The sequence below is a fragment of the Cornus florida genome, unplaced genomic scaffold (genome assembly GCF_030987335.1).
Source record: "Cornus florida cultivar Cherokee Brave unplaced genomic scaffold, ASM3098733v1 CherokeeBrave_3.0.0_Hap2_Chr03, whole genome shotgun sequence".
NCBI lineage: Eukaryota > Viridiplantae > Streptophyta > Magnoliopsida > Cornales > Cornaceae > Cornus > Cornus florida.
This window is the reverse complement of record NW_026775573.1, coordinates 74,092,857-74,153,804: the sequence shown is the minus strand read 5'-3', so window position 1 is coordinate 74,153,804 and position 60,948 is coordinate 74,092,857. Positions and strand designations below refer to the sequence as shown.

At 37.8% G+C, this 60,948-nt stretch overlaps 2 protein-coding genes and 1 long non-coding RNA gene across 3 annotated transcripts; 1 reads left to right on the top strand and 2 right to left on the bottom strand.

The window, feature by feature from the left end:
- The first annotated feature begins 1,905 nt into the window (after positions 1-1,905).
- On the top strand, positions 1,906-5,356 carry LOC132300783 (uncharacterized). The gene is made up of 2 exons (XR_009480564.1): positions 1,906-2,539; positions 5,098-5,356. It is a non-coding gene; the product is annotated as an uncharacterized LOC132300783 (long non-coding RNA).
- A 39,732-nt stretch (positions 5,357-45,088) lies between these two features.
- LOC132301742 (uncharacterized) lies at positions 45,089-49,507 on the bottom strand. The gene has a single exon (XM_059798972.1). It carries the CDS (start codon positions 49,505-49,507, stop codon positions 45,089-45,091), a length of 4,419 nt encoding a protein of 1,472 aa, XP_059654955.1.
- A 5,036-nt stretch (positions 49,508-54,543) lies between these two features.
- Positions 54,544-59,290, bottom strand: LOC132300782 (endo-1,4-beta-xylanase 5-like). The gene is made up of 9 exons (XM_059798018.1): positions 59,018-59,290; positions 58,822-58,910; positions 58,671-58,705; positions 58,229-58,385; positions 57,010-57,182; positions 56,748-56,849; positions 56,301-56,447; positions 55,417-56,055; positions 54,544-55,261 (listed from the first exon to the last, which is right to left on the bottom strand). The coding sequence occupies exons 2-9, from the start codon at positions 58,889-58,891 to the stop codon at positions 54,926-54,928; spliced, it is 1,659 nt and encodes a 552-aa protein (XP_059654001.1). The 5' UTR covers positions 58,892-58,910; positions 59,018-59,290; the 3' UTR covers positions 54,544-54,925.
- Between the last annotated feature and the right edge of the window lie 1,658 nt (positions 59,291-60,948).

Genomic DNA, 60,948 nt, shown 5'->3' with positions numbered 1-60,948 from the left:
CAAGTAGTATATTTCTCTAATCATGTGATATGCTTGGATTGTGAGCTTAAAGGAAGGATTAATGGCCTAGTTTGATATATTGTGCTATTCATTGCGTTGTTTAGATAATATATACTTAATTGGTCATCCATGCTTGTTGAAACAATCACACACACTCACTATTGTTGCAACATATGTTTTTCCGCACATTAATTATGAATTGAGTGTATAGAAATGTGATGCTAAGTGGTAACCTCTAAGTCAGACCTCTTTCTCTTATTTTCTCTATCCTTTAATTACTTGTTTTATATTGAGCTTGTTTAGTTTTAATTGTAGTTTAATCAACCAAACCAACCACATTTTGATCACTCGACCTACTAACCCTAATCTTGTTTCCATAGTGACACAACCCACCAATCCCTTGGGACGATCCCTACTCACCCTAGCTATATTTTTAGTTAGAAGTAGTAGTGACTTTTATAAATTTAAAACTTGGCCACATTACACACTCACACTCTTAGTTCATCTCTTTGCAAACTTTTGGTGCAACGCGACAACCACCACCAGTATCAAAGCTGTACTTAGCCGGAAGTGTGAGTGTAGTGATGATATAGACTGGTGTAAGTGGGCGAGTGTGTAGTACTGGTTAGCTACCACTCGTAACCAGGTGTGTGTGGGCGGATGGCTTCACTGGCAGCTACTGGGAATGGTTATTTAGTGTGATTGGGCAGGTAGCCCTGGTTTGTTAATTTTTTTTTTTTTTTGGTGGACGGGTGACGCATCAACTAGCTACCACAACGGTTACGGAGTGTATGGGCGAGTGACTAGCACTGGCAGCTACCACAACGTCCTACATATCATGGTATCTCACATCGCCTGGGGTAAGGATTTATGGATTTTTTTTTATGGTTATTGTTGTTTTCGGGTATACGAAAACTGTTGGATTTGAATTTCAAGGATGAAATTCTTTTTAAGTGGTGGAGATTGTGACAACCTGATGTTTTAAGATTTTAATTTATATTTATTTTATGATTCATATTTGACAAAGATTGATATTTAGAGATATTGGGTCTGTTTCATGGGATTTGTAAATTTTGAGACTGAAGGTGGATTGATTTTGTTTTTATGTCACATGATATATATATATATGATGAAGGAAGTGGGCAGCAGCGAAGTGAAAGAGATATAAGGAATGGTGTTTTTTTTTTTTTTTTTTTTTTCGTGGGGTCCCCTAAAGAGATATTAATGGGTTGGTTTTTTATTTGATTACTTATTAAATATATATATATATATATATATATATATATATATATTTATATATAGATGGGTTATGGTGATAAGAGGGAGTAGCCGAAGTGGGAAGAGAAAGAGATTGTGTGATGTGTACTAGCGGGACCCACAATGATATTACTTGGGCAAAACTCTTTTGGGCTTTGGCTATGCATGGTTTATATTTGTTGCTTGTGAGAGTAAAGAAAGTGATCTGATGGAAGAAAAGATTGTGATGATGAAGATAGCAGGGCCCAATAGACTTTTTGGGCCAAAATTTTGCTTTATGCACGTGGGTTTGTTGGCTGATTGTGTTGGGTGTTGGTGGAATTGGCTATTTAAATTAGTGTTGTGTGCACTAAATAAGTAGGAATACAGAGAGCGTTTGCAGATAGAGAGAGTTAAGAGTTTGAGGAGGAGGGACAGTGAGAGGTCCGAGAGTTGTAGTGGAGGCCGGAGGTTTGAGGACTTGGTGATCCAGTGAGGAAAACTGCAAAATTTCTTTTTTTACCATTTTTCAATTTCTGGAATTGTCCGTTTCGTAAAGGTATTTTCGTCTTTTCTCGTTTTACATGCTGGACACATTGGAGTGTGCCGAGTGTGTCCGAGAGTTGATTGGGGCATTTCATTGAGTTTAAGACTCTTTAAAATGTAAGGGTTGTCATTTCGGCATTTTTCAGTTTTTCGGACCGGAAGGTCTTGTGTGGGACCCGCTACCGAAATTATTGTGTACGGGAGTTTTGTTTGGATCCAGTTGCACCTCATTTTATTTTATTTTATTTTATGTGTTGTATGTGGTTATAATATAGTGTGTGCATTTATAAAATTAGTGGTGGAAATAAAATAAAAAACAAAATATTTTAATTTTGGTGGGACCCGCTTTGTTTTTAACAAAAGGGCCAAGAGGCCAATATTGGCGGGAAAAAATCGTCTCTAGACACCCTCTCACTGGAGGGTGTCCATTGCTGATGTGGCATGGGTGACATGGTAGGTATGTGCATAAAGTATTTACCTAGTATGTATCTAATAGTCTCCTCATACATATCTCTTATTGCCTTCTCTCTTGCCGTCACCTCCACTCTATCTACCTCTGGCCTCTCTCTAAGCCGCCTTCTTCCTCCTCCTCCTCCTCTTCATCCTCCGCCTCCTCGTCGTCGGCGTGGCCGTGTCTACCTCCTCCTCCACGTCCAGCGCCTCCTCGTCGTCGGCGTGGCCATGTCTACCTCCTCCGCCGTGTCCGATGGTTCCAACGAAGCCCGCCACTGCCAAAACTCGCTGGGGAAAGGATGAGGTTCATCTTTTGCTGTCTCTGCTCTCGATTCGTTACTACAACAAAACGAAGCAAATAACTTGAATTAAGCTTGAATTTGTCTAGATTCTGCTTTTAATTTTGGTTTTTCGTTTAATTCGTTTCATTATATGTATTTGTATGATTAGATCTGTATCCTAACTATGTACTACTTTCTTGATTTCTGAGATCCTTTGTAAATTTAGATATGATTGATCTATTGTGTTATACCTTTTCGATTACTTCTTTTCTTATTTTCTGACAATTCTTTAGATTCGAAGATGCTCAAAATTTCTTTCTTTATATGTGTGTACATATATATATATATATATATATATATATATATGTATAATTACTCAAACCAAGCTTCATTAATGGCGGATTTGAGCTTTTTCTTAGCTATTTTTCAAATTCAAAGATGCTCAAAACCTCTCTCTCTCTTTCTATAAAAAAATCATATGTGTCTATATATATATATATATATGAGTATATATTTATATGTATAATTTCTCAAATTAAGCTTTGTTAATGGCGGATTTGAGCTTATGCTTTTTCTCTGTTTCTATCTATAAACACATATTACTAAATTTATCTTTTGAGTTTGTTAGTGGCCACGCTTCTGGCAATTTGCGCACAAAGATTTTGGAGGCTAGATGGGTGAGGGTTTGGTATGGATCTAGAGATGGAGATGGGTTTGTGTGGAAATGGGAGAGAGGGATGGTAATGGTGGAGGACATTGATGAAGAGAGGCGAGAGAGTAGAGAGAGAAAGTAGAGGAAAGAAGAAGGGGAATCTCCTATCTACCATTCTCAATCTCTTTCTAAACTCTTTCGTCTCTCTAAAGATTGTTCCAATTTCTTGAAATGAAAATGGCGGCGATGATGAGCAAATAGGTCTTTTTGGCACTTATCGTCTCTGTTGTCTTCTCTTTGAGAAACCCCAAAGCTGAATCAGAAGGTGTCAATCCTTCACTAACACCTTCTTCAATTGATGCGAGAGAAGGCAATAAGAGAACTTTTTGAAAGAGAGAAGAAAAAAAAAAAAGGGAAAAATAGAAAGAACACTTTCTTTCTGAAAGAGAAATTGATCTTGAAGCTAAAACAAACCTGAACAATGGTGTTGCCCGCAGTTGCGGTGGTGCGGAGGATGAACGGTGGTGAGGATGGTTTTGGTATTATATTCGTATATGGTAAGTACGTATATTGTCTGTAGTATTCGTATATGGTAAAAAAAGCAAGGTTTAAAAATTACTGCTGATTTGGCACTTCGTCATCGCTAACAAGGCAATGACATGGCAAAATAGGCTGAACTGGCTTCATCCTAGCCATTGGATCTGCCATAGACACCCTCCAGTGAGAGGTGCCATGGAGACGATTCGACCCCAATATTGGCTCACTTTTCTCATCTCACTTTCTCTCTCCCGCAAGTCTCTCTCTCTCCTTCTCCTTCTCCTTCTCTTTCCTATAATTGTCTTTTTCTTTTGGTTTCAAATTTTCAATGTTTGATTCCTCCTTCATCTTTTGGAGTTTTTGGGTGCCATTTGCGGCAAATTAAAGAGCCCGTCGAGATCTTTGATTTGATCAAAGCAAAGGAGGTTTTGGTACACCGTGGAATTTTGAATTTAGGGCTAGGAATTAGGCAATTTTTGGGGCTTTTCTCTCATTTGAGGTAGGGATGTCCAAATCCACAAAGACTGTTTGATTTTTTGCGAATTTTCTCTATAATTGAGGGTATAGCATACTTAATTGTGATTAACTCTTAAAAAAATTATTATATTGTTGTCAATGATTTGTATATCTATGTGAAATTCTATGTGTAGATGATATATGTGTAAGTGGGTTGTGGATTTGTTGCGAGAAGCATGTTTATGTGGATTTGTCTTCATATATTTTGTACTTAACATGCTAGATTTTTATTTATTTGGAAGCATGATATGTTATTTGTGTTATTGTAAAGCATGTTAGGTGATTAAGCTTAAATTAAAAGCATGATAATGAATATTGACATGGCATGATACATTCATGTATAAGTATTGGGAAGAAATGGGGATAATGATTTGAAAAGGGAAGAAAATGATTTTGGGAAAAAGCTTTTAATGAAAGGTTTGCGAAAACCGGCTGCCTAGGAGCTGCCTAGGGACCGTGGGGTTAGTGTGGCTTAGAGGGGACTAGGGAAATTGCCTTAGCATGGTTGAGTTAATTGGGCCCCAAATGACGCCCTGGAGTTGCCTTGTGGTTAGGGACAGTTAGCCAATTTTCCTTTCGTGTCGCCATGGAGTTGCCATGGGACGGGTTGCACTAACGGTTTGGAAATGATGACAGAAATGGTTTTTTGCGAAATGGGGAGTGACATGCATGACATTGCATCCCATTGCACGGCATGGCTCGTTATGACTTGGATGGTTTTTTGTTGATATTATAGTTATATTTCTCCCCTGAGTTGTATGATCTCGCTCTCTTTTGCTCTATTCATTGTTTAGATTCATAGGGTCATAAGAGATGTGTCTTAGGCACATCCTATTGAGCTTTATGCTCACCTCTTTATTATTAACATTTTTTCAGGGCATGGCAAAGTAGTGGCGGACAATAATCTACCACCGGTGTAGGCGGGTTGACGGACTTGGACTTTTTAGTGCTTAATGTTTATTTCACCCCTTTTTGTTGTAAATAGTATTAGGGTCATTTTATATATATCACATGGTTGGAAATGATTTTGAGACCATTCATTTGTATTTTGTAGTCTCATCATGATTTCAATACCCATGTAAGGCCTTAAGGCCATATTTTTTTTATTTATGACGGGTTTTGTGACACCCCCAAACATTTTCCACGCATAAGTTGATCAGGCTTATACACGAAAAACAAGGGATATCAAAAACAATTGGCAATATACAAGCATGGAATACAAAATGATGATAATAAAAGAATTTAGACAGAAAAGGAACACTAAATAATACAACATCCATCCATCCTTTATTTAAATACAGTACTCCATTACAACTTGGAAATCCTATATCAAGGATCCCTAAATATAAACCTAAGAGTTCAACGTCAAAAGTAAATAAAAACTGAAACTGAAGTAATACATAAAACTTCTACCCTGAACTGGATTGTAAGAGTAGATGAGTTCGGATGGTGGTCCCACACTGCTAACCTCAACCTTGGAACGGGTACTGACCGTATCCTGAAATAACAATAATGGTGGGTCAACCCCACGAGCAAGTCCTCTCTACTATGACCCAAATCAGAGAATCAAATAAATTAATCATTATGAATCGGATGAGTACTATATCTGTATACGCCCTAAGGGAACTATCCAATGTATAACATGACCTCAACCAGAATAGACGGTGATCACTTAGACTCACACTAGGTGGTTAAGTGTCGCCTTTCCCTACCCGGGAAATCAGCTATTATACATGGTGCATGGTACTGACAACGCAGACTATAACGAACTACACAATGATAACACCTCTCAAAGTACTAATGAATATACTGAGCATATAAATTAGGCAACACATGCCAATAATATTACTAAACATACTGAGCATGTCAATTAGCCAACACATGCCAATAATATTAAACCACATACCCCGACAGCCACACATCTGTCTATAGCAACGAATGCATAAGGTATAAATGAGTCTAAACTTATTAGCCAGCTCACATGGTTCTATATGGCAATACATCCATATAATATAAATGCGACATAATTTAAACAGTCCATTTATTTTCCGGAAATGCACACAGCATAATAATAATGATTTGTATATCATTAACAACATAAATAATCCTGCAATGTATAACGGACAATTTATTTGAATTAAAACCATGTAATCATTTAATTTTAACATTAATAATTTAATACTGTTTAATAAAATAATAACACAATTAATGATTAACAATGTTATTAAATTAACTACATCCGTTTAATGGTGATCTGTATTGAAAACGATACAATTAATATTTAAAAATATTAATCGGACATAATAATAACTAACGGTTAATAAAATAATAATTTAATGTCCCGTTAAACCCGTAAGTACCAACCATAGGCCCAAAAGTGCAAGTTTAAGGTTCTGGAAATTACAAAACAGTCCCTAGGGGTATTCTGGACTTTTCCAGTAGCTGTAGGGGTCCCTCACGCGCCCCCACGCGCCTCCCAGAGCTTCCCACACGCGCCTCCACTATTCCCACACGCGCACGCGTTTGCACGCGCCCCCACGCGCGTCTGGAATCAGTCACGCGCGCGCACGCGCTGCCACGCGCGCATTAATGGTTCCTGCTGACGTGGCGTGTGCTGGTTGGTCGGTTGTACCGTTTCTATGTGGGCGCGCTACACTGGATTGATCTCAATGATCATCCTTTAATCCAATGGTCCTTGAATTGCGCGTATCCTATTTATTGTATACTATGCTACATAGAATCAATCTAGTGGTCAAAAGCAAATCCAACGGCTGCTGATGTAAGTGCATGGGAACCCTTGTGCGCTGCCTCACACCGGATTACTCCGGTTGTCTTCCCCACTGCCGGTGACCGGAATCTCGCCGGAAAATTCGCCGGAAATTACAGAAAAATCCCGAAAAATTCCAGAAAATTCTAGAAAATTTCCCAAATCCTTAAATAATTATTTTTAGCTATATTTTAATTACATAGGCTAATACATAAATATCTAACACCTTTAATAATTAAAATTTCATTTCTTTAATAAACTAAAAATTTATTTATTTAAAATTCCTAGTATGCTTCTAACCTCTACAATAGCCGAATAAATTAATTGAATAATTTATGGATTCAAAGGGAAAAAATAGATAATAACTTGCCTTTTTGGATTTAAAATAAATCCGCCGATTGCGCGTAGTCGGGTAAATTTTTTCAACACCGGTCCAAGCTCCTTTCTTTCTCTCTCTTCCTTTCCACACTTTTATAATGGCTCACTAAAATTTATAATTTGTTTCTAACTCCCTTTCCTTCCTTCTAAGGTAGGCTAGCTAATTTATATACAATTTATATAATATAAATAATACAAAAATCTATTTTTGCATTTAATTAACCACATTCCCAACCATATGGCTTTAAGGCAAGCAAGCCAAGTCAAGCAAGATGTCCTAAGGTTCAACTATGGGAATGAAATCCTATCCTAAGATTTAATTTCTTCATCATTACATTGATTTAATACTATTATTATTTATTATAAATATTATTATTATTATAATTATAAATAAACTATTATAATTAATATTATTATATTATTATTATTATTAATAAACTATTATAATTATTATTATTATTATTACATAAGAATACATTATATCATCATAATACTTTATAACATAAATATAATACTTTAATTAACTAATATTGCTTAATTAAACATAATCAACAAATAAAATTAATTATAATAATACATGCACAATTAAATGAATAAATTTACTATTTTAACATACACAATTAATTTACATGCACCATTAAATGAACTTAATATAACAATGTAGCATGCACAATAATAGGTAAAGGAATCCACACATAATTGAATTTAAATAAACTAAACTCTTTAATAAAATACGGGGTATTACATTCTCCCCCCATAATAACAGAATTTCGTCCCCGAAATTCACTACATACCTGTATTAAAGAGCTCTGGATACTTGGCACGGATAATATCTTCCCGTTCCCAAGTAGACACTGTAGCACTATGATGACTCCACTGTACACGTACTAATGGAATAGTCTTCGTGCGCAGTATCTGATTCCTACGATCGAGAATACAGTAAGGTTGTTCCAAATAGGTTGCATCGGGTTGCAACTCAGTCTCACCCACATCAATGTGTTGATATCGATCTTCTTCCCGTAGAAATTTCCGCAGCATGGATACATGAAAAACATTATGTACCCTATGAAGATTATCTGGTAGAGCCAGACGATAAGCTACTGCCCCAATCCGATCTGTAATCATAAAAGGACCCACAAACCGAGGCGATAACTTACCCTTTGACCCAAACCGTATTACTCCCTTCATAGGAGAAACCTTAAGCAAAACCTGATCACCAACCTTAAACTCCAAAGCACGAGTTCGACGGTCAGCATAACTTTTCTGTCTGCTTTGAGCTGTACGCATCCGATCCCTAATGATAGCGATCTTTTCTGACGTGTCCTTAATAAATTCAGGACCCAAAAAGCTGTTCTCACCAACTCCAAGCCAACAGACAGGAGACCTACACGGTCTACCGTATAAAGCCTCAAATGGTGCCATACCAATAGTTTTCTGATAACTATTGTTATAAGCAAACTCTGACAGCGGTAAATATTCCTCCCAATTGCCCTTAAAATCAAGAACACATGCCCGCAACATGTCTTCTAAAATCTGATTAACTCGCTCAGTCTGTCCATCTGTTTGAGGATGATAAGCAGTGCTAAGATAAAGTTCCGTACCCAAAGCCTGCTGAAAGCTCCTCCAAAATCCTGATACAAACTTCGGATCTCTATCTGATACGATGGACAATGGTACGCCATGAAGTTTCACCATTTCTGCAATATAAAGCTTAGCATACCGTTCTGACGTAAAGTTTGAACGAACAGGCAGAAAATGAGCGGACTTGGTCAATCTATCAACAATGACCCAAATAGAGTTATGATTATGATGCGAAGTAGGTAATCCCTCTATAAAGTCCATCGAAATACTCTCCCATTTCCACTCTGGTATAGGAAGTGGCTGTAACGATCCTGGCGGTCTTTGATGATCAATCTTAATCATCTGACAGGTGCTACATTTAGAGACAAAGATAGCTATGTCTCTCTTCATGCCGGCCCACCAAAACTGGCGTTTCATGTCCTGATACATCTTGTCTCCCCCTGGATGTACAGAGAACTGAGAAGTGTGTGTCTCTCTCATCACAACATTTCTCAAATTGTCAGCTGAAGGCACAATTAAACGTCCCTTGTACCTCAATCCTCCATCAGTCCCTATAGAATAAAAAGGAACATCTCCGGAGGCTAACTCCGAAACCCGATCAATACACTGTTGATCTGAGAGTTGCGCTTGAATGACCTGATGAATGATAGAAGGAGTTACTACCACACATGCCATAAAAGCGTCTGCTAACTCATCAACAGTCTTCAAAGCATCCCACTCTGTTGCAAACAAAGCCGAAAGGCTGACATAGGGTCGGCGGCTGAGTGCGTCTGCTACAACATTTGCTTTCCCTGGATGATACTGTATAGAGAAATGATAGTCTTTCACAAACTTCAACCATCTGCTCTGTCTCATATTCAGTTCCCTCTGTGTGAACAAATACTGTAGACTCTTATGATCGCTAAACAATCGAAAAGTCTCCCCCAAAAGATAATGCCTCCAAATACGCAAGGCAAAAACCACTACGGCGAGCTCTAGATCATGAGTCGGGTAATTAAGCTCATGAGGCTTAAGCTTCCTAGACCCATAAGAAACTGGTCGCTCTTCTTGCATCAACACACAACCCAAACCCTTCAGAGAAGCGTCGGTAAATACTAAATACTCGATTCCACTCTGAGGTGTGGCTAAGACAGGTGCAGAAGTTAACTTACTCTTCAATTTAGCAAAAGCAGTCTGACAAGAATCATCCCATACAAATGGTACATTCTTCTTAGTCAGATGAGTAAGTGGACCCGCAATTTTGGAAAATCCCTGGATGAACCTGCGATAATACCCCGCCAATCCCAGAAAACTGCGAATCTCTGTCGGTGAGGTAGGCTGTCCCCACTCCATAACAGCCGCAACCTTGGCTGGATCTACTGCTAACCCTTCTTCTGACACTACATGACCCAGAAATTTGACCTCTTTCTGCCAAAATTCACACTTCTCAAACTTCGCAAACAACTGATGTTCTCGAAGTGTCTGCAACACTGTGCGTAAATGTCTGGCATGGTCCTTCTCCGACTTAGAGTAAACCAAAATATCATCAATGAAAATAATGACAAACTGATCTAAGTACTCTCTGAATACTCTATTCATCAAGTCCATAAAGACAGTTGGAGCGTTCGTTAAACCGAAAGGCATAACACGAAACTCATAAGATCCGTACCTTGTGAGAAATGCTGTCTTTGGAACATCTTATTCTCTGACTCGTAGCTGATGATAACCAGACCTCAAATCGATCTTTGAGAAGTAAGTAGCTCCCTTCAACTGATCAAACAGGTCATCAATTCTGGGTAACGGGTACTTGTTGCGAATAGTGACCTTGTTCAGTTCTCTGTAATCAATACAAAGACGAAGAGATCCATCCTTCTTCTTTACAAACAGTACTGGTGCTCCCCATGGTGAAGTACTCCTGCGAATAAATCCCTGGCTGAGCAACTGCTGAATTTGATCTTTCAACTCTCGCATCTCCACTGGTGCCATTCTGTATGGCGCCTTAGCAATAGGCGTAGTGCCTGGAGCTAAATCAATGACGAAGTCTATCTCTCGACTCGGTGGCAAGCCTGGAATCTCCTGGAAGACATCCTGGAATTCCTGTACTACCGGAATACTGTCAAGAGATACCGCAGTCGCTTCCTGTGAGTCCTCCTCAAGAACGAATTAATAAGTGCTAGGCCCTCTATCAGGTTGTGGTACAACAAGAAGATACATCTCCTGTCCTGGTATAGCAAATACAATAGACTTTTTGTAACAGTTAACTTGAGCATGGTACTGAGATAACCAGTCCATCCCAAGTATAACATCATACGAATGCATATCTAACACTAACAAATTTGCAAGAAATCGAAGCCGGCCCATATCTATAAGGATATCACCGCTACACTCTCGTAAAGTTGTGCCAACTCCTAATGGTGTATAAATATTGAGAGGTTGGTCACATAACTGAGTCGTTATACCAGATAAGATAACAAAAGATCTAGACACAAAAGAATGTGATGCACCAGTGTCAAACAGTATACGAGCAGTTCTACCATGTATAGAAAACATACCCTCAATAGCCTGAGGAGCCTGCGCATTATGTGGCATGAAGTTATAAACTCTGCCATGATGCAACTACTGTGGAGGTTGTCTCGGAGGAAATGGTGGTGCTGGAAGTGCCGAAAAATTCTGAACTTGCCCACGTGGCATCGGTGGGGCCGGTAGAGGTAATGGCTGATTAGGTCTCGGCTGCCCATACTGTCCCTGCTTAGCTTTGGGACACATTTTGGCCGGATGCCCAATCTCTCTACAGTGATAACAACGTCCCGTAAAAAGACCTGCCTGCCTTCTCTGTTGATTTCCCGACCACTGTTCCTGTCCGGTCTGAGGTACCCCACCTTGTCTACCCTGATTAGGGACTCCATCCCTCTGCACATCTGGGTTTCCTTTGTTTTTCTTCCAAGGTTGATGTCCTTGAAATCTGCCCCGATCATTGGACTTAGTACCACTGCGACTTCCTTTCTCCACTGTCTGGTAGTCTCGGTTAGCCCGCTTATCTCCCTTGAACTTCCGGTAATCACTCCTCATCTGGCAGTGCTGTAAAGCGGCATTAACCACCTGGATATAAGTAGTATATGTTGGACTACCTATGATCACCACTTTAATCGGCCATATCAACCCCTTCACAAAGCGGTCTCGCTTCTTTTCTTCTGTATTGACCTCCTCTGGTGCAAATAATGACAAATTAATGAACTTCTGTTCATACTCAGCCACAGTCATATCCTCCTGTTGCAGATCCAGAAATTCAGTCTTCATCGCTGATCTTACTGACATAGGAAAATACTTGTCATCAAAGCGAGTCTGAAATTAAGCATAAGTCAATCTGGTCCTCTCTTCGATAGTAGTAATAGACTCCCACCACTGCAATGCATTGCCTATCAGCATAAACGTAGCTAGCATCTGTTTTTGCACTTCGGTACAGATTACCATCCGAAGATGACGCTCGCTCTCCTGTTTCCACTGATATGCTAACAGGACATCTGTGGACCCTGCAAATGTTGGTGGATTTCCCCGGATGAACGAGTGACGAACTTTGTCCCATGACATTGGCTGTGCCACTGGTTCAAGAACAGGTACTATCGGAGGAGGTTGCTGGTTTCGTAGAGCAGATGCTACTCCTGCTGCTACAGCTCGTGCAATGATATCAGCAACTTGAGGGGAAAATTCCTGATTCTCATTTTGAGTTGGGGAAATACTGCGATGACGGTTCGCATTCCTTGTCCCACGCCGAGACATCCTTCTTTTGAATTCAGAAAAATCTAACGTCAGTACATTATAATGGACCGACTAAAAGAATACAAAGAACCCTAATACTTAGGCTCTAATTATCAGAATACACAACGCGGAAGTATAGTAATCACAGATCCCTAAGACATTCAAACCTGGAATGCTCTGATACCAACTGTGACACCCCCAAACATTTTCCACGCATAAGTTGATCAGGCTTATACACGAAAAATGAGGGATATCAAAAACAATTGGCAATATACAAGCATGGAATACAAAATGATGATAATAAAAGAATTTAGACAGGAAAGGAACACTAAATAATACAACATCCATCCATCCTTTATTTAAATACAGTACTCCATTACAACTTGGAAATCCTATATCAAGGATCCCTAAATATAAACCTAAGAGTTCAACGTCAAAAGTAAATAAAAACTGAAACTGAAGTAATACATAAAACTTCTACCCTGAACTGGATCGTAAGAGTAGATGAGTTCGGATGGTGGTCCCACACTGCTAACCTCAACCTTGGAATGGGTACTGACCGTATCCTGAAATAACAACAATGGTGGGTCAACCCCACGAGCAAGTCCTCTCTACTATGACCCAAATCAGAGAATCAAATAAATTAATCATTATGAATCGGATGAGTACTATATCTGTATACGTCCTAAGGGAACTATCCAATGTATAACATGACCTCAACCAGAATAGACGGTGATCACTTAGACTCACACTAGGTGGTTAAATGTCGCCTTTCCCTACCCGGGAAATCAGCTATTATACATGGTGCACGGTACTGACAACGCAGACTATAACGAACTACACAATGATAACACCTCTCAAAGTACTGATGAATATACTGAGCATATAAATTAGGCAACACATGCCAATAATATTACTAAACATACTGAGCATCTCAATTAGGCAACACATGCCAATAATATTAAACCACATACCCCGACAGCCACACATCTGTCTATAGCAACGAATACATAAGGTATAAATGAGTCTAAACTTATTAGCCAGCTCATATGGTTCTATATGGCAACACATCCATATAATATAAATGCGACATAATTTAAACAGTCCATTTATTTTTCGGAAATGCACACAGCATAATAATAATGATTTGTATATCATTAACAACATAAATAATCCTGCAATGTATAACGGACAATTTATTTGAATTAAAACCATGTAATCATTTAATTTTAACATTAATGATTTAATACTGTTTAATAAAATAATAACACAATTAATAATTAACAATGTCATTAAATTAACTACATCCGTTTAATGGTGATCTGTATTGAAAACGATACAATTAATATTTAAAAATATTAATCGGACATAATAATAACTAACGGTTAATAAAATAATAATTTAATGTCCCGTTAAACCCGTAAGTACCAACCATAGGCCCAAAAGTGCAAGTTTAAGGTTCTGGAAATTACAAAACAGTCCCTAGGGGTATTCTGGACTTTTCCAGTAGCTGTAGGGGTCCCTCACGTGCCCCCACGCGCCTCCCAGAGCTTCCCACACGCGCCTCCACTATTCCCACACGCGCACGCGTTTGCACGCGCCCCCACGCGCGTCTGGAATCAGTCACGCGCGCGCACACGCTGCCACGCGCGCATTAATGGTTCCTGCTGACGTGGCGTGTGCTGGTTGGTCGGTTGTATTGTTTCTATGTGGGCGCGCTACACTGGATTGATCTCAATGATCATCCTTTAATCCAATGGTCCTTGAATTGCGCGTATCCTATTTATTGTATACTATGCTACATAGAATCAATCTAGTGGTCAAAAGCTAATCCAACGGCTGCTGATGTAAGTGCATGGGAACCCTTGTGCGCTGCCTCACACCGGATTACTCCGGTTGTCTTCCCCACTGCCGGTGACCGGAATCTCGCCGGAAAATTCGCCGGAAATTACAGAAAAATCCCGAAAAATTCCAGAAAATTCTAGAAAATTTCCCAAATCCTTAAATAATTATTTTTAGCTATATTTTAATTACATAGGCTAATACATAAATATCTAACACCTTTAATAATTAAAATTTCATTTCTTTAATAAACTAAAAATTTATTTATTTAAAATTCCTAGCATGCTTCTAACCTCTACAATAGCCGAATAAATTAATTGAATAATTTATGGATTCAAAGGGGAAAAATAGATAATAACTTGCCTTTTTGGATTTAAATAAATCCGCCGGTTGCGCGTAGTCGGGTAAATTTTTCCTACACCGGTCCAAGCTCCTTTCTTTCTCTCTCTTCCTTTCCACACTTTTACAATGGCTCACTAAAATTTATAATTTGTTTCTAACTCCCTTTCCTTCCTTCTAAGGTAGGCTAGCTAATTTATATACAATTTATATAATATAAATAATACAAAAATCTATTTTTGCATTTAATTAACCACATTCCCAACCATATGGCTTTAAGGCAAGCAAGCCAAGTCAAGCAAGATGTCCTAAGGTTCAACTATGGGAATGAAATCCTATCCTAAGATTTAATTTCTTCATCATTACATTGATTTAATACTATTATTATTTATTATAAATATTATTATTATTATAATTATAAATAAACTATTATAATTAATATTATTATATTATTATTATTATTAATAAACTATTATAATTATTATTATTATTATTACATAAGAATAAATTATATCATCATAATACTTTATAACATAAATATAATACTTTAATTAACTAATATTGCTTAATTAAACATAATCAACAAATAAAATTAATTATAATAATACATGCACAATTAAATGAATAAATTTACTATTTTAACATACACAATTAATTTACATGCACCATTAAATGAACTTAATATAACAATGTAGCATGCACAATAATAGGTAAAGGAATCCACACATAATTGAATTTAAATAAACTAAACTCTTTAATAAAATACGGGGTATTACAGGTTTGCTTAATTTTAATGGTGTATCGGACTCATGTATGATTTTATTTAATTTTAGTGCTACTTAATTGTGTTAGTTTCACCATTAAATGGAAGAATTAAGATAGGTTTGGGCCTTGAGTAAGGTCACCAAAGGACCAAAGTAGTGTCAAGGAGCATAAGATTTCAATTTTAGGCTGTTTGGGGCGAATTTGAGGTTCTGGGCATCTTGAACCAGTTCAACCCTATTGAACCGGTTCAGGGGGGACCTTGGGTTTAAGAATGAGCATTCTGCCCATCTTGAACCGGTTTAATATTCTTGAACCGGTTCAAGTCCCCCAATACACTATTTTGCCTCATTAGTTTGACAGCTTTGATCACCAAGCTTTGGACGGTAATAACTTCTTCATTCGGAATCCAAATAGGATCATTATTGAGCCCATTTGCAAGGATTTTAAGTTAGATTTCCAATGAGACCAACCTCATCCTCAAATTCCATTTATGTAGAGAGTTATAGTCGTTTTAGTGGGATTGTGTCGGAATTTCCCTTGAACCGAGAAAGGGTACTTTTGGGAATTCTTATCCGATGACCGTAGAACCTCACCTATCATCATGGAATGTCTAGAATAATTGTTTTAGATCTCATTTGACTAGTTTGAGGTCTTATTACCCTCTTATATTGTAAAATGACCAATTTGCCCTTAGTGTGTCCTCGGGTTTGGTTAAGGACCCGGTTAGCGATCCGGACTCCTGGTTTGGGTCGTTACAAAAACTCTTTTTCAATGTAGGGTTCTCTATACCTTGAATGTCATGGGGTGGTTTTGCTTTAATGGTTTTTATTAAATGCTTTAATTAAATGCATATGTATTTTGTTTATATACTCATATAAATATATATATTTTATGAAGCTGTTTTATTAAATCTCTATGAAATTCTTGTTATGGTTTTTCCTATTGGGACTTTCTGTATCACCACTCTTCAGTTTCAGGTACCGAAGATGAACGAGGATTGCTAGATACGAGCTTAGGGTGAAGAGTTGGCGTTGCATATGATATCCCTGGATTTTCGGATGTGGGTTAGCCAGGCCCATGCCAGAATGCCCAGGGATATCAAAAACAAACACGGTAATAATAGAACACAGAAGACAAATATGATAACTAAGAATAGATAAATTGCTGAAAGAAAACTAAAACGATAATCCATTAGTAAAATCCTCAAAATAAATTTTCATAAATAATAAAATATTCTGATATATCCAATCCTCCAATAATAATACAACTCAAAAATCCATACTATGTGGACCCCTAGAAAATCTCAATTGAACAAGTGACAGTAACAACTGATTACATCAGAACACTGAAACATAAAAAAAGCTTCTATGTAAATAATCCGGAAGAGTGAAGTAGGCTGATCTCTACTCAACATGAATAACCCCTACTTCTGACGAATACCTGAAAAATAATGGCAGGTTAGGCCCATAAACAAGTTCTACTCTACTATAGTCCAAGCAGAGACTCGATACGCAGATACATCCTAGACAACTCAACAATAGCTAAATAGTCCACATATTTATAAATACACACTATATAGGACGCTCACTAGACCATAGGTCTGTCTCAACCTAAATAGAAGGTAACATGCAAATCGCACATAAAGTGGGCATATATACCTAGACTTATCAGGGGACCAGATGTCTACTATATCCAGTTATCCATCCTAGACGATATATACACCCTAACCATGATCTTGAGACTCAAGCTCATATCACGGTACCATAATCATATATATAAATCCATCCAAAACCAAGGTATGTCATTCAACTATTTATTGACCTGACACTGTAATGACCCGGTCATTTCCTTCCTTTCCTTTTTCCTTAGAATTTTACGGATGAATTTTTTTCGTTGAAATTTATTTTCTGAATTCAGTTTCTCGTTGCTTAGTGTTATCTCGAGTTCTTGAAAATGGTTTCTAAGACTCTTTCCTTTGGATTGACAACTTCCTTTGAGGACCGAGTCATTTCCATATTTTTTGTTTTTTGACACTATTCACTTTTCGTCATTTTCCTTGTTTCGTCCTTTATCCTAATTTGTCTTTTCCCTATTTGTCACTTTGTTGGCGTAATCTCACTCTTTGTGTTCGAAGTTGGCTTCCACGAAATACATATCTTTACCTTTGCAAGAAAGTACTCTGGTTACTCCCGGTGTCCATAAGGGTACGGATGCAAAGTTCTTTGGAATTATTTTCTTTTCTTGGGGTATTTTTCGTAAATATCTTTTGAAGATATTTTATTTTAGGGGTTTTTCAGAAAATATTTTTTGGAGATATTTTCATTCTGGGCCATTAGTGCAGTTTTCACTTTTTGGAGGGGCCATTGTGCAATTAATAAAAGTTATTGAAAAATTGCCTCATTTTGATCCTGGATCCTCATACGAGATTCATTTTCACTTTTTGGCGAGTCGTGTACTCATGGAATTTCCTTCTGGTCGTTTTTCTCCAGTTCAAAGTTTCTGGCCCCGGTTGCCGCCGAACTTGTTCGGGCCATGTCTCTCTGTTCAGAACTTTCTGTTTGACGTCGTTTCTTCCATTGTTCATATTTTCTCATTTTGAATCTTTTTTGTTCATGGAGTTTCACCGTTTGAGCACATCTGCTCAAATTTTACTTTTCCGGACCCAGCGAGACCCGTACGGGGCACTTTTTGAGATTTTCTATAAATATGGGGACTTAAAATTAAAAAGTCATCTTCTCCCCTCTCCATGCACGACCAGAACCTACTATGGCAGCCCAAGGGGGCTGCCACCCTTCTTCTTTCATTTGAACCATCTTCCATTTGTTAAAAAGTCGAAGTGCGTTCGTGTTTTGTGTTTGTCTTGACCACGTGCATCTTTCCCCCTTATTAGAACTCATTTTTGGCCAAATTTTGAGTTCAGGTTTGAAGTCAAGTTGTGATTTTGATGGGGCTTCTTGTGGGTTCATGTAGATCGTGTTGTTCCTGACAAAACCCTTCGGTATTGTCGGATTCGGAGCACTTTTTTTTCCGTGGGCTTTTGAGATTTTCATCTCAAATTGAGGTAGGGAATGTCTTAGGTTTATATTATTGTTCTATTGATTATTTTATAAGCATATACAACTTATGAGCATGCCTTGTTCAAGTTTTTAGAATTTAATTTATTTATTTTCTTTGTTTAAGATTTAATTCTAATGATAATATATAGTTTAGAATTAAATTGTGGCATACTAGTAAATTAGGCCTTGGTGAGTTGTGTAACATATATTAAATTTGGAGCATTTGAGTAAGAATTACAAAACTTATTTAATATTTCTCTTTTGTGAAAGATTAAATTATATAGTTGAAACAAGCATGAAATCAACTTGTATTGTGATATTAAAGTAGGTCTCGGTGAGTTCTTTAACATATATTAAATTGAGGACATTTGGATATTTTTGAAAATTTAGAGAAAAATTAATTAATTAGCTTAATTAATTTTATTTTAAGTGTGTTAGTCACTTAAATTGATATTGGATGTAATAGGTTGGTAATTCCTTGAAATGTAGTCCGCTTAATTACCTTGTGAGCATGCTACTAACTTGTGGTAGAATTAGTACTTATCGCCTCTAAAGATGGTAATTTGACTTAGCATGATATGTGATATCATTGTATTGAATAGCTTGTTTAAATATATCTTGTGTAGGTATATGACTTGTTAGAATATTACAGTTGCTTACCTTGAAAGCTTGTTACTAAATTGTAGCTTATTTAGGTTCAATGGTTGTAAAATATTCTTACTTTGTGTATAAATTGCATAATAGAGACTTGACATGTCATATGCTATCTAGACTTGAATTTTAGAACATGGTTGTGTGGATTCAACCTTATTTGTGCATGGGAGATGGTTTTATGCATTGTTGGATTTAATATAAGTTTGGTTTAACTTATTGATTTTGCATAAGTTTTGAACTTATTGTTTTTGGAGGCTTGTAAGGATCATGTTCATGTGATGGCTAGGGACTGGCCCTAGTACGGATTCGTGAGTTTCCTAAGTCATGTGAAGTGCGCAGTAGGTAGTACCTTGTGGGTCGTAATTACCCGGAATAACTTATACACATGCGCACTAGGTAGTACCTTGCGGGCTAGTAACCCGGAATAACTTGATTGGTCTGCAGCCAAGGATCCTAGTCTTTCCACTATTTGATTTTGCATTTAATTTCAAGTTGTTAATCATGGATTACTTGTAACTTGAGAATTAATGCTTACCTTGGATATTTGATTCCTATTTAGTATACTTGAACTTGTATACTTACTCCATGAGTCTAAATTTCATTTAATATGCTTGTGCTATGTATACTTGTTTTAGGCGTATCTCTTTTAGCTTTGTATACTTGTGTTCGTATGCTTGATTTATGATATTTCCATATAAAATGCATACTTGTGTAAATATGCTTAGACATTGCATGACTTGTTTTAATATGGTTTAGTATACTTGGAAATGTATGCTTGTATGTCGTATAACATGTTTTACATTATTTAGTATACTTGAGCATGTATACTTGTATGCTGTTGTTCACTTTAAATTGCATGAGTAGCTTAGGATGCTCCTTGAGTCTCACTCTGACATAGACGTTAGGTGGCATGAGCCCTTTGACATGTTTCACTTTAAGGTTATATAATTGTAAAACGCTAGGTCGATGCATGCTCATCTTTTACGAGTAGCTTTATGTTACTCACCCACATAGTGGGGACATTTTTCAGGTACAGGGACCTTGATTTAGGATGCACACTATGCCATGGAAATTTCGTAGACTTGAAGTATCATTTTCATGAAAATGTTGGCTTGAAATGCCACTTGTAGCCTTATTTGTCAAAATGTGTAGATTTTATTTCAATTATGTAATGTGTACATAAGTACACTCTATGCAATGTATTTGAAATGTATGAGATGAGGCTGGAGGCCAATGACATGTATCTTGTATTCTATGCAACTTTAACTTCATGAAATATTATCAAAATATTGAAAAATGCTACGTCATTGCTTCATAACTTTTGCATCGGATGTGGGAATTTTATTTTTATTCTTTCATAGGGTCTTATAAATCATGTTTGAAGTGTGGCCAAGAGCCAAACGGTAATTTGAAATCATTTGATAATTTTGGTTTTCAAATTTCCCTTTTCTTGTTCATTTTTGTCTTTTTGCCCGTTGGGGGGTCGGATTTTGCATCGGTGGTATTTTTAAGCTGTGGACCATTGTAGCGCATCCTAATAGGAAAGTTACATTTGCGTGCATGGTCGTTTCCTGACAAACCTTCTTCTTTGGTGAAATGAGCCTCCTAAGGACTCATTTTGAAACTTTGTTGCATAATCTGATTTAGGGGCATTCTAAACTTGTCACATCAGTTTCATTTTCTTCTTTTGACATGGACGCTTAGAAAATGTGATTTTAGGAGGGGTTTCTTCTTCATGTTTTTCCAGAAAATGTCGTCTTGATACCAGAAATCCCTCGTGAAGTTTCAGCTTCCAGTTTTCAATTGTAGCAGCTTTTTGGCCTTCATGACCAGATTTCATGGAGGGGTATTTTGGGCATTTTATAGTGAGTTTTTTTTTTTAATTCTCTCATGAGTCACGTAGAAAACTCAATTTTGAAGGGGGTTTCTTCTTTGTATTTTTCCAAAAAAATTCATCTACTAGCCTGTTTCTTCTCTCAATTGCGGACAGATTCTGTAGCAGCTTTTAGCCCTCTTGTCCAGTTCTGATCAAGCGGCATTTTAGGGATTTTATAATGAGTTTTTTTCATTTCCTTCTGCATTGTCGAGTAGAAAACTCGATTTGAGGAGGGGTTTTTTCTTCGTGTTTTTTCAGAAAAACTCGTCTTGATCTCCGTTTCAAGCCTCAGTTATGGAACTCATATATATATATTTTTTCTTATTGTTAGCATGTGCACGCCATTGGGCGCCGGCGGGCTCGCGCATGGGCGCCAGGCGCGCCATGGCCTTCGTTGGGCAGCCGAGACGTCACAACTTCAACTTTGGGTAGTATAATTTAATTTTAATTTGTTATGATTTAGATATGAATATTTTATGGAGTGACTTATTTTGTGAAATCTATGTGTCGGATTAAAGTCTACAAATTAATTTGTAGTAGCCAAGTGAATGAAGAAAGAAAAAGAGATAATAATAATAATAAAAAAATAAATACATAAGGATGAGCATGTCTTAGGCGTGGGTGATACTATGCTTGGGTGGGTGGACTGAATGTATTGGAAGTATGTTTTCAGTGATGATGTTTTACATATAACCATAGGTATATTATATTTTAATGGCCAAGTTTTCTTAAGAAACTATATATTTGGTTGGTAGATACAGTTCCAGGCTTAGACGTGTTCGTGCTGAGCAGAGGTTTCTATTCACTCTTCCGACGATGTAGGGCTCTCTCTATAGTTTTATTTCTGGATGTTTATTATAGTTGTTTTATCTTTCGTTTGGATGTTTAATAAGGGCCACTAAAGATGGATTCCCGAGTTGTAAGTTGATGGAGTTTTGGAGTTTGGGGTTTGATGGATTTTAATAATTATAATACTTTGCGGATTCTATTTTTAGTTCCTTTTAGCTTTAATTTCACTTCTTAATTCATTTTGTATTATGTGTTCATTATAATATATTAATTGTTTGATATTCCCTCAGGCTCGGGCCTGGGCCTGATCAACCCGTGTCTCGGATCCGAGGGGTATCACAGTTGGTATCAGAGCACTCCAGGTTCAAGTGTCTCTAGGATTCTATCGTTTAAGACTTCCGCGTGGCATTTTCTTTTGTTTAGAGCTTAAGTTTAGGATTCATTGAATTCCTTCACGGTTCGTTTAGAAAGTACTGATGTCAAGTGTATTCTGTAATTGCAGAATGTTTGGCACTAGGAAGAGGATAAGGGCTGCGATGAAAGCAAAAAAGGGCCCAAGGCCGAGGAAGGTTACTCCGGTAATTCCCCTACGAAGGCCGACTAAGAAGGTGAAATTGGAGACTAAGGAGTTGATTCCAATAGGCGTTGCATCAGAGTATAAGTCAAGGAAGGTTTCTTGTGTGCGGGATTGGCCACCATACTGTGGACCTAACACAACTTCGGTGGTGCTCGAAGCTGAGCCAAGCGGAGAGGAAGACCCCGAAGAAGATCAGGATGGAGGAGATACCGGAGCATCCAAGATGGAGGGCACCGGAGTTCAAGGATGACTGCTCTTTTAAGAATACTTTTAATTACTAGTAAAAGAGGAGGTATTAGTAAAAGTGTGGTACGGATATAATCATGTACATTAGGATTATGTTAAAATACCTTACAGTCATTGGTTTGGCGGTTTTGGTTTGAAAAAGTTCTTAATAAAGTGAACTCACAGTTTTGGTTATTTTATTTTGTTTTGTGATGGCATGTGTGTGAGTTATACACATATGGTTTTATTAAGCTGTATTAGAATGTGTATGTTGGGCTCATAAATGTTTATCACAGAGGAGTGATTGGTTTTGCTCAGGCTAACAAATAATTGCTTGTGGTACATTATGTTGAGACAGGAAGATTACCAAGGAGTTTATAAATGAACTTGTGTAAGTTGATATGGTAGGAAGGAGGAATTCCCAAGGTAAAATGCTAGTCTAAAAATGGGAAGATTATGTAGTATTTTTGTTTACTTATCGTGTTCTGCTTTACGGCGTATTCAGAAATAGGGAATTTTCATAGATCAGTTGGTGATACATTTATATAATAGACCTTAGGATATTTGTTTTAGGCAATACTACCATATAGGATGGACCCGTGACACTAGATATTGGTAGACTCAGATTTGTAGCAAATCCTTTGGTCTTGGACAGGCATACTTATGCCATGATACTTAGGATGGATTGGTTACCACTGCCAGGCTCAAGTAATTCATTTTGAAAAGGTCTATTGTGTTCACCATACTTGGTCAGGATATTTACGTTGTCATTATGCCATATTCTAGTAAGGTCACTAGCACCTATTTGTTTCATGTGGAGGAGGAAACGGAGGAGGGAACTACTGTATCATTGGATAGTGCACCGATTGTACAGGATTTCTTGGATGTTTTTTTAGGAGATTCCAGGGATGCCACCTAGCCGAGAGATCGACTTTATGATAGACTTAGCTCCAGGCACTACGCTTATTACTAGGGCACCGTATAGGATGGCACCAGTGGAGATGCGCGAGCTGAGGGATTAGATTCAGCAGCTACTCAGCCAGGGTTTCATTCACATGAGTACTTCACCCTGGGGAACACCGGTTCTGTTTGTGAAGAAGAAGGATGGTTCGCTTCGCCTGTGTATAGATTACAGGGAGTTGAACAAGGTTACTATTTGTAACAAGTACCCTCTACCCAGGATCGATGATTTGTTTGATCAATTATGAGGAGCCATATACTTCTCCAAGATTGATCTGCGTTCTGGGTATCATCAGCTGAGGGTTAGGGAGCAGGATGTTCCTAAGACAGCGTTTCTCACGAGATATGGTTCTTATGAGTTCCGTGTTATGCCGTTTGGGACAACTAACGCACCAGCAGTGTTCAGGGACTTAATGAACGGAGTCTTCAGGGCTTATTTGGATCAGTTTGTCATTGTTTTCATTAATGATATCTTGATCTATTCTAGGTCAGAGGACGACTATGTTAGGCATGTACGGATTGTGTTGCAGACACTTCGTGAGCACCAGTTGTATGCTAAGTTCGAGAAATGTGATTTTTGGTAGCGGGAAGTGAAGTTTCTAGGTCACGTGGTGTCAGAAAAGGGAATAGCGGTGGATCCGACCAAGGTTTCAGCGGTAGTTGAGTGGGGACAGCCTACTTCACCTACTGAGATTTGGAGTTTTCTCGGTTTGGCAGGATATTACCATCAATTCATCCAGGGGTTTTCCAAGATAACAGAACCACTCACTTATCTGACTAAGAAGGGCGTACGGTTCGTGTGGGATGAGCACTATCAGCGAGCTTTTGATGAGCTGAAAAGGAAGTTGACTTCTGTACCGGTTCTGGCTACTCCACAGAGCGGGATAGAGTATCTTATCTACATGGATGCTTCGTTGCAGGGTCTTGAATGTGTTTTGATGCAAGAGGAGCACCCAATTTCTTATGGATCTCAGAAACTTAAGCCTCATGAGCTTAATTATCCAACACATGATTTGGAGTTGGCAGCGGTGGTCTTTGCCTTATGTATTTAGAGGTATTATCTTTTGGGTGAGTCCTTCAGATTATCTAGTGATCACAAGAGTCTGCAGTACTTTTTCACTTAGCGGGAGCTGAATATGAGACAGCGCAGGTGGTTGGAGTTTGTGAAAGACTATCATTTTTCTATACAGTACCATCCAGGGAAAGCGAATGTGGTGGCGGATGCACTCAGTCGTTGATTTGTTGGTAGTCTTTCTGCCTTATTCACCACTGAGTGGAATGCTTTAAAGAATGTAGATGAGTTGTCGGATCCTTTTATGGCGTGCATGGTGGTTACACCTTCCATCATTCACAAGGTTTTACAAGCACAACTCACAGATCAGCAGTGTATTGACAAGGTTGCAGAGATAGCTTCCAGAGAGGTTCCATTCTACTATGTTGGGGCTGATGGTGGTTTGCGGTAGAAGGGTTGGTTAGTGGTACCTTCTGCTGATGATTTGAGGAAGGATGTGATGACTGAGACTCGCCACTCTGAGTTTTCTGTTCATCCGGGAGGTGATAAGATGTATCAGGATATGAAGCGGCAGTTTTGGTGGGCAGGTATGAAAAAGGACATTACTTTTTTTTGTCTCCCGATGTAGTACTTGTCAGATGGTCAAGATTGATTATCAAAGACCGCCAGGAGCTCTACAGCCACTACCGATTCCGGAGTGGAAATGGGAGAGCATATCTATGGATTTTGTGGAAGGACTGCCCAATTCTTTCAAGGGGCATAATTCCATATGGGTCATTGTGGATAGGTTGACCAAGTCAGCTCATTTCTTGCCTATTTGCACTGATTTCACTTCGGAGCAGTTGGCAAGGCTTTACATCTCAAAGATTGTGAAGTTACATGGCATTCCGTTGTCTATCATATTGGACAGGGATTCGAGCTTTATGTCGGGATTCTAGAAGAGTTTTCAGTAGGCGTTGGGTACAGAGTTGCATCTTAGCACTACTTATCATCCTCAGACTGACGGAGAGACTAAGAGGATTAATCAGATCCTGGAGGATATGCTTCGGTCATGTGTTCTTGATTACACGGGCCACTGGGAGGATTACTTACCGCTTGGGGAGTTTGTTTATAACAATAGTTTCCATAAGACTATTGGGATGGCACCATTTGAGGCGTTATATGGCCGACCGTGTCGATCTCCTGTTTGTTGGATGGAGGTTGGTGAGAGTAAATTCTTGGATCCTGAGTTCATCAAAGATACTTCTGAGAAGATTACTCTTATTCGAGACCGCATGCGTACTGCCCAGAGTAGGCCGAAGAGCTATGCTGATCGCCGCACTCATGCTTTCGAGTTTCAGGTTGGAGATCAGGTTTTACTCAAAGTGTCTCCTGTGAAAAGTGTAATGCGCTTTGGGAAGAAAGGGAAGTTGTCACCGCGATTTGTCGGTTCATTCATAATTACGAATCGAGTTGGAGCTGTCGCTTATCGGTTGGCACTTCCGGATACTTTGGATCGTGTACACAACGTGTTTCATGTGTCCATGTTGCGGAAATTTCTGTAAGATAAGGATCGGTATCAGCATCTCGATGTGGGGGAAATTGAGTTGCAGCCGGATGTAACTTATCTGGAGCCACCGTGTCGTATTGTCGACCGTCGGGATCAAATCCTTCGTAACAAGGTTATCCCTTTGGTTCGTGTTCAATGGAGTCATCACAATGAGGCTGAGTCCACTTGGGAACGGGAGGATGTCATTCGCTTGCAGTTTTCTGAATTATGGGAAGAAGGTAAGAACGAATTCCGAAGACGGAATTCCTTTTGTTAGGGGGGAAGAATGTAATACCCCTAATTTCAAAAGGATAGTCTTGGTATTTAATTTATTCTTTTAATTGAATTTTCAATTATTTAATTGTTTATTTGACATATTTCTTATTTGTACTTGTTTAAATTGTAAATGTTTGTTACTTGAATTATGACTTGTTTTATTATTGTTTGTACTTCTTTATTTTTGGTATAAGTGGTTTAATTGCGTAGTTTTAATTTTTGGTTTAATTGTTTAATTAATTGTTTTTGTTTTAAATAATTATTTTTTTTGTTTTAATTAGTTGTTGTAATTATTGATTAATGGTAGGCATTTATTTAATTAAATTTAGTTAGTGTGCACGTGATTGTATTGCATGCATATAGGTTTTTGTATTGGATTTTCAGTTCAGCCGTCGTAGTTTTAACCTAGTTTTTCTATGGGTCGTGTAGATTATGTTTAGGGTTTAATTGAACCTAAGGTTAGTGGCCTATAAATATTCAAGTAATTTTCTGACTAGGGTTTTAGAAAAACTGTTACGATATAGTAAGGGCTGAGGGAATTAGAGACGGCTGGGAAGGAAAACAGAGAGCCAACAGAGAGAGTTTCGCCGGAAAACTAAGACGAATGTCGGTGTAAGGCAAGTTCTATCCTTACTCTCTCCCTTAGGTTTCATGTTCTTTGCATTCCTAAATAATTCTAGGATTGATTTAATCAATAAAAACGTTATCTGTTTATACTAGAACTTGAATTATCACAGTATGTGTGTTTGCTTGCAAAACTTGCTAAAACGTGATGTTGCTTGCAAAATTCTCTGTTTAAACCTATGAATGGAATGTAATTAAGACTTAAACATGGACTGGGAACACTCTGGGATTGGATAACAACTTCTGGAAATCATAGCAGTAAGGTACAGAAGGTGCAACGGGCGTCAGAATCGGAGAAGAATGAGTAGAGAGGGAGAGAGCCGGATCTCCTTTGGAGAGAGCCGGCTCCTTTGTGTTTAGAGGCGGCTCCCAAAATGTGGAGCCGGCTCCAAGGTCTAAAGGTGGCGGCTCCACATTTTGGGAGATGTCTCCTTTGGTGAATTTTGTTTTCTTTTCGTTCTCTGTAAGTTTTTCATGCAGCAGAGTGATTTCTGGGATTTTTGGATGAGTTTAGGTCTGAGTGTGGAAGGTTTAAATGAGGCTCATGGCTGTGTTAAGGTTCAAAGAGGTGTATTAATAAACTAAATACCTAGGTAGCTTGGACAGTGGATAGTTTAAACAAATTAACGCACTACATAGAGCTAGAAGATTTAAATTGCTTAATCAGTTATGTTAGTAATTTTTCTGGAATGAACATTATAACTGGAACATGTTTCACCATGTATCATGATCAGTTGCTAAATTACATCTGTTTTAGAAGAGTTAGTGTTCAATAATATTAAGATTCAGACAACTTAGCACTATAGGATTCTGGGAAATACCATGGATTAAGCATGTATATATACATACAGCAATTCTGTCTTGATACTTGCATTAATACTATTAGTATCAACTGTTGGAGGAAAAGGCTTTGTTAATGGTTACTTTAAATGTCTGTAATATCAACTGCTGAGTATTGAATGATAATTTGAAATAATCTTATCATTATATTTGATTGAATGAAACAATCTAAACTGAGTAAGTTTGTGTTTATACAGTAACTATAATTCTTGATACTTACATTATGTCTGTTAGTATCAGTGTTGGATATAAAACTGAATCTGTTTATGTATATATCTGATTCTTTTTATTGATGCTTACACTATACCTGTTAGTATCAGTAATGGAAATATGGATTTAGCTGATGTTTACTTTAATTGTTGATGTTATCAACTGCTGGATGATTGGATAGTATACATCGGTATGGGACGGTGGTATGCTAGGGATGGTTTGGTTTCAAAATACCAAAACCTACCTACTCTGGATTAAGAATTGGATTAACTAAAGGTTAAGTCCTATTAATTGTAGTGTCATGGCAACGACTAGTTGAGCGGCACTATTAGGATTCAGGATGGACTTTAAATATATTGTTATGATACCTCGATATGAGCTTGAGTCTCAGGATCGACGGTTAGGAAGCGTATATGCATTGGGATGCATAGCTGGATACGATGGTTAGAGGTGTACCCTGTTTAGGTATAGGTACATATGCCCACTTCGTGTGCGTTTTAGCATGTTACCTCTATTCAGGTTGAGACCGGCCTGTAGTCCAGTGAGAGTCCTTTAGTGTGACTATATATATATTTACGGACTATTAGCTATTGCTGAATTGTTTAGGATGTACATGCGTATCGGGCCTCTGTTTGGATTGTAGTAGTATAGAACTTGCGCGTGGGCCTGACCCACTTCTATTTTTCAGGTACACGACAGTTCCAGGCTTAGACGTGTTCGTGCTGAGCAGAGGTCTCTATTCACTCTTCTGACGATGTAGGGCTCTCTCTATAGTTTTATTTCTGGATGTTTATTACAGTTGTTTTATCTTCCGTTTGGATGTTTAATAGGGGCCACTAAAGATGGATTCCCGAGTTGTAAGTTGATGGAGTTTTGGAGTTTGGGGTTTGATGGATTTTAATAATTATAATACTTTGCGGATTCTATTTTTAGTTCCTTTCAGCTTTAATTTCACTTCTTAATTCATTTTGTATTCTGTGTTCATTATAATATATTAATTGTTTGATATTCCCTTGGGCGCGGGCTTGGGCCTGATCAACCCGTGTCTCGGATCCGAGGGGTATCACAGATAACATGGAGGATATAATCATGGCAACTGTCAACCTAGAACTCAAGAAGCATGTATATCATGAAATAAAGACTAAGTGAAATGCATGGTTACAAAACACTTCAATCCTAGGCATGTTATGATACACAAGTTCAAAAATGAATCATGGACATGGTATGCAACTATATGGCATATATCTGAATGATGCACAAAGTTAAACTCCAGTCAAAGAAATATCTCGTATCTGCATGTATCTGAATGATCACTCATGGCTCGTGACCCCCTCTAAGAAATATGGAAGTAGGAAATTGATTTTTTATGGCTCGCGACCCCCTTTAAAGCTTAAATGAAGCAAAGAATGGTTAAAGACTGAGAATAACAAGAGACTTACCATTTTTTAATCAGAATCATGACAAGTAAAGAACTTCAGTCTCTAGCTCTTACTTAGCTTTCAAGAAATGGATCACAAGTATATAATCAAACAAATGGCATTTTACAAACATTTTCTAAGACAAAACAACATACCCCTAAACTTACTTCAAACAACAATTCAAAATTCAAATTAAGCTCAAGAATATATGCTAAGGCCAAAGAACAATAATGAAATCCCAAACATGCATTTTGAACTCCAAATATCCATTTCCCTCCTCCAAACTTATTCAAAGATCAATGCCAAAAACATTATTCAAAATATGCACACAAACTTTCAAAATCATCAATGTGACAAAAGTGTGTAAAATGTGTATATACAAGCAACAAGTTACAATTTATTCCAAAATGCACATAATTATTCAAAGAAAATCACATTTGACAAATTTCAAGTTTATCAAGCAACATTGGAACATTTAACTTCAAAAAGTTTGATTTGGAGTGCCAATTCAACACATTTTTCAAAAGAAGTTCAAAATCATGACAATCGGAGTCAAAGATGACAAATTTATGCCTTAGCATGGCAAGAATCAAGAATTGAGCACAAGCAAGTTCAATAGCCCTTAGCACATGCATGTGGATGGAAAGAAAACAAATGGAACAAGTTTCATCTCATTTAAGGGCATTTTGGTCAACTTTGAAAATTACAACACTTTTGGGGTGAATTTGGAATTTTTGCAAACTTTGAGGTCCAAACATTCAAATGCATTGTAGAAAAGCTTCATAACAAGTATCATACAATGAATAATCAACAGAGAAATGAATTAAGCAACTCGACTTCTCATTTTCAAAACAAAGTTCAAAAATCCCTTTTTACATTTTGGAAACTAACAAGTGTGATTACAAAAGGATTTTAAGCAGTCAAGAATCAATTTGCCAAAACAATGCACCTTAACCATGAGCAAGAGTCAATTTAAGATCAAAACCTTCAAAAGGTTCCATTTGAAACTCATATATGCAATTTATAATTATTTTGCATTTTCAAATTCAAAAGCACAAGTTTTAATTCAAGTCATGTTTTCATGCATTTAAGACAACTCAGAAACAACAACATCCATGCATTTCATACTCAAAACAAATGAAACAAGTTGGGAAGCATGCTCACAAGTATTTGAACTTCAATGCCATTGCAACTTTAAAATTTCCAAGAATTTTTTAAGTTAAAAAAGGTGTCCATTTTCAATTCATTTCTTTCAAAATCAAAACCATTTTGACAATCAAGTTTCCATTTCAAATTACAAAGCAACATTTCCATGTTCATGACATTCAAATTCCAAATTTCAAAACATATTTCCAAATTTTATTTTTCTTTTTAAATTCAATTAAATTCCCACATTTAACTTTAAAGTCCTCTTCTAATTTTTATTTCAATTTAAATTCACACAATTACCCAAGTGCCATTTAGAAAGTTTTAAACCACAATCCAAGTTTTTTTTTTTCAAAAAATCGGCATGGGTTCCGCTTAAAAATATGCATTCCACCAATTTTTTACAAAGGCACAATAACATGTATAGGGAATCAAAATCAAACTCATATATTGCACCGATAACATTCACATAAAATCACAAAGGACACTGCCCATAACACAATCCACATTCAAGTTTGCCCATTCTCCTTCTACAACTAAACATTGTCCTAACAAAACAAATTCATTCATATATGCAATCTCTAACCAACACAGCCCGATTTTCAGTAATTAACCTCACAGTGCTAAAATTCACAGTCCCATGATATTTCAATTTTAGTCCATTTTCTCTTTTTCTTTATTTTTATTATTTTTTAATAAATATATTTTTTATATTTATTTTTGATTTTTGAATTTTATATTCCATTATCCATTTTTTAACACAAAAAAGAAAAAAATATTCAAACATATATTCAAAGTAAAATAAACCAAAATTGAATTATGCAATAATAAAGAAAAATAAAAATTAAAAAGAAAGAGAAAAACTTTCAACATACCCAACTCGTTAATGAGAAGAGGAGACGGAAATGGAGAGATTTGGGAAGAATCCTCGAATTCCGGGGGTTGGATCGAGGTCTCCTTGGCCTAAATCAGCCGGAGAATAGGAGATGAGAGACTTCTAAGAGAGATTAGAGCAAGGAGAGAGAAAACGAGCTTGGCCGAATGGCCGAAGCTTCTCGCCGGTGGTTATGGAGGACGGCGGCGACCTTGAGGTCTTGGGTCTCGCCGGAAAAGAGGGACAAAGGTGGTGTGAGGTGGTCTTCACTAGAGTTAGGAGGTGGAGATGGGATTGGATTGGATTTGAGAGAATAGGAGATTGAGAGGGTTAGAGAGAGAGTGTGTGTGAAATTCGGGGAGAAAGAAGAGAAGGGAGGCCGATGGTTTGAGAGAGAGAGAGAAAAGAAAGAAAAGAAAAGAAAGAGAAAGGGAAAAGGAGGACAGAGAAAAAGAAAAATAAAATAAAAAATTAGGGTTAGAGGAAGGCCAACGGCCAAAGCAGTTTTCTCGGAATTCAAAAAGACGCAATCTCGATCAATCGAAGTGGTCTTCGATTGATCGACCACTTACTTTGATCAATCCAAATGAACTTCGATCGATTGAATTGGAAAATGGGTCTTCGATCGATCGAAATGACACTGAAAGTGCAGGAAATGATTCAAACTGCCCGGGAATTGGAATTATCATCTCAAAACATATCTAGACAACGGAGGAAAGAACAAAACAAGAAATAAAGGAGGAATAGGGTTGGAAAACCCTACGAAGCACTAGTCTTTAACGTCTTTAGTAAGATGTTGGGCTCTTTTAGCCTGGATCAAAGATCTTGTTAAGCATCCCCTTCTCAATGGGGTGAATTGGACTTTGAATCCTACCCAACAAATCATTCCCTAAAGAAATTGTTGGATTTGATTCAAGTGCATTTGATGGCTTTTGATCAACAAATCTTTTTGGCTTCCATTCCCGTTTAACATTAGAATTTAAGACAACATCTTTTGAAAATTCTTTCAAAGGAAAACCATTTGATTTTTCAAGATAAGGAGAGAACTCATTCTTTTCAATTTCATTTTCAAAACATTTTTCCATAACACAAATCTCTTCATGTTTGTCCATAGCATTGGGGGTCGGATTAAAAATATTCACCTTTATGTGGCCAAATGAAATCTTCATTATCCCCATCCTATAATTAATGTTGGCATTAGTGGTAGCCAAGAAAGGACGGCCAAGGATAACGGGTATTTGGCTCTTGGGATTGGGAACCGGTTACGTGTCAATGACAACGAAATCAACTGGGAAGAAGAACTTGTCAACCTGTGACGACCCTGGTTTTTAGGCCAGCGTGTCCTGTGATGAACCGAAGATTGACCCGATAACAGATCCGATATACGGAAGCAAAAATAGAAAACAAGACTCTAAGAAATCAAAATGACCTTCCATGAGGTCGTGGAACTCAATGAGAACTGACGCGGAAGCAAAAGACCAAAAATATGACAAATAAGCCCCCAGGGGCAAAATAGTTATTTTTGAAAACTGTGGACTCGGGTGCCACCGAGCACACCACTGGAAGGACAACGAAAAACTAATCAAGATGGACTCAAGAATCACTTGATTCGGAGTCCGGATGAGGAAAATATGAAACTCCAAAGTTTCATAAAAATCACATTTTTGGATTTGAAATCAATGCAGCAAGGGTACTTCGCAAGGGGTAAAAAGGTCTTTTCAGACAAAATTGGATGCAACTGAGCATACCATTAGATAGACCGGGAAAATTTAATGAATCTAGACTTAAGAATCACTTGATTCGGAGTCCGGACGAAGAAGATATGAAACGTCAAAGTTTCATAAAAACCAACTTTTGGGTTTAAAATCAGTTCGGCAAGGGTACTTTACAAGGGGTAAAATGGTCTTTTAAGATATAATTTGATGCAATCGTGCATACCGTTATATAGAATAGCAAAAACTAATAAACTTAGACTCAAAAATCACTTGATTTGGAGTCGGGACGAAGAAGATATGAAGCCTCAAAGTTTCAAAAAAAACAATTTTCTGGGTTCAAATCTGGGCAGGACCTGCCCAGATTTTTGGACTTCAAACGTGGTTTTGAGGGCTTAAACCACATTTTTTGGTAAAAAGTTATGAACAAACACCCCCCCCCCCCACCAAAATCATGTTTTCTACATGACCATGTCAAGAGAAGATTTATTTTACAAATGAAATACCCAAAATGCCCCTTAGATCAGCACTTTTTCCGGAAAAACCTGGAACGACCAGATTTTCCAGATCTGCGAGTTGTTTTCGGCATCAAGATGATTTTTTTTTGTAAAAACATGAAGAAGAAACCCCCCCTAAAATCACGTTTTCTACCCGGATCGCGTACGAAAATGAAAAATAAACACTATGAAGTACCCAGAATGCCCTTAGATCAGAAAAGGGCAAGAGGATTAAAAAGCTGTTATATGCATAACAGAAAACTGAACTTTGCGATCGATTTCCGGCTCCAAGACGACCTTTTCCGGAAAAACATGAAAAAGAAACCCCCCCTAAAATCACATTTTCTAAGCAACCATGTTGAAAGAAGAAAATAAAACTGAGGTGAAAGGTCCGTAATGCCCCTAGATCAGAATATGTAAAAAAAATGCGAAATGAATTCACAAGATGCTCAAAACACAAACGATAAGGTTTTGCCAGGAAACGACCATGCATGCAAACGTAACTTACCTATTTGGACGTGCTATAATGGTCCATGACTTAAAAATACCACTGATACAAAATCCGAACCCCCAACGGGCAAAAAGGCAAAAATGAAACTTGGAATAAAAACTCGGAATCCAAAAATACAAAACGGGGTCAAATGACCGTTTGGCTCTTGGCCACACTTCAAACATGATTTATAAGACCCTATGAAAGAATGAAAATGGAATTCCCACACCCGATGCACTATGGTGAACCAATGACTTGCGATTTTTCAAGGTTTTCATAGCTTTTCAAGAAATCAAAAGATACATATGATACAATATAATGGTCATTGGCCTCCGGCCTCATCTCATACATATCAAATACATTGAAAGGAGTGTACTTAAGTACACATTACATACATGGAATCAAATATACATATTTTGACATATAAGTCTACAAAATGACATTTCATGCTAACATTTGCATAAAATGGAAACTTGAAAGCTACATGACATCTAAGGAATGCTAGGCGTCACGAACCAAGTCTTCGTACCTGAAATATGCCCCAGTATCGTAGGGGTGAGTAACATAAAGCTACTCATAGGAGATGAGCATGCATCGACCTAGCATTTTACAAATTTATCACCTTATGGTGAAACATGTTAAAGGGGCTCATGCCACCTAACGTCTATGTCCAAGTGAGACTCGGGGAGCATCCTAAGCTACCTTAGAGTCTAAGCAACAAGAATCATGATATACATACATGTATGAAACGAATCATGGTTGGGATAATCCAAAGAACACAACAAGAAGAATGCTTGAGCATAGATTAACATGAACTGCATTTTCAATACAATTGAACTAGGTCTAGAGTAATCCATACAACATGACAAAAGCATATTTGAATACAAGTTAACAAGAATCACATTATCCATGCAATTCAACAACAAAAGAGCATGTTATACAATGCAACAAGGTTTAAGTTCTCAAAGCCATCAACTTAGAATCTAAAGCAGAAAATAACAGTAGTGGTTCATGCCACCTAACATCTATGTTATAAATGAATCAATAGGATCAATCCTAAGCTTTATTAGAACGTTAAAACATGATTTTCAATACCGATGCAATTTAACCAACATTGGAACTTCCAATACAACGCATAGAGCACAATTTCGCAAAGTTAACATCCTGTAACTTAAAATGAAACGACAAATAAGAAACAACAAGTTACAACATCATCTAGTTATCAACTTGAAAATGAAATGCGAAATCAAACAAAGTGGATACTCGGATGCCACGCCGGATTAGACCGACAACATAGTTACTTTAGGGTTACTAGCTCATGGGTAACCTCCCTATATGCGCACTAGACCATATAGAGGGACTATCCCCCGTACTAGAACCACGTCCTAGCCATAGTCAAACAACGACATCCCCAAGTTTCCAAAATCAACAAGTTGTGCAACAACGCATATATCAACAAGAATATGCAAGATAATCAACTATCTACCAAGCACAACCAAATTTGGAAACCTATACAATATATGCTCCAAGTCTACAACTAATATGATGTGATAAATGTCGAATCTTCAATGTGCAATTCGTTATACGCTATGCATGAATGATGTTAAATACGAAATGTGCAAATCATTACACAAAGCAACAATATATTCAATAAGGAAAACATATTCTCATGAGTATAAACATAGCAACTATGTTATCCAATGCTCAAAACATAACCAAATGAATATACAACAAGTCTAAGTCCATGATTTGAATATAGAAACCACTTCTAAAACACAACTAGATCATGGAGCAAATTGAAAGAATTTAAATAGATAAACACAATTAAATTCTCTAGATTCCGATTCAATTCCAAATAACTTTAATTTAATACATGTTAAAGGACATAGTATGGTTATCACCTATATCCATTCTAAAACTCAATTAGGTTGTTGGAACAACAAAGTAGAACTTTAATTAAATCATGCTAATTTAATTACCAAGGTTCTAAAATAACTTCTAATAGTCCCAAATTAATATATATTAGTAAACAAGTCATGGCCAATACAAATATCAAGTTAAAACCTTAATTAAGCTAATGGGACCACAAAATAGATTTTAATTAATTCTTTTAATTAAAATCTCTTGATTTTCAAACTTAACCAAATGCTCTCAAATTAACCTATGTTGGAAAGCATGCCAAGAACTAATGTAATATCACATTACAAGTTTATTTCATTCAATTTAAAACCATATGAATTAAACTTTCACTAAAGTTAAATATAAATTAAAAATTCCAATTCTCATGCAATTAATCTAATTTAATATATGTGAACAACTATACCTAAGCTTAATTTTCTAGCATGCCACAATACAATTCCAAGTTGTATATCACCATGAGGATTAAATCTTAAATATGAAATTTAATTAAATAAAAGGTTTCAAAACCTCACCGAATATTCTAAATCAAATATATGTGAAGTTATATGGCATGTAGATCAAGTATATCAAGTCAGAATTCGAATGGAGTGAATAGTGCACTCGGGGCAAATTAATTAATAATTACTAATTTTCAAAACACCTCCAATTACTTTCAATTTCAACTATGTTGAAGAGCATGCTAAGGCTTAATGTAATATGCTAACACATATTAATTTTAAGCTAGTTAAGACCATGTGAATTAATCTTTCACCTAAGATAAATATTAAATAAAATCTTTAATACTTATTCAAATGTTCCAATTTTAATACACGACAATGAGTATATCAAGGGGTAATATAAAATCATGCTACATGTTTAAACCAAGTCATGAGTAACCGGAAAAATTAGATCCCGTACAAGAAAAATAAATAATAAAATCTCTAGATTTTATATTTAATCATGCAAACTAGTAGTATAAACATCACAAGCATGCTATATAACAATAATTTAAACCTAGAACATCTCCTACCTCAATTTGAGATGAAAATCCTAAAGGCCCACCAAAATAAAAGTGCTTTGAATTCGACAATACTGAGAGGTTTTATCGGGGACAACACCATGAACAAGAATCCGCAAGAAGCACCATGAAAATCATAACTTGACCTCAAAACCAAACTCAAGAAATGGTCAAAATTGAATTCTAATAAGGGGGAAAGGTAGAGCACGGCGAGGGGAACAACAAACGTTAAGGCCGAAGACTTTCCATCAAAGAAAAGTGAACCAAAAGAGGAGAGAGAAGATGGCAGCACCCCTTGGGCTGCCATGGGAGCTTCAGGTCGTGCATGAAGAGGGCAGAAGATGAAAAATGAAATATCTCACCCCCCTTTTATAGAAATCTCAAAAAGTGCCCCGAACGGGCCCCGCCGGGTCCGAAAAAGTAAAATTTGAGAAAACACGCTCAAATGGCAAAACTTTGTGAACAAAAAAGATTCAAAATGATAAAATATGAACAACGGAAGAAACAGCGTCAAAAACAAAGTCCCGAGCAAAAAGTTATACCCAAAACAAGTTTGGCGAAAACTAGGGCCAGAAACCCTTAAACTGGAAAACATCGACCAGAAGGAAATTCCAAGAGTACACAACTTGACGAAATGTGAAAATGAATCCGATACAAGGATCCAGGCTCAAAACAAGACATTTTGCAATAATTTTCATTAATTGCACAATGGCCCCTCCAAAAAGTGAAAACTGCACTTATGGCCCATAATGAAAATATTCTCCAAAAATATTTTCTTAAAAACCCCTGAAATAAAATATCTTCAAATGATATTTACGAAAAATACCCCAAGAAAAGAAAATAATTTCAAACAACTTTGCATCCATGCCCCTATGGACACCGGAAGCAACCAGAGTACAATCTTGCAAAAGTGAAGATACGTATTTCGAGGAAACCACTCAAGATGAAGGCACGTGAAGTCAAAAACCAACTCCGAGCATGAGAAGTGAGGTTGTGCCAAAAACTGACAAACAGAGATAAGACGAAATAGGGAAAATGACAGAATAGGGAAAAAACGAAATAGCACATAGTGTCCGAGAAACGAAAAATGTGAAAATGACTCGGTCCTCAAAGGAAGTTGTCAATTCACATGAAAGAGTCTCAAAAACCAATTCTGAGCACTCGAGATGACACTAAGCGACACGAAACAGAGCTCAGAAAAGAAAATTAAACGAAAAAAATTCATTCGTAAAATTTTAAAAAAAAAAGAAAGGGAGACAAATGACTGGGTCGTTACACAACCTTAATCAAAATATCTTCAATGATACCCCAGGGCTTTTTAATGGATCGGTCGGCTGGGTGCAAAACTACCAACGTTGGCTTCAAATCGCTTAAGCCTAATTGGACATATACTGAATAGGGAAGAAGATTTACGCTTGCTCCTCAATCCAAAAGAGCCTGATTGATAAGATGGTCAACTATAATGCATGAAGTAGTGGGTAAATTGGGGCTTTGAATTTAGGAAGAGTGTAGTGTTGCAAGATAGAGCTCACTTGCTCGGTGAATACAACCTTCCTAGGTGTTTAGCTTTTGTTTTTCCTCTTTAGAGTGTATAGATCTTTTAAAAACTTGGCATAAGTCAGAATTTTTCGAATTACATCTAATAGAGGAAGATTAATTTTAACTTGCCTAAACACATCAATGATTTCATTCATTTTACCTTGTTCCTTTTCAAAAGATATGGATGCTTTTAAAGCATCCGGAAATGAAGCCTTTGGTTCAAAAGATTTTCAAAAACTTTTTGTGAAGAATTCTCAACAACTTGGTCCTTTGCACTAAATGAAGGAGGAGAAGGATGTGAAACGGGACAGGTGTCAAGACTAGGTTGCACCAGTTCACTCTCTTCATTAGACTCACCAACTTGATTGTCAATCACCCTTTTACTTCTCAAAATGGTCACCGCATTTACATGTTCAAGTGTAAGACCTTCCAAAGGGGAAGTGGTCTCCACAACAAATTGTTGCTTTGGTGGGGGGTTGAGAGGCATTTTTCCCTTCTCTCTCGCATTAAATGTGCTAGTTATTTGCCCTACTTGGGTTTCTAGCTTGGCAATTGATTGGGAGTGAGAATGAAGCAATTGAGTATTCGCCTCCAAAGTACCTAAAGCCGATAAAACTTTCTCCTCAAAAGTGAGACTTCATCAATGACTTTGGAAGTAAGATGATTGATTGGGAAAATGAGAATTTGATAATTGATTTCCATTGGGAGCTTGGTGGGATGAATGATAGCTTTGAGAATTTTCGCCTTACATGGGTGATGGAACATACTTCCCTTAAAGACCACCTTAGGGAGGGTTTAAGCCTTCCCCTTGGCTTTTTCAAGAGAAATTGGGATGGTTCTTCCACCTGGGATTATAATGATTTCTATAGGGATTATTCCCTTGATTCACAAAAGTGACATTGACTTGTTTATGGTGCTCATTATGCACATGTCCATGAGGATAATTGAAAGTAATATGCAACACACTTGAACATGTCATACACGATTCATTGGAATGATGATGAGTATGGGAGAAAGACAATTGATGAGTCGAATTTTGGTTGATAAAAAATTGATCAAACCTTTGAGTTAAATACTTTACCTCAGTAACTATGTCATTAGGATTGTCCACTTGATATAAGCTTGAATTCTTCCTTCCTCATACATTTCTACTATTTTTAGAAGACAATAATCGGTGCATTGAGTTTTCACTCATGCTTTCATATAAACACCACACATCATCATCATGCTTGTCTAAATAGGAATCTTCCATTGAGGCATCAACCATGCCCTTAAGGGAATTGGACAAACTTTCATAAAAGGGTTGAACTATTTGCCACTTAAGGATGTCGAGATGAGGACATTTCCTAAACAAATCATTCAACCATTCCCATGCCTCGTGTAACATCTCCCCATCTCCTTATGAAAACTCACGAATTGAAGTTCACATGGCATTGGTTTTGGACATGGGATAATACTTTCTCAAGAACTCTTGTTACATTTCTACCCAAGAAGTTATGGAAAGAGGTCTCAAATTGTTAAACCAATATTTTGCGTTATCTTTTAAGGTGAATGGAAAGAGTTTTAACCTTAAAACTTCTTCCGGCATGTCTGTATATTTTACGGTGGAACAGACTTCAAGAAATTCATCTAAATGCTTATGTGGTTCTTCATTTGTTAACCCAAAATAATTGAGAAGCATTTAAATAGTTTGTGGCTTGATTTCATAATGATGTGCTCTCAATTGAGGGAGATGAATGTACGTTGGTGCATTGTATTCATTAGGCACATAGTGATCTTTCAAAGCTATGGGAGGATTCACAATTGATGGTTCTACATAAGCCCCATTTTTAGCTTGGACAACGGGTGGTGGAGGTGGTGGTGCATAGTATGGCCTTGGCATTCCAAGTGGAACTTGGCTTATGGTTGAGGAGCAAAAGGTCTGGGCATACCTAAGGGAACTTGCACATTATCATGTTGTTGCGCATTAGGATGGAGAATTCCTTGTTGGTCTATATGACCAAGGTCTTTAACATAGTCATCCATTGATGTAATGGATTCACTTGACTTACCCCTACCCCTTGGATTGCGCACAATCGACTTAAGATTAAGATTCAATGGAACAAGAGGAGGATTTAAAAACCTACGACCATGCATACACAATGCAAATCAACACAAACAACAAATAGTAAATACTTCTCCTCCACAACACAAATCAATCAACAACAACAAGCCTCCATATACATTGATCCCATACTCCTAAACTTTTTCAACAATACAAGAAAGTAAAATGGCCTCCACACGGGTCGATGATTTACACTAATGAAAATAAATGCCTTCACACGGGCCGATGATTTAACTAAACAAAAGGAGTTAGAATAGCTCACAGGGTCCTTAAGCAACTTCAAGAAATTTTTAAGCTTTTTGTTTTGCTTTGCTTTTGCAATTTTTTATTTATTTTTGCTTTTTATGCTTTGCTTGCTTTGAGGTTCCTTTGCTTTGCTTTCCTTGCTCCAAGTACCTAGCCAAAGAGTGACAATGTGAGAAATAAAATAAAAATAAAGTAAAAACAATGATCAAAGGAGTACTAATTCCTAATCAATTCCGAATACGGCGTTGCTAATCCCCGGCAACGGTGCCAAAAGTCACGGCTGTCACGATGTGCCAAAATTGGTGAATGTGAGAGTGTGGTTCAAGAAAGCCTTTTTGATCAAGTTTAAATTTCTAAAAACCACTACCACTACTACTACTAACGTAACAAGAGCAAATAGGGATCGTCCCAAGGGATTTGCAAGGTACTCCGGAATTAATATTGGATTAGTAGGTTGAATGATCAAAGAAGGGTTTTGTTGGTTGAATTAAACTAATGATTCAATTAAAAACATGTAAATTAAGATCAATCTAGAGGATAAGTTAAAGAGAATGAGAGAAAGGTCTTGGGGCATAGAGTTCACTTATAGCTTCACTTCATTAAACATTAACAATTGTCAATTTAAGGGGGTTTTATGTTGTAAAACAAGTGCGTGTGCCATTAATTAAAATACTAAGCATAGATGGCAAATTAAGCATAAATTGTCGAATTAATCTAGTGAGTAGCACAACCTATCAAACTAAGCTATTAACCATTCAATAAACCCACAATTAATGCACACACAAAAATCTAAACAAATGTAATACTTGCACTCATAAGTATGGATCATCAAACAATAAGAATGGATTGTCTACCTATCTAGGAATTTAAAGCAACTAAACTACAACTATGCTAATAACATAGAAATTAAACTAATTAAGTTAAAAAGGTAGCACAATCCATCATGAAATGAGCATGATCCATCAAACAAACCACAAGAATAATTAATTAAGCACCATGCCTTGACCATCACTAGATTTATAATTTCAACACACATAGACATGCATCAAACTCATAAGACCTAGTGTAAGCACATAACCATTCATTCTAGCATACATAGGCATATGGATAGAAATAAAAGATCAATTGGAAGAATTAATTCATACAAATCATGTAAAAACTCAAAATCTATATAAATTCATAGTCAAAACATTATTTACAACATAAATCCCCAAAACTTACAAAATACTAAGTTTAAGAAGCAAGCCTAGGGGTTATCTCTAACCCCAAGAGAGGGATTTAGCCACTCATGGTAGGTGTCATCCAACCCTCAAGGGCTATCTTCAATGTAGGCACCATCTTCTTCATCTTTGCTTTGCTCCCAAAAACCCTAGTTCTAGAGTGATAAATAATATCTAAGCTAAAACAATTCTTGGAACTGAATTGCCAACCCTATACAAATTGGTTCATTTACTTTAAATACATGCCTCTTTGAGTAGGCAACAAGTCAGAAATAAGGTCTTTGATTGGTACAAACTCGCAGCTACAAAAGTTGGTGGAGTTCGGGCGCGCTCGGGAATTAGACAGCTCACTGCCAGCAGGGGCTTCGATCGAACACTTACTTCGATTAATCGAAAATGACATGGCAAAGATATTTTGGACAACTAGCAACCTTATCCATTGAGCTGGCACCACCTTAATTTCAATCGATCATAACTTCTTTCGATAGATTGAACCTTGAACAGTGCAGTTTTCTGACTTTTTTTTTTTAAATTTTCTTCTTAACTCCAAAAATGAGCTAAAAGGCTCTTTTTAGCCTATTTGAACCTTATTGACCTGAAATAGATAAAAACACAAATTAGAACTAAAACGGAAAAGTAAGATAGATTAATGGACTAAAATACCCTAATTTAGGTGCTAAAATGTATCATATTTGAGCACTTATTAACATATATGAGTATAGATGTAGAGATATAGAGAGAGAAAGAAGAAAGATAGAGAGGGAAAATGAATTAGCCAAAGTGGAAGAGGAAGAAAGGGGTTTTGGTCTTGCAAATTTTGGGTGTGTGGCCCTCATTGTGCCACTTGTCACCATCCCATGGTTACTAACTTTAAGCAAACTTACCATAATGTCCTCCCTCTTCTATCACAATGCCATGCATATCCCATAAATATCTCCCTAATGTCTAGATAAATGTATATGTATATACATGATAAATGTCTATTGTTGAGGTTGAATTTCGCCGCGGTCTAGTACGACACCGTTTCCTGCAAAATAAGGATGGCAAAGTCAAACACCGGTGTGGTGCCGGCCGTTGACCCTCCGACGATCAAGTCAGCAAGGATTCTCGATAGAGAATTTTAATCGTAATTTGCTTAGTAGGAGTTTTTTTTGTGTGTACCTTATCCCCGAGTCGTCTTTGTCTTTATAGTCACTTCCCTTATTCTTGATAAGGGAGTTCCATCGTCCTTAGCCCATGGAGCCTACCTCGTGGAAATCCTATCCTTGATAAGATTTGAACTTATCCCATGACAAATCCTATCCTAGATATGATTTGTCATCATTCTTATCTAATAGAATGGTTATCCTTAATAACGAGATATTATCGTCTGAGAGTTGGAGAAATCTGGTGGCAGGTCAATATTTAATTCCCTTTTTTGTTAAGTTAAGATAGGCTAGGGTTATTTTTCCCTATCAGTTGCCCCCTATTTCTGGTTACGTGGTGGACCAAGGAAATACTTTCTATATTCCATTTGTTTCCTTTTTACTACAGGCCCCTTCCATATTGTAGTAGGACTCCTTTACAAGAACTTCACTGTTACTTGAAAAAGAATTTTCTTTCCTATAAATAGATAAATATATATTTATTTATTTACCTTCCTTTTCGTTTTGGTCTGAAATCCTCCAAACTGGATCATAACTGTGAGTTTATTGTGAATCGTTGTAGATACGTAATTAGGTCAAGTTGTCTCTACCAGGTTATTGGTGTAATTCCAAAGTGGTTTCGCTATTTTCGCGATATCCAATACCTCATCATGTTCGTGCAGAAAAATAACTTGAATACTGAATCTCAATCCAAGGACTCAACCTCTGAAAGTGTTGAAGAACTCGATCCTGACTATGCTGATGAATAAAGAAGGGGACTTAATGTGTCACTAGTCCTTATGTGACTTATAAAATTCAGTAGAAACACGTGCAATAAATACGAATAACCATTTTATTAAAGACCTATCGAAAATAATAATCGATAGTTGAATATCAGCATCCGTTACACATTGGTCTGCTTTATTGTGGCTGAAAACATTCTATCACTTTTAAAAGTGAGATAATAAAATAAAACACAGCCTGGCATGAGTACCTACTGGTAATATTTCCTCAAATGTTCTGCATTCCACGGGTGGGGAAGCTGGCTCCCACCAAGTGACTCTAACCAGTATGCCCCTGGTCTATTGCTTTTGGTTACTCGATAAGGGCCCTCCCAATTGGGAGCTAACTTTCCTTCCCCCTTTTCCTTAGTAGCCGGGGTAACCTCACGAAGCACCAGGTCTCCTGGCTTGAACCTCCTTGGCTTGACTAGGGCATTGTAGTACTTGGATATCATCCGCTAGTAAGCCGCAACCTTGACCTGGGTCTGCTCCCTTTTCTATTCTACCAGGTCTAGGTTTAATCGTAGTTCCACTCCGTTCTGTTGAGGTTCAAAATACTTGGTTCTGAAGGTAGCAACCTTGGTTTCTACCGGGATCACAGCTTCACTTCCAAAAGCTAACCCAAAAGGGGTCTCCCCAGTAGGGGTTCTTACGGTAGTGCGATAGGCCCATAAAACTCCGGGTAGTTGTTCAGGCCACAAGCCCTTGGCCTTTTCTAGGCGTGTCTTGATCATCTTCAATATTGTCCTATTCGTGACTTCAACCTACCCATTGGCTTGGGGATGGGCAGGAGAGGAGAAATGAACTTTGATCCCAAGTTCATTACAAAAATCGAGGAACTGCTCACTTTCAAACTGCTTCCCATTATCGGTCACAATTACCCTTGGTGCTCCGAACCTGCAGATTATTGTCTTCCAGAAAAACTTTTTTACTTCATTTGCTCTAATATGAGCTAATGGCTCAGCTTCTACCCATTTGGTGAAATAATCGATAGCCACAATTACGTATTTAGTTTGTCCCTTCCCTTGGGGTAAGGGGCCGATGAGGTCTGTCCCCCATTGGGCAAAAGGCCACGGCCCTGTAAGAGGGGTTAACTTTTCTGCTGGTTGTTTTGGGACATTGACGAATCTCTGACACTTGTCACATTTCTTCACAAACTCAAGTGCATCTGTCCTCATAGTAGGCCAAAAGTATCCTTGTCGGATAGCTTTATGCGCTAGTGATCTGCCCCCAGCATGATTTCCACAAAGGCCTTCATGTATGTCCTTTAGAATGTAATTTGCCTCATCAATGGAGACACAACGCAAGTAGGGTAGAGAAAATCCCTTCTTGTAGAGAACCCCATCAACGAGGGAATATTTTGCCGCACGCATCCTAATCTTTCGTGCTTCCATGCGGTCCTGGGGTAGCTCTTCGTTCTCAATGTACCTGATAATGGGTTCTGCCCACTCCATGCCATGGGCCACCTGGTGTATTTTCTGTGGCCAATCCCAGACCGTGCTAGGCTCATCCAAATATCCCACGGGTATTGCTTTATCTTCCTCTGTGGTTGCCAATCGAGCTAGGGCGTCTGCCTGCGCATTCTCTTCTCGGGGAATCCGGTGAATAGAAAACTTCTTAAAAAAGCCCTTGATATCCTCTATCTTATGTAAATAGGTCTTCATCTTCTCATCCTTGGCTTCATATTCCCCCTGGACTTGTCCAGTTATTAGTTGAGAGTTAGTATATGCTACTAGTCGTTCAACTTCCAAAGTTTTCGCCATCCTGAGGCCTGCTAGGAGGGCTTCATACTCTGCCTCATTGTTGGTTGCTTTAAAACCAAACCTGAGTGCATATTTGATGCATTCCCCATTTGGGGAGATAATTACTAGCCCTGCCCCACTTGCACGGGCGTTGACAGACCCATCCACATATAACGTCCAAGTAGATTCGGCTTCTTCCTGCTTATCTGCAGCATGCTCGGGCCCATCTTCTGGTGTGAATTCCGCTATAACATCTGCCAGTACCTGGGCTTTTAAGGCCGTTCGGGGTTTGTATTGGATATCGAACTCTCCAAGTTCTACCAACCACTTCATGAGTCGCCCTGAAGTATCAGGTTTGCGGAGAACCTGCCTAAGTGGTTGGTCCGTCAATACTATTATTGTATGAGCTTGGAAGTAAGGCCCGAGTTTCCTCGCGGAGATAACTAGAGCAAATGCCAACTTTTCTATCCTTGGGTATCTTTCTTCCGCCCCCCTAAATGCACGACTAATATAATATACCGGTTTCTGGTTTCCATCCTCTTCGCGGACCAAGGCTGAGCTTACTGCCGATGGAGAAACTGCCAAGTACAAATACAACTGTTCTCCTTGCATCGCCCGCGACAATAATGGTGGTGAAGTGAGATACTCCTTTAGCTCTGTAAAAGCTTTCTCGCACTCAGGGGTCCATGAAAAAGCTTTCCTGAGCACACGGAAAAAAGGCAAACACCTATCGGTCGCCCTGGAAATCAACCTGTTCAGAGCTGCGATCCTTCCTGTCAATCTTTGAAGTTCCTTGGTCGATGCTGGAGACTGCATGTTGAGAATCGCCTGGACTTTCTCAGGGTTAGCTTCTATCCCTCTTCTACTTACTATGTAACCGAGGAATTTCCCAGAGGAGACTCCGAAGGCACATTTACTTGGGTTGAGCTTCATCTGGTGTTTCCTGAGGACTTGGAACGTTTCCTGTAGATCAACCAGATGGTCTTGAGCTTTCAAGCTTTTTACAAGCATGTCATCCACATACACTTCCATATTCCTTCCGATTTGGTCCTTAAACATCAGGTTTACTAGCCGCTGATATGTTGCACCAGCATTTTTTAGCCCAAAAGGCATCACCTTATAGCAATATAAACCTCTGTCCGTGATGAAAGAGGTTTTATCTCTGTCTGGCGTGTGCATTGAGATTTGGTTATACCCTGAGTATGCATCCATAAAACTGAGCAGCTCATGGCCAGCTGTCCCTTCTACCAACATATCAATTCTTGGTAGAGGGAAACTGTCTTTGGGGCACGCCTTATTTAAATCCGTAAAGTCTACACACAACCTCCATTTTCCATTGGCCTTTTTTACCAAAACAACATTGGCCAACCAGTCGGGATAATGAACCTCCTGGATGAAATCAGCTTTCATAAGCTTATTCACCTCTTCTGATATAGCCATGTTCCTTTCCGCGGCAAATGTTCTTCGCTTTTGCCTGATAGGTTTGAATGTAGGATCTGTGTTTAATCGATACTCAATCGTCGTTGGATTAATACCGGGCATGTCTTCATGTGACCAAGCGAATACATCTTGATTCTGTCTGAGGAACTGTATAAGAATATTTGTGAAATCTGAGGGGAGCAGAGACCCTATCTTCACCTTTTTTGTTATGTCAGTGTCGTTCAAGCATATCTCCACCAAGTCCTCGATTGGCTTAGCCCGGTCTTGCTCATTCTCTTCAAATTCATCGACAATCAAAGCCTCCTGCTGTCTCTTTTCTTTGAGAGAGGCAACGTAGCATTCTCTGGCAATTGACTGATCTCCTCTTAGTTCGCCCACGCCATGCTCGGTAGGGAAGCGCATTATTAAGTGATAAGTCGAAGTGATAGCCCTCATCGAATTTAAGGTCGCTCTTCCTAGGATGACATTGTAAGCAGATGGACAATCCACCACCAGGAAGTCGACCATGACCGTGACTTGCTTTGGGCTGGGTCCTGCAGTGACAGGAAGGATGACTGCTCCTAGAGGATAGACTTTGTCTCCCGTGAATCCTACCAATGGTGATCTGGTAGGTCTGAGTTTCTCCTTACCAATCTTCATCTTGCTGAATGCATCAAGAAAAATGATATCAGCTGAACTTCCATTATCTACCAAGATTCGCCGAGTATTATAGTTAGCGATCATCATAGTGACGACAAGAGGGTCGTCATGAGGTTGCTGCACATCTTTCATGTCTTCATCTGAGAATGTAATAACTGGATCACCTAAACGAGGCATCTTTCGATGTTGAATCTGTACTCCCACTTCGCACACCTCAGATGAGCTTCGTATTCTCCTTGCATAGGCCTTACGGGCTGAGCTCGATTCTCCACCTCCTGCACACCCCCCGGCTATGACCCTGATCTCTCCTATTGGTTGTTGATCAGGAGGGTGGTTATCTCGGCCTGCTCTTAGTGGGTTAATGTCGGTTCTGTCATTCCCCACAATAAATTTTCGCATGTGCCCCCTTCGGATCAGAGTCTCAATTTGATCCTTAAGGTCAAAGCAATCCTCTGTAGCGTGCCCATGGTCTTTATGGAACCTGCAATACTTATCACGAGGTCTCCTTGCCGAATCTAACTTCAACTTCGGTGGCCACTTCAGATATGGTTCATCCTGGATCTGTAGGAAAACTTGATCTATCGGCATATTTAAAGGAGTGTAATTTGTATACCTCTCCGTGTTCTTATAGCGAGATGCCCTTTCATTCTGGTTGACCATGGGTTTCTTATACTTGGTTTCCTTTTCATCTCTGATCGTCAGGGCTGGCCTTTTCTTGTCTGACTTCTTATCCTCCCCTTCTTTTCCCTTTCTCGCAATCATTGCATCTTCAGCATTCATATGTCTTTTAGCTCGAACCAATAACTCGGCCATGTTGGTAGGAGGTTCCTCTAATAAAGAGAAGAGAAATCTTGAGGTTTGAAGTCCTCCCATGAAGGCGGCTAGGGCCACCTTGTCATCCGCTTCCTCCACCTGTAACATCTCCGTGTTAAAACGACTAATGTAATCTCGCAGTGACTCTCCCTTCTGTTGCTTCACAGTAAGGAGGTGGGTAGCCGACCTTCTATGCCTCTGGCCAGCAATGAAATGGCCCACGAAGCCCTTACTCAATTCTTCAAAGGTTTCGATGGTTCCTGGCTTTAGTTTGTTGAACCATACCCGTGCTGATCCTTTAAGAATCGTTGGGAAAGCCCTGCACATGATCTCATCCGGCATCGCGTGTAGGTGCATAAGCGCCTGAAAAGTCTCCAAGTGGTCGAGGGGATCTTTAGTTCTGTCGAAACTCTCAATTGTGGGCATTCTAAATTTGCTTGGCAAAGGGCATTTCATAACCGAGGGGCTGAAAGGCAAATTGGTTTTCTGCACCAAACCATCTATGGCTGCAATGCCTTTTCCCTTCATGGCCTGCATCACACCCTCCATCTTTGCCTTGAGATCCTGTATCTCTAGGTCAACGTGGGAAATTTCCTCGGTCTTTTCAATGACAGTCGTGTCTTCATAGGGTCGGGAACTCCGTTGAAGAAAGGGGTGGATCACCTCTCTATGTCGGTTTCCCACCTAGCTTTGTTCAACTTCGGTCTCATGTCGGGGAGGATGAGTATCCTGCTCTTCCAGATTCCCATTACCCCTGTTTGGATTCGAGAGGTCTTGGCGTGGCAAGCCCTGTTGAACCGGTGGAACAAGGTGTTGCAGGAGTGCTGCATTTTGTTGGATCAACTGGTCCATACCCTGATTCAGAGTTTGGACCTGCAGTTCCAACGCTGCAAATCGTGTCTGGTCATTAGGGACGTCTAGATTTTCACCCGACTCTTCCCTTTGACCAGATCCCTGCGACGGTGTTCTTTCGGTAACCATTCCGGACCGCAAACGTCTATACCCAACGAGTAATAAATCGATTCAAGGGAATCGCTGTTCCCATAGACGGCGCCAACTGTTGAGGTTGAATTTCGCCGCGGTCTAGTACGACACCGTTTCCTGCAAAATAAGGATGGCAAAGTCAAACACCGGTGTGGTACCGGTCGTTGACCCTCCGACGATCAAGTCAGCAAGGATTCTCGATAGAGAATTTTAATCGTAATTAAAAGAAGTAAGTGACTTTTCCTTACTAAAGGGACGAGCTGGGTGAAGCTCGTAAAAATATGTTCCTTCGAAAGAAGGACGGGCTGAGTGAAGCCTGGGAAAGTAAAATGAGTTCTGTATAAGGAAACAACAAGTATGGAACAATACCATGAAAGACAAAAGTAGAGCAACTATTCTCTGGATTCAAAGATATTCTGAAAAGTTTTAAAGGAACAACATACTGAGAAATCAAAAAACCTAATATATATATATATATATATATATATATATACACGACTAATACTATGGAATTCAATCTTCCTCTTCGCTTTCACTTAGAACGCCATACCTTCGTAATTTTTTGGAAGCAGGAGTAGAAGGGAGATTACTTGACCGGACTTGGGCTAGGAGTCTTTTACTGAGCTTCTTGCCTGCATGAAAAGTAATAAGGGAAATACTTAATGAGATATTAACTAAAAATCAATAAGTTCACATATAAGTATGTTTGTTTTTCTTACCTTTCTCTAAGTGGGTGGAGGTTTCCTTTAAGCTATGAGCTCGTACATACAAATCTAAAGCCTCGTCAATTATGAGATCGCTAAAGGTCTTTACTGGGTAAGAAGAGGCATTACCAACATGCTCGGCTTCTGGAATGGAGAGGGTTGGTTTGTCCTTAAATTCTGGGAAAAAGAATAATAAGTTGCACCTAAAAAAAAAAAAAAAAAACAAAATTTCCTATTCATGAACAGTACCCGAGGGTACTATTCCATTGGGTACAAAAAAAAAAAAAAAAAAAAAAAAAAAAAAAAAAAAAAAAAAAAATTATTAATTTGGAAACTATATACATATAAATCTTACCTGTTGGATCTGAATTATTCCAAATAGTTGGAAATTTCCCGTATGCACCGGAAATAAAGAAGAAACGACTCTTCCAACCTTTATTATTTTCAGGGGTTGCGACAAGGAGGAATGTCTTCTTTGATCTACACTGGAAGTACCAAAAATTGTCTTTTCTCTTCTTGGGATAATAAAAATGCAGGAATTGATTTACTGTTAGAGGGCCATTGCCACACTTTCCCCAAACAATCAAACAGCCTATAATAATTCTCCATGAATTAGGAGCAATTTGAGAAGGAGCTATCTTCAGATGAGAAAGAATTTCTTCTACAAATGGGTGAATCGGAAAACGCAAGCCCGCAGCAAAAGTCGACTCGAAAAAACATACCTCACCCAAACGAATAGAAGAACATCTATCTTCTGGTTTGGGTTTGTGAAGACGAATAGATGAAGGAATGGAATATTTAACTCTACAACTCTGTAAATTCTCATCCTTCATTAAGGATTCTCCTTCACGAGGAGGTTGCTTGGAAAAAGCAGTCCTTGGTCTTGAGGAGTAATCATTTGCTTAGTAGGAGTTTTTTTTGTGTGTACCTTATCCCCGAGTCGTCTTTGTCTTTATCGTCACTTCCCTTATTCTTGATAAGGGAGTTCCATCGTCCTTAGCCCATGGAGCCTACCTCGTGGAAATCCTATCCTTGATAAGATTTGAACTTATCCCATGACAAATCCTATCCTAGATATGATTTGTCATCATTCTTATCTAATAGAATAGTTATCCTTAATAACGAGATATTATCGTCTGAGAGTTGGAGAAATCTGGTGGCAGGTCAATATTTAATTCCCTTTTTTGTTAAGTCAAGATAGGCTAGGGTTATTTTTCTCTATCATCTATAATGCTCTTGAATGCAAATGCAAAACCGGGAGAAGTTCCCGATTCCAGAAATCGTCCCGACTTTTGAAAAGTTATAAAAATGGTCCCGCCACTTATAATTGACTTAAAACAATTAAAAATACATTACCAAAACACTCAGCTCAAGAAAATGACTTAAACGGCCTGTGTAGCATGCAAAACGAGACATAAAAATAATTAAAATAAAAATTCAAAAAAAAAAAAATCCGAAAAATTCGAGACATTACAGGATTGTCGTCAAGTGCATTCTCAAATATTTGAGAACCAAGAATTATATGCTCATTTATGGAGGTGATGAACTTGTTCCAGATAGGTACACAAATTTTGATTTTCAATCAGATGTAGATATTAGGTCATCTACCTCTGGGTATGTGTTCACACTTAATGGCGGGGCTGTCAATTGGAAAAGTGTGAAGCAATCTTGTATTGCTAATTCAACCATGGAGACTGGGTATATTGCTACCTTTATTGGAAAAGTGTGAAGCAATCTTGTATTGCTAATTCGACCATGGAGACTGAGTATATTGCTGCCTCAAAGGCAGCAAAGGAAGCCATTTGGTTGAAGAAATTTCTCATTGATTTAGAAGTGGTGTGACATGCAAGCTCAACAATGGTCCTATATTGCGACAATTGGGCAGCGGTTGCTCAAACCAAGGATCCCAAAAATCATAAAGGTACCAGACACATTGAGAGGAAGTTCCATCTCATTAGGGATATAGTGCAACGTGGAGATGTACTCATGACCAAGATTGCATCAGAGAACAACCTAGCAAATTCATTTACAAAGGCGATGCCGATCAAGGTCTTTGATCGACATTTGGATACCATAGGAGTTAGATGAGAGACAAATTGGCTATGAGGGCCGATGGTTTTAGGCTACATATGCGAGATATAAATTTAAATTGATGTATATAACTTATGCTCTCTTGGCTGAGCTTTCTGCCCGAACGCTTACAAACCAAATTTCAGAGTTCCCACAAACTGGGCCTAAAACAGTTTTCACATAGGGATATAGTTTGATTCCAGAAGGCAAATAAAGGGCATAGAGAAAATCAACAACATGGGAAAATAAGGGCTTGGGGTTTAGGGTCTCTATGTCATTGTTGAAAACTGACGTCATTGCGATTTTATCAAATCTTAGAGGTATGAGGTTCTAGAAACCTTGCACATTTATTATATATCATTCAAATAAATAGGAAATTGTATCTATATGAAAACACGCGTCTATGGATATTTTACGCTTCCGACAAAAGAAAAAGAAAATTGAAATCTGGTTCCCAACACAAGGACATAATGTATTTCGAGTGATCAGATGGTTCATAAATTAGCCATTTGAGACCAAGTATGCATCAGACAGAGAAGACAATTATTATTATTATTATTTTACAGCTATAGATGTAATTAAAGAAGAGAAAAAAACTGTACCTGCAACATGGGGCACACCCCATGGGCCGACAATAAATATATTGGCCTCAGCCCAAAGGCAATATCAAGCATTAAAACAAGTCAAACCCCAAGTACACAACCAAGGAGCCCAACCCCCAGTGACCATAACTACCCCACCTGACTTTTAAAAGAAGCACAGGAGGGTTGTAACATAAGAGGGTCTAGACAAAACACGGATTTCTAACACCTGGATAAATATGAGTATTGATGTTTAGGTCTATCTATCACCCAATTAATTACTGTCCTCATGAGATATATTAAAGTGGGTCATACTAGAGACCTACTTTAATATATCTAAAAGTTTTAATTAATTGGATTTTACAATTCACTTTGAAAATCATTTTCAGGGACATGAGAAGTTTCCACTCATCTATAATGGCTTCAGCATATAAGCATTTGGTTCCGGATTACAGAGAAGAGACGGAGTTTCATGAGATCCACAATAGTGCAACAAGTTTTCAAAGGAGGATAGGATTTGTTCTGGAAGATTCTAGCATTTCTCTCCATGCATATGTGATAAACAAAGCTAGCCAAGGTAAGCTTCCAAAACAATGTTTTAATATTTTTTGACTTCTGTTTCCAATTTGATGAAGCCCAGATGTTTGGACTTGGATAGAACGCACATTTTGCTTTCAGAGAGAGTGTTCCATATAATCCTAGAATAGGAGCAGTCTTGAAATTGGTGATTATGAGTTTTGCATCACTAAGACATGGGATGCAAACATTGGGTTTGTCATATGTTGTAAGCTTCTCTTGAACTGCAAACCAGAGACACAGAGAATGCTTGGGTATAGATTGACTGAACCAAAGGAGGCTTGCCCAGTGGGTAGGTGGAGAGGGATTGGTGCATACCACGTGTTTGATGGTGTACTTCAGAGAGAGATTTATCAAACACGGCAAATTTTCCTAGGCCAGGCCATTAGAGATATAGGTTGAGATCTTACATTACTTGTTGATGTTCCATCTATATCTAGTAGTACTTGGTACAAAGTGCCACAAGAGAGCAAATGCATTTCAATGCTTAATAGGCCTCATCTATATATCCACCATCTTGGCCAAAATTGTTTTCATATGCCTACTCTTCGGTGGCGTGCTAAAACATGGCTTACCATCTTCAAACCTTATGTGTGCATCTAATAGTATTGTTTGAAACAGCAGTTTGAATTCACAACAATATATGCATGGAGATTAGACACAACAATCAGAAGAAATTAAAATTTCAACTATGCATATTAAGGCCTATTGGCCATTGCTCTGTGATCTTTTCTTTAGAATGTGCCTTGAATAGGCCATTATAAATTAATTTTTCAGCTCCTATGTACTCCAAAATTATCAAAGAAGAGACATTTTAATCTTAAAAAGCATGGGTTATTTGCTTGCCTCAGGAAATTTGTGCTTCCATAGTGCTTGGAAAATATACACACGGCAGAGAAGTTCATAGAAGATCACAGAGTCGACTTATATTCCATAACCGAACTTCCCCAAAAATTATATTGCGTAGCATGTATAAAGATAGCGGATACTCCCCATACTGTAAGTGATGTACTAGTAGAAAATATGCTTTCTATAGACCACTGTTGTAACAGCTACATTTGAATGTTAAAATGCCTAGTTTCATCACTTCGACAAAGTGAGAATGTTGAATTTGCAATTCTGTTTCCATATTCAACGGCCACCTTGTATTCACCTAAGAACCCAGAGAAGCTATATGAACCATGTTCATCTGTATGACCTTCCAAAACCCCAGTTTGCCATTCTTTCAAAAGGTTGTCAACCACATCACCAGCTGGGAGATTACGGAATTCATTGTCAGTAAGGCACATCTGGTAACAACCATATGGATGTAGGGCAGTCCAAAGCATTATCCCATTTACAGAGGGATGTGAGAAGCACTCTCTCAGAACTTCTTCTAGATAAACAGCCTGTAAAAGAAGCAAATAAAAAGAAGCTCTTATTGATGTTTGTACGAGTGTGGCCTTTTAATTGGACATTCTTCTATACATAAGTTTGAACTTTGGTATGTGAAAATAAAATAGACTGGGAAACTTGGAACATAAGTGACATTATACTTGCTCACCTGTGCTTCCTTGGATAATATTTTGCTGATATCAATCTCTGTAAGCCAAATTGGAAGCCTTAGCGTAGCTAACTTGTCTAGAATGGCTCTCATTAGAGGACGGTTTGGCACTGTGAAGTGACCCTCTAGGCCGATTCCATCCATTGACACACCACCCTGTTTGAGTTCTCTCATCCGCGAAATGTAGGTGTCCACAGTGGAGTTAACATCACTACAAGTCTCCAAGACATTATATTCGTTCATAAACAGCGTTGCCAATGGATCTGATTGGTGTGCTGTCTCGAAGAAATGCAAGGTGGCATTACGGCCAAGCCTTTGCTCGTAGAAATCCCAATGAAGATTTTCATTGCTAACATCCCAGTGTATGAATTCTTCACTATATTTGCTCATTAAACTTTCTATACGGGAGTTGACAGCTGATTGTAGCTCTGAACCTGTTAGGTTACGAACCCATGCTGGCGTATACTGAGGGTCCTCCCAGAAGATATTGTGTCCTCTTGCAATAATTTGGTTTGCTCGAACGAATTCCAACATCTGGTCTGCTAAAGTATAGTTGATCTGCCCTGGTTTAGGTTCTGTAGTGTACCACTTGAGTTCATTCTCAAAAACTGCTGCATTGAATCTTTTAACAAACCAATTCTGAAACAATTCAAGGAATATATTGTTTTAGCTTTCACTGTAAATGTGATCATGGGGCACAAAAACTGGTTTCAAAACCATTGAGGCCTGCCTTACTGGCTAGAATCTCTTTCCCTTTGTAGAATTATAATGTTTGATTCTAAATATTCCAAAGTGATTCATATAAAAAAAAAAAAAAAAAAATGTCTATTGAACATTAGTTATAGCTAGCTGAGGCTTAGATTTAATATATCCACTGCAGTTACCTGATACGGCTTATTTCCAATAATAGTCTTGGCAATGGCAGATCCAAATGGGAAGTCTTTAGACACTTGCTCTACTGTAATTGCTGCTCCTTGCAACCTATCTCCATGTTCATCTGACACATGGATTGTCACGGCACGCTTCCTTTCCTGGTAAAGAATAAAATTTTGGTATTGTTTCATTTTTTTTATTATTCATAAATGTAGCCCTTTTTGGTGCTTAAAATTATGTTTTTACGAAGAGAGATGGATTCAAGCCAAAAAATAAAGAGAAAAGTAGTAGTTCTTGATTGGGTTGTGAAAAACAGAGGAAAAGACGGAAAATTAGAATCTCATAACATTTTTAAAAATTGGACAGGATGTTATGTAGACTTAAATATTCCTTTTATTGTCTGCCTTATTTATGGCAATCAACTGAAGCATAAAAATCTGAATGTTTGTAGCTTTTACAGTGTTTATTCTGTATTGCTGATTCATTCTCCACTGTTGCTCAGTAAATGGCTGCAAAGAAGCCCCAGCAATTGCTATATCAATCTCTTTGTTATCTGAATTCTGCAACGGGAAGAAGGAATAGATCAAACTAAAGTTTGACCTTTTAGAATATTAGTATAATTTGTCATCAACCCTCTAATTCTTCTTTAATCCTCCACATGAAATAAGCCAATATTTGTTAACTGAATTTATTGGGACAATATGGTGAAAACAAATTTACCTGAAAGTATAGTAAGGATATCTTTGATGATGAAGCTAATACAAATCCACCCTTGAGGAATGACCAGCAACCGTGGCTGGCCAAAACCGTCCCAATACAGTTTTGTGTTGTATCCTCTGTCATCAGGCTTGCTCTTACAATAGATGAATCGGCACCATTTATCTTGACCCAACCTATTGAAGTCGAAACATGACACACACTGTAAATAAGTTATGCCTCCTGGAAGCTATTGGCTTAATCATGAGAATGCAGGTTCAAGTCTGTCCAAGATTTTAGAGTAGATGGTCGTATCAGTGCATAAGTTTAAATTGAAACACGTGACGGGCATGAGTAGATATGGTGGTTAACAAAGTCTACCCCTCCCGGCAGCCCACGTTGGATAATGACCTCTTTAAGTAGCAACTCAAGTCCAAAACAATTGGTTTGGCTATATGAACTTAGTCTACTCTTTAAGACATCCATTTATTGGAATATTGTCACAAACATTTCCAAGGTGCAAAGATTATGAAATCGATTGGATTGAAGAGGCATAAAATCATGCTGCCAAGCTGTTCAATTAAGTATCAAAGTAGGAAGGAAGAGGCACAGAAAGAGCTATCGGCTTAATCATGAGAATGCAGGTTCAAGTCTGTCAAAGATTTTAGAGTAGATGGGCATATCAGAGCATAAGTTGAAATTGAAGCATGTGTTGGACCAAAAAGAGGGTCACACGTGAGGGGGCGTGAGTAGATATGGTGGTTAACAAAGTCTAACCCTCCCGGCAGCCCACATTGGATAATGAACTCTTTAAGTAGTAAATCAAGTCCAAAACAGTTGGATTGAATGGATAAAATCATGCTGCCAAGCTGATCAATTAAGTATCAAAGTAGCATCTAATTAAGAAGGAAGAGGCATAGAAAGAGCAAGATTAAGTAGGCAAAAGCAGAGGCAGAGGATTTACATTGAATGAGAAATGTGCTAAAAGAAAATCAGTTCTGATATATCAAAGATGACCAATTTTCTACAAAGATTGATAGATTTAAACTGTGTATATATTGTGCAGGAAGAGCAATATTGGATCATATGACTACAATCAAACAAGTTTAGTCTAAGGGCACCTTAGTTGTTTTTGTAGGGTAACAAGTCAATGTCGTATCGCATTCAAATCCAGTGTTACATAAAATCCTAAAATTGATCATATATGTGTTATGAAAGGAAATTGGAAAAGATGGAACTCAACTGGAAAAGCAGTAAATAGTGCCTTGGGTGAGATGTTGCAATACGAAAGCCGGAACTCGTCCTGTTCCATTATCGTTTCCAATCATTGGTGTCATATCTGGAACCTGGTCTTTGAGGATCCCTCCGTCATAAAGCGCCTCTTCGGGTTGTGCTTTACACTGTTCACCAATTAAACCATTAAGTTTTGTTATCATGTATGTCAACACCAAAATCACATAATATAAAGTCATACAAGTTTTTTAATACTAAATCCTTATAGCACTCCAAATCCAATTAAGAAAGTTAGATACTCAGCACGCGTAGGCTGTGTAGCTTCATAAGTTAATTTCAAAATCAACTTTACTCGTAGTCCAACCATGATTAATTCTATGTGAAACAATAGAGAGAGGAAAATGGAAAATGGAGAAGAAGAAGAGAACAAGTTAAAAATGCAGCCTTCTTACCTTTGTGTAAGCAGTAGAATCGTACAGGGGCCCCTCTGCAGTTTCAGAACACAAAAATTGAAACCCATTAATAAAATCTCATAAGATTCACATTGTGTGTTGTGTGTGTGTGTGTGTGTGTGTGTGTGAGAGAGAGAGAGAGAGAGAGAACCATAAGGTGAAGCCAAGGAATGGCCAATGAGGAGGATAAGAACTAAGAGGCACAAAAATGGAGAGACCATTTCTGCTTAGACTATGGAGCTGCAAAAATAAGAAGAATAAAACATTGTGTTATGTGAATGAAATGAGTTAAATAAACATTGTGTTACCAATGAAAGTCTATTATTCAAAGAACTCCCAAGACGTACGCTGAGACGGAGAGAGGAAGTATCACAAGGGAAACAGTGCAGCAGGTCTGGGTAGCTCCGTGACTGCTCACATGCTATGCCAAGAGCTGCTTCACATATATATGTGTGTGTGTGTGTGTGTGTGTGTGTGTTTTTATTTGGGTTTAATTAATGAAAACATCAACCTTTTCCTCTTCAATTTTTTCTTTATGTTGTCTTCCTACTTTTTCTGGTTAATCACTTGTGCGTGCATGTATGGGCTTCAGCATGTTTGGTTTCCTTTGTTTGTGTGTGTGTGTGTGTGTGTGTGTGTGTGTGTGTGTGTTCATATATGTGTGGGGGTAATAGTTATGAGTAAAACCAACCACATTAAGAAGAAATTTATTCCTTCATTTGACTACACTGATCACCATAACCAACGCAATGTGAAAAGTTGCTGACTTAAGCAGTCTAATTAGATTCCAAGATTTGGGGTCCACCAATGATGTTTTGACACATCAGACAATATAGTACGATTCATTTACACTGGCTTTAAGCGATATGTGCAGAGTTGCTTTTTCCATATGAATAATACAATTGTTTTGTGACAAGTGATTGAGGACCTAAAACTGTTCAAATGAGACCCGTGTTGTTTGCTGCGATTTAGTATTCTCATAAATGATGTAACAGTGTCCTGGCCCATACTATCTTGTCTATTTGGAGTGTCCATTTGCAGTAGCATTTTTTATTTTTATGATAATTTAGGTTAGTTAATAGTTGCGATCAGACCTTGAACTCTCATATTTCTATTTTGAAAATCATTCAGGCATGGCATGTTGGGTATTGGTTTTGTTTTTAGTGTTTTTATTTTTGTCGCAGTGAATTGTGAAAAAAATGCCTTTAAGTAAAAATTATTTTATTTTATATAGTCCCAAAACGTTTTGTTAATAATGGCCAAAAACTTAAACAACAATTTAGTGTTTTTGTTACTGTAGCGATGGATTGTAATTTTTAAAAAAAAAAACAAAACTATTTAAATGACATTTTAAAACTAACCATTAGAGCATCTTCAGCCGTTGTATATATTTTTTTGTATAAATCTGATGTGTCACAATGAATTTATACAAAAATTTTGAATTATTTAATTTGAACTTCAACGGTTGTTTTATATCTTGTGTAAAAATATATCTCTTAATAATAACTAGCCATGTGTCATGCCAAGACTCCACATTATTTTTACAAACTTACTTAATATATAGTTGATTATTTAATGGAATGAGAAAAAGGGATGAGAGAGGAAATATGTTGATCTGACAATGTAAAAAGGTTGTGTAAAATACACAACATTTTACACAACCCTTTTACACATTGGTGATATGACAATGTATCATAAAAGACTGTTGGAGATGGAAAAAATTTACACATCATAGGTGGCCGTTTATATTTTACACAAAAGGACATTATAACAGACAGCTGGAGATGCTGTTATATTTTTCAAACTTACAACATTTTGTTACCAAATATGTGTTCATGTTTTTACTTCAAAAAATCTCTTAACAAATAAATGTTACCAAATATGCTTTCAATTACTATTCAAAACACTCTATCCTCTAAAAAAATAAATATTGTAACATTTTGTTACCAAATATATGTTTATGTTTTTACTTCAAAAAATCTCTTAACAAATAAATGTTACCAAATATGTTTTCAATTACTATTCAAAACACTTTATCCTCTAAAAAAATAAATATTGAATGAATTGATCGTAAATTTTGGGATTTTACGATCTCTTTCCCTTCAAGGGAAGATATTAATTGTAGAGAAAATGGAATTTCCACAATGACTGCAAATCCTTCCGATATCATTTAAAGATACAAATTTTTGTTGTGCCCCCAAAATTTATTTTGGTTCGAATCATTAGCGGAAATAAGCAAATGATATACCAAAATACTGTTGGAAAATATATGTTTCAT

What these genes read in the sequence shown, in the direction of transcription:
- LOC132301742 (XM_059798972.1), bottom strand. Translation starts at nt 49,507, where the DNA reads ATGGAGGGTGTGATGCAGGCCATGAAGGGAAAAGGCATTGCAGCCATA.
- LOC132300782 (XM_059798018.1), bottom strand. Translation starts at nt 58,891, where the DNA reads ATGGTCTCTCCATTTTTGTGCCTCTTAGTTCTTATCCTCCTCATTGGC. An exon ending in TATCCTTACTATACTTTCAG is followed by an intron (nt 56,850 to 57,009) that starts GTAAATTTGTTT and finishes TTCCCGTTGCAG; the next exon opens with AATTCAGATAACAAAGAGAT. An exon ending in TATTATCCAAGGAAGCACAG is followed by an intron (nt 55,262 to 55,416) that starts GTGAGCAAGTAT and finishes CTTCTTTTACAG; the next exon opens with GCTGTTTATCTAGAAGAAGT.